Source organism: Lipophrys pholis (assembly GCF_963383615.2).
Source record: "Lipophrys pholis genome assembly, chromosome: 5".
NCBI classification, from domain to species: Eukaryota; Metazoa; Chordata; class Actinopteri; order Blenniiformes; family Blenniidae; genus Lipophrys; species Lipophrys pholis.
The window spans coordinates 5825320-5886267 of record NC_137628.1 but is presented as its reverse complement, the minus strand read 5'-3'; the positions used below and the strand labels follow the sequence as shown (position 1 = coordinate 5886267).

General features: G+C 41.9%; 4 protein-coding genes across 7 annotated transcripts in view; 3 read left to right on the top strand and 1 right to left on the bottom strand.

Annotated features, from left to right (window-relative positions):
• Positions 1-12022: 12022 nt before the first annotated feature.
• Positions 12023-14062, top strand: LOC308110037 (transcription factor JunB-like). Of its 2 annotated transcripts, none has more exons than XM_080464052.1 (2): positions 12023-12489; positions 12762-14062. In XM_080464052.1, exon 2 carries the CDS (start codon positions 12800-12802, stop codon positions 13685-13687), a length of 888 nt encoding a protein of 295 aa, XP_080320178.1. In that variant the 5' UTR covers positions 12023-12489; positions 12762-12799; the 3' UTR covers positions 13688-14062. The 2 variants fall into 2 exon arrangements, with proteins under 2 accessions (XP_080320178.1, XP_080320179.1); XM_080464053.1 differs by having other exon boundaries at positions 12370-12507.
• Positions 14063-15558: 1496 nt separating this feature from the next.
• prdx2 (peroxiredoxin 2) lies at positions 15559-19758 on the bottom strand. Of its 3 annotated transcripts, XM_080464054.1 has the most exons (7): positions 19689-19758; positions 18787-18936; positions 17877-17991; positions 17618-17771; positions 16766-16888; positions 16528-16658; positions 15559-15906 (listed from the first exon to the last, which is right to left on the bottom strand). In XM_080464054.1, exons 3-7 carry the CDS (start codon positions 17977-17979, stop codon positions 15824-15826), a joined length of 594 nt encoding a protein of 197 aa, XP_080320180.1. In that variant the 5' UTR covers positions 17980-17991; positions 18787-18936; positions 19689-19758; the 3' UTR covers positions 15559-15823. The 3 variants fall into 3 exon arrangements, with proteins under 3 accessions (XP_080320180.1, XP_080320181.1, XP_080320182.1); XM_080464055.1 differs by lacking the exon at positions 19689-19758 and having other exon boundaries at positions 18787-19119; XM_080464056.1 differs by lacking the exon at positions 19689-19758 and having other exon boundaries at positions 18420-18788.
• LOC308110036 (protein Wiz-like) lies at positions 19176-25655 on the top strand. The gene is made up of 9 exons (XM_080464051.1): positions 19176-19235; positions 19651-19711; positions 21071-21553; positions 21899-22714; positions 23177-23509; positions 23608-23822; positions 23900-24122; positions 24206-24365; positions 24969-25655. The coding sequence occupies exons 2-9, from the start codon at positions 19699-19701 to the stop codon at positions 25123-25125; spliced, it is 2400 nt and encodes a 799-aa protein (XP_080320177.1). The 5' UTR covers positions 19176-19235; positions 19651-19698; the 3' UTR covers positions 25126-25655.
• A 34102-nt stretch (positions 25656-59757) lies between these two features.
• ptger1a (prostaglandin E receptor 1a (subtype EP1)) overlaps positions 59758-60948 on the top strand; it is a 4975-nt gene continuing 3784 nt past the window's right edge. The window contains exon 1 of the mRNA XM_080464487.1: positions 59758-60125. The gene's annotated coding sequence lies outside the window, so the exon portion shown is untranslated. The remainder of the gene's footprint in view (positions 60126-60948) is intronic.

The following is a 60948-nucleotide window of genomic DNA, read 5'->3' as shown; positions in this document are numbered from 1 at the left end:
GCTTAATAATGTATAGAATGTGGAAAAAATATGTTATCTTTTACAGTCTCAATGAGAAATCTATTTCATGTAGAGATTATTTATGTCTGAAAAGACTGAATATTGTGTTTAGGGACAGTTTTATGCAGTCACCTCATTTAATTATATGTAAATTGTATAAATGTGTTTGGTTACACTATCACACGGACGCACACGTTAACCCATTAAACATACTGTAAATTAAATACAAAACTTTTAAAGTGTGAACAGTCAATGCATCCAGTCTGTATTGTATTTGGGCTTTGAAATGGAAGTAAAACGGTTGCTCTAGATATATAGTGCACTCATTAAACAAGTTGAAAAAACAAACACACAGTAATTAAAAGTGTAAATGTGAGTAAAAATGACAAACTGAATCCCGATGAATGAAACCAAACCAAACCTAAAGTAAATGGTCACTGACTGTAATTTCGGACCTTTCAGGAGACAATGCCACTTTATTTTAACGTGCCGCAACTGTCATCAGTGTGTATATTGTTAGTTGATTAGTCATGCAAAGATGAATTTTTTAAATACTCAAAAAATATTATTTAATTCACTTCACTCTCAAAATATCTTTAATGAAAATATTCAGACTGGGATTCAGACAATGAATGAAGGATTTATAAAAACAAACAACCAAAAGAAAACCTGCTCGATGTTGGTCACCGGGCGCCAAAGCCCTGCGTGTTTCAGGGTGTGTTCATACCTGTCAGGTGTGGTCAGATTAAAATAAAACCGCGGATGATTGATGGATTACGACGATCTATTTAAGGCGAGAAACTTTTGTGCCTCAAACAAGTGGCTGGATTCTGTTGAAAAAAAGCTGGTTTTGACTAACATCTAATCAAAGTCTGGTGTGGTCCAAGTGAATTTAGCTTTATTTTAGCTTTAAACTAGACCAAACATGTAGACTGACTGGCTTCAGAGGAAGGAGAATGTAATACGTGTGCAAAGTGAAGGAAGTAACGAAATCTACTGTATATACATTTGTCTTGATGTGGGGGTATTACAGGAAACATTAAACACAACCCTGAAGTGGAAGTTATAATGGAGATGATTCATGAAAGCAGCTGTTCAGTGTGTGTTTTGTTCAAATCTTTGGGGAAAATGGAAAAAAAATGTCCGTGAGTCCAATGCAAACCCAACCAACGTGCACTATTTTCCTTTTTCTCATTTCTGATCTGGACTAAGCAACAGCACCGCAAGATTAAATACTGCCAGATATTACTTTCTATTTATCTTCTACTTCATTCAACTGAAGATCACACTCACAAGCTTCTTGCTATGAGCAAGTATGCTAACCGCCTCTCAAATGTACAGCCCAAAATGTGCTCTACACTAAATACACAGACTGATACAGATAGAGTCTTCTGTCCATCTTCTGCGTTTGTCACGTATGTAATTTGGTATGTTTTCAGGAACTTACAGATGTGTAGCGGAGTAATACCACTGATGAACTGTGGGGGCGGTGTTGTGCAGCATAACGACCAGAGAAAGGAACAAAGAAGAAATACTTGACGAAAGAATATGTGAACGTGTGGATACAAACAAATCTATGATGGTTCTCACCTGGACTTCCAGACAAGCTTCAGCTATATGAACAGTTTAAAACAAACAGACTTAGTTTCATAGTTTTTAGCTTGTTTCATGGGTGTTTGAAGGGAGTGATGCGTGACAATGTTTGGAATGCACGTGCCAATTCACATGCGTAAAGAAAGCAAAAACCGAACTGAACCTCAAAGGAATGGCCGAGGGTTCGCCAGAGAAAACCGACACACACACACACACAGGGAGAACATGCAAACTCTGCAGAGAGAGACCTTCACGCCTGATGATTAGTGCTACGAGACGGGGGTGCTAGGGTCTGCAACACCGTGCGACAAAACTGAAACCAGAAAAAAGACAAAGTTACAAGGTTTCACGACCCGCCAAGTAAAGTCAGCAAAAATCTCTCAATTATGAAACCCCTAATAAGTGTTCCTAAAATGTGTGTAGTGTTCTTTAAATTGCTGTTGAAAGGGGCAGGGACTCTCCAATATTGAGTTTAAGGTGGCTCTTGAGCCCAAATGCAGCTACTTGTGTACATATTTGCAGCGAAACCTCTCCACATACTGTACGTGTAATGTCACTGAGGGACTGACTTAACTCTGTATCTTGTTCATGCGGTGACTATATTCTTGTGGCACTGTGTTTAAAATGATGGGTTTTCCACAGCCTATCATTCAGCCTTCAGTATATTCCTCTCTGCTCTCTGTGGTGATACCCTTAAAGTTCATGTTTGTACATGAATTGCACTGAAAGGACTGTAGGCTGAAATAGGAGGTGACGGATTTATCAGGAAATTCCTTTAAAATCACCCAGCCATGAGATAAAACGTGTTCAAGCACAAAAGTACCACACTGTCAGTAAAAGCACGCGGAAACAGCAGATACAGTAAAAGATCTTCTCATTCAAGGACTAAAACACCTCTCAGATGGGTTGATATCTGTGTACAAGTTGCTATAAATGGCTGCAGAGTGTGCTCACAGCAGTGAGAGTAGACAATCGATGCACAGATATAAAAAGCAATCGCCTTTGACCACCTTTGGGCTCTTGGTTTTCTGAGTATGAGAACCCGCTGTCCTTTGACAGGAAAAGCTCCCGTCCGCATGTGTGAGCGTGCGCTTGTGTGTGCATATGTGTGTGAACGTAGAGGTGAATGTGAGTGAAAACCCAAACTGGTGAACCACTTCTGGTAAATAAAATGGAAGTGGGCTTCGGTTGCCAGCGTCGTCTCAGCATTGGTGTGAAACAGCCAGTCAATAATGAGTTTGCATGAAATGCCTCTGACTGCTGAATTCAGATGAAAGTTTAAGGGGCTTGAATGACTAATTTGGAGATTAGGTTAGCACATATTATGACTGTGATCCCTCTCCCGTAAGCAATTTGATTATGAATTTAATGTCACTGTTGTGCTACATGCTCAATATCATCAATCTGATTGATCAACGGTTCAACTGTGTCAGGAAATGTAAACATCAGACACTGACAGTGTATATGAAAGAGTTTCTGACATTGACATGTTGAGCTTTTTCAAGCCTTTAAGAAAAGTAAAGTAGGACAGCGTGGGCATCAGGAGTGAGTGATGTCATGAAAACTGTGCAGAGCGTAGTGCGGTCAGCTTTCTGTGCCGATTAATGAATGAACGAGTGGGAAACCAAGCTGACGAGTTCCCATGCGGCTCGGCGCAATCACTCAATTTAAACCTCAAATGTGTAAACGGTTCACTTATAGCTTGTCATGCACTCTGTATTCTTTTTTTTTTTTTTTTTTTTTACGACAACTCCTAAGCAAGGGTTCTGTGGGGAGCGCAGACATTTTCATGGCATCCACTGTCATGACATCCACTCCTGTGTTCAGCTCTACTTCCAGGAAGCGACGGAGTGGAGAAGTGCTGAGTCTTGATGCTGATCAGTGACAGTGAGTGCGCATCAGGCGCCTACACAGTTTCAGCCCAACTCGCACCATAGATCTCGGCAGCAACCACACAATTAGAAACACCGTCCTTTCCCTGTAACAACCCAGCTATGGTAAACATTTCCCATAAGGCAGCTCACGGTGGCCTACAGGGAAGCCATCATCACACTGAGGGAATGGAGGAAGATCTCAAACTCATAGGTGACTCAAAATAGTCTCTTTCATCTTCTTGAACTGAATATATATGTATCAATAGTTCATTCATATATATATATAAAGATGCTGGCGATGAATGAGAGTGAAAAAGTTTAAAAAAAAATCAGATTTCCTGAGTGAATGGTTTTAATTTCTTACTACCGTGACCAGAGATTACCGTGACCTTGTTCCTCTCCCAATCTGTAGTTTCTAACGTTACACCAAAAGATAAACACTTCTGCCTAAGTCGTTCATTTAAATGACCTGCTGGGAAATTGTGTGGGCCGAAGTGAAGCCCTAACCTCAAACCAATACTACAGTTTCTCACTTGACATCTCGAGAGTAAATAACCCAGAGTCATTTAGGAGCTACAGTGATTAATGTTACAATCAGTCCTTGTGTCAATGAGCTCGCTTTCTCACAGGTCAGTACGTAGGTTCGCTCCCTCGTTATTGCTGCTGCGACGACGAGTCAGGCAGAGGAATGCTGCAAACACGCCAAGCTGGAGAGGGAGATATTTAATCTGCTGGGAGATGAATTCATGGTCATACATGAAGCCGTTGACCTCGACTCACCATAACAACAGAGAACGCTAACAGTGAGGTTTAAAACAACAATATACACCAACAAGCATCTAATATTTTGTCTATAGGGAGACATATGACAGCAAAGTCCCGGTTTTATGCATTCAGACAACAACAAGAAACCTCAAACAAGTCGGCTTCATGAGGAACTGCAGAGATGCAGAGGCACGATAAACATTCTTATCACCCTTCGGAAACAATGCTGTTTTTGAAGCACATTAACTAGCATGCTAGGCTAATAGAACCTGGCAAACTGAACTGAACAACGATAAAGTTTTGTTGATTAGAGTATACACCATCAACAACGTTCACGTAGCTGTACAAATGAATTCATGTTGAGTGTTGCCACATTAGCTTCTTGGCACTTGGCATTGGCCAATTCCAAAGAATTACTTTTACTTTTACCAGCCACTCTCGAACAACACCATAATCGAACCACTTCCTGGCAATGACTAGGGTGTAATTTCGAAATTGTCAAGTTATAAGAAACGAATGCAGGCACAAAACCTCAAATAACTGATTTATACTGCTGATTGTGTCACGAACATGTAGCTGCAAGCATAAAGTGCTGCCAGGCAATTACTACATCGGACTGATGATTACTATGTTACGCAGACATGACTCAGCAAATAAAGTGTGACTATAGTGTAATTTATAAGGGTAATCAAGGTAGCAGTGATATGGCTTAAATTTCTCAAAAATTAGGTTTAACACACGATTAAAAACTTTGCAGGAGAAAGTGAAAAAAAAGGAAAGATGAGACCATTTATTCGGATCGTTCTTGATGAACATTTGGTTCTAAATACCTGCTTATCTTTCTGTAGGATTAACAAGATTCCTGACCCGGACCTCTTATAGCATGCTGTTACCACACTGAGACCACAGCTGCCCCCATCCCTGCAACTTATTGAGGAAATGAAAATGTGGTGTACCCACATCCTCCACACCCTGGCCTCCTGCCATCTTACACTCACTTCTCCTATTTTTTAAGCAAAGAGGAACTTTTTGGCTGTTGTCGAGAGGAGAGAAATCAAACGTCTGCAGCAAAGATCACTTCTTCCCTCTAATCCGCCCACAAAAAAAACCCCTGCATCTAGTTATCATCCATGTTCAGCCAACAGAGAGAAAAAAACAAACACAGCAAGGCAGTACAGTGGCAGGCTGTGTACAACCTTCTATCATTAATGCCTGTAGTGTCGCGCTAATTTCCTTTCAGTCACAGATAAACGTCTATTTGTGTTTGTTGATGTAGACCTTCTATAGGCTTCAGAATGATAACTGTTGTGAAAGCTTAAGCGGCCTTATATCTCACAGTGAGCAATCAGTTAGTCATTTGCAGCGTATCAACCGTCCCTCACAGTTTCTCAGCAAACCTATGATGTGTCTTGTTTGGGTGCGTTTGCAGAAAATGGAGGGGTTGGCTTCTTACTCACAGCTCTCATTTCACTAACAAGTTTGTATAGACGGCATAAATTCTGTGATCTGTGACTATGAAGGGACATTTTTGTGTTTTTCTTTTGTTGTTGTTAAGTTTCACTTTAGATTCTTTATTCTTGTGTCAGTATTGGTTCCCATTTTTTTACCAGAAATAAAACAAAAACAGTTAACATGGGGGAATTTCAAGAGTTCCTGGAGGTGTGAGGGTATGAGGATGTTTCCAAGTTGGTTTGCTGTTGGTCATTTGTAGTTGGTTGGTTGGTTGGTTGACTGACGGACTGACTGACCGGCTGGGTGGTTGGTTAGTTGGTCAGGTTTTCAGTTGGTAGGTTGGTTGTTTAGCTGATTGGTGGGTTTGCTGCGTTGTTTGTTGTTGGTTTTAACTTGATTTTGAATCGTAGGAATTGTTGGCTGGTTGACAGTTTGTTTAATACTGATCAGTTGGTCAGCCGGTCAGTTGGTTAGTTGATTCATTGATTGGCTGGTTGGTTAGGTAGTTGGCTAGTTGTTTAGCTAATTGGTGTGTTGGCTGCTTGGTTTGCTATTGGTTAGCAGTTTGGTTGATTTTGAATGGTTGTTGTTGGTTTGTTGTTTAGTCATTTAGTCCGTTGTAGTTTGTTGGTTATCTGGTTTGTTGGTTAGCTGGTTTGTTGGTTAGCTGGATTGTTTGTCAGTTGCTTGCTAATTTGTTGGTCTCATTTCTTGCTCGTTTAGTTGTTCTGTCAGCAAGTGAGATACCAAATTACCCCCCCAAGCAAAAACAAACGGATGCGTTTGCAAAAGTGGGATCTCGTTTTTCATAGACCATAAAAGTCTCTTTTCACTTTTCTTACAGGGCAAACAAAAGGCTGACAGTTGTTATTCTTGATTAAATGTCTGTTGCATTGTACCTAGTTTGGCAGCAACATTCAGATTTACCCTCGTCGATATTTCTAATAGGTTCGTTCAACCTTGGGTGTTTACCAATCTAAAATTATAATCATTTGAAGACAAACTATGTTGATATATCATAATACATTTAGCAAGGTGACATAAAATGGAGAGAATAAACATCATGAAAGTACGCATGCTGTTGGCGCTTACTTAACACTAATATGTTCACATTTCCATCCCCCACTGGTAATTAGAATCCCATTTTCGTCTTTTCAGAGTAAAAAGCCAACAGTGAGCGAGCTCAATTAATAAACCAAATGGGCATGTAAAATCAGATTAGATCTAATTGCCCCACTTCCTGCCGTTTGCCTTTTTAACGGACTGGCAGAGTGACAGGGAGTTTAAGCATCCGTGTAGATGGAGGGGAAGTGGGAAGGACAGCTCCATATGCGTTACGTCAGCCTGAGGGGACAGCTGGGTCCAACTGTCTTTTCCTGCCACACTCATTTGGCCCCAGCAGTCATCATGTCTTGTGCTAAAGGTCTCTCGTCGCTACAAGGCTCCTTGGCACTATCTGCGAGCTACAGACGTAGAATATGCTGATTAAACATGCCTTCATTAAAACGATTACATGCACAACGCGGTTCAATTTCCCACGGGCAGCCAAATAACGATGAAGGGGAGAAAGACGAAAGGAAAAGGGCTTTGGTCCAGAAAGGAGAACAGGGAGGGAAAGAGAAATTGATGGCTGCTTGTTAGCATTAATTTAAAGGACCAATAGAGACCTTAAAGACTGACTAACAGTCTTTTGACTTAATATGCTGTGTGAGGCAGTGAGCTGTCCTGTCCACACCTCGAGGGGACAGCACGCTTTTGCCCCGACGAACACCCCCTACCTGACTCACCACACCTACAGGCCGCTTCCAGGTCATCGAGCTTCCAGTGTGGAAGACCTTGCCAAAGACACAGGAGAGACGTTACTTCTGGTTCATTTAATAAAGCTGGCAAGTGTTTAGAATGAGCTGCAGAGATTATGATGGGAGGCAAGGTGGGGAGGAAGGGGTTACTGTTGCGGAGGAGGCCAAATGAACATCGGCAGCTTTCGGGCGTTCTTCAGCTTCGTCCTTCCCTGACAAAAGTTTAGTTTTTAAAGTCAAATACAATAATTAGACAGGATGGTTGAAGAGGACAAAATGAAAGCGGAGTTCTGTTCTGGCTAATGTGAAGTCCAACACACAACTCGGAATCTGTATTTTCTTCGCAAAACCTGTCAAAGACAGAAAGATATTCCACAAACAGCCCAAAGAAATGCTCAGTTATGCAAGAATATAGTGACGTTTCACATCAAATGAATCAGGACCCTCGAATAGAAGAATATAGATCCTATTTTATGTGCTCCAAACTCGACTCCAACATCAACTGGATGGCCAAATACTGAAATACAGGCGGCATCATTTTGTCAAGCCAATTTGTCACATCATGCCACACACACAAACTGTACAAGAAATAATTTATTAAATCCAATCAATCTTTATTTATAAAGCACTTAAAATAATCAGGGGTACATGAAGTGCTGTACACGGAATAACAGAAATACAGAGTATAATATAAGTATATCTAATTTTCAAGCAGAAGCCTATAAAAAAGTACTCTCCCCTTAGTTTTTGTGAGGCCGTCATAACACAAGTATTGTTTAGGAAGCTCAGTGTTCTTTGACCACCTGGGACAAATGAAATGGACAATCAATTAAAAAAATATTCGCAATTTACCTCACACTGTGGTCAAGTCATCACTGCGAGTAGCTCTGGCTGTTTCCACGTAGACTTCTCAAAAGGAAGAAACATGATTCATGACTTAAGTAATCCAGGTGTGTGGCTGACGTATACGTTGCACACTGATTAATGACACACTGGTACTACGCCATGTAAATGTGCTCCACACAGTTCACTTCACCTGCCTTCAGACTGTCTTCTGGGCTCCGCCAGCAGCAGTCACGTACACTCGCAATGTGCAAACCGGCTAATGAAGAACGGGGGGGGGGGGAAAGGAGGACTTTATTTGGTTTGCCACAGGCGCTGTCGGCACGGCTGTGGCTGATTGCACCTAAGATGCACCTCATGTACTCCCCTGCGCTGCTTTCATGCCTCTCTTTTCTTTTTACGACAGCGTTTTTTTTGCGCTTCGCCATCCTATCTGTCAAGTCGAATCGCAGCAGCGTTCAAAGACAGTGACAGAATTGCACGTATGAGGGCTTTGCTCTGTGTTCTGTGAATTTGTTTATAGCGGAGCATAATCATGTGCATGTGTGCAAGAAAATGCTTCAGAGCCCCGGTGCCAATCAAAGATCTCAAATAAGAGGCCATATATAAATACATCACAGCACAGACAAAGCGTTTGCCTAACCTCCACCAGATACAGACATAGATCAAGTGATCAGACGCAACAACGAGAAATATAAAACAGATGGGCAACACATGATGAAACGATGCACTGGAAGTGATGACTTCTCTGACCTTTAACAGGTGACTGAGGTCAGTGTGAAACTGGAACTGACCACTGACTAATACTTCACCCGGTTTCTCTGAAACGACTTCTGCTTCTCTGTTTCCCCCGGATGTTTGTCCTCACTACCAGCAGCCGTCAACAACCACAGTTTCTATGGGAGGAACTGGGACTGACCTGATCGCGGTGCATGACAGCGGACCACGCTGCAGCCTCTGACTCCCAACAAGGGTGCAGTGCAGATTACGAGCATGTGATATTATTTATTAGAAGAAAAACAAAACAAAACAAAGAAAAAGATGCAAAAAAATGTGAAAGAATTAACAGAGTTGGCAGCTTTGGTAAATGTCAACGATGGTTTGAAAAACCCCCAAATGACATCACTGTGACGTCATCTAGGTTGAGTGCTGAAAAGACATCTGATCAAGAAACAGAGATGACATTAAGCGCTAATAGTAGAAAGGTGAAATCCAGGGCAGAGCAGCGAGTGGCTGGAAATCTCCACCTCTGCTGTTTCGACTTTGACCTTTTCTTTTCTAATCTGCACAACACAAAACAACAACACAAACCAAAATGTGACCACTTCTCCTACTTGAATTAACAGAAATCATTCAATATCCAAATACTTCTCAGAAAACTGTTGCAGAAGTCGCTTGTCAGCCTCATTATCTGACTCACTGATGAAGAGAGACTAGAGACTTTAATATCAAGAAACACAATCGATAATAAAGCTGATTGTTTGGAAGTTAAATTTTGAAAAAAATTACATTAGGGCAGACAATAGTTTGAATTCACATGAGTTATTTTAGCATTTGGTGGTTTGCGAGGAGAATCTCAGCGATATACCAACACGGCTAAGATTTTATCTGGTTGTGTCATAATGAAAATGCACGCACAAACACAAATGTGACCCGAGGAAGGGTATAAGCAGAAGATAGGAAAGTTGACGAGAAGATCAGAACGTGCGTGGGTGCACGGCCCTCTGGGAAGTGATTCAGAGGTCATTACCATACAGGAAAGACAAAGACGCGTTTCTATCAAACAGGTGTTCTGGTCGGGGGGATGTCTTTAGTCTGGAAATACCTGAAGGGCTCCGTCATGTGTGTCGATCCCTCAGGAACACATCAACATCACAAGGCTGTGTTCACAAGCAGAAAGAAACACGAATAATAGCAGGTAACAGGGAAATGCCTCGAACATTTGCGGTGAATTTAGAAGCAATGACTCACAAATACTCAGATTACTGTGATTAATTCAGATTTCAGGTACTTGTATTTTTGTATCAGTAGGAAATTTGATTACATTAATATACTGAAGTACTTGGTGGCCTCTAAACACCACAACAATAACCCAAATTTAATTATTATGCGTCTGGATTTTTGCTGCTAATATATTTTATTTAAATATAGAAAATTCTTGATTTCGATCTTTTTTTTTTTTTTTTCACAAAACAAATCTACAGTTGTTGAAATACTTGAGTATCTGAACTTCTACATACACATTTTATGCCTCTACATTTGCACAAAGCCCTGCGGTAAACAAAACTGAGCAGTCAAACTGAAAGAAATACAACAAGTACTTTGAAGTTGTAATTCTACAACTTGAATCAACAGTTCATATCTTCACCAGCCTTCTTTCCACTGCTGATGAATACCAGTTGCTGGTATTTTTCAGAGAATCTTGTAGATTCATCACTTAGTCAGCTCTGATTATCTTTAACCCTTTAGAGGCACTCATTGAAATACTTCAAAAATAAACCTTGCGAGTGAAGAAATTGTTTTTCTTTCCTATTTTTTGATTCATGTAAAACACATATACCTTTCGGTAAGTTATACATGATGAAAAGTTGAATAAAATCACATTTTAAGTCTATTGGAAGGAAAAGAAATTATTTAAGAGCCATAGAAAGGTTGTGCATTTCTTTTTCCACATTTGATACCTAACGACACAATGTGCCATTTAATAAATAAACCAACTGAAAAAACACCTATATGTGATATTTTTTTTTTGGCATGTTCATTCATTCATTTTCTTCCGCTTATCCATTTCCGGGTCACAGGGGTGACAGTCTGAGCACTGTCACCCAGATCACAATGCACCGATTAAGAACCTTCCTGCAGGTGGTGAGCCCACAGGAAGGTGACGCCCAGCGTGGGACACGAAACCCACTACCCCTGAGATTGTGAGTCTCATGCTCTACCAACTGAGCTAGCTGGCATGTGTGTTTTTAAAATAACTTTACCTTGCACTGGATTATGTGAAGGCTGCATGGTGGAGCAGTGGTTAGCGCTCTGGCCTCACAGCGAGAAGGTCCGTGTTCAAATACCAGCTGGGCCTATATGTGTGGAGTTTGCATGTTCTTCTGTTTGCCTGGGATTCATTCTAGTTTCATCTCACAGTCCAAAAAAGATACATGTGAGGTTAACTGGTGATCCTGAATTGCCCCTGTAGGTGTGAGTGTGTGGTCGTTTGGGGTGTGTTATTTTTTGTGACAAATATTAAGGAAAAAGGTATTTTCTAGAAATACTGCACAAAGTGTGTATCTCCTGACATTAACTCATTATCATTTGACGTGACCAAATCTAGATTAAATTATAGATTTTGTGTTTGTTTTGTGTGTGTGTGTGTGTTTTTTCTCACAGGAAAAGGTCACATAGTTCAGCATGACATTCTGGACACTTGCCAGACGCCCGTTAGGCTTCTTGCATATTTGTAGACATCACGCCCAGCAGTTTGAGCCATCCTCTCCCTGCCTGCGGGCTGCAGGAGGCAGAAGGAGGCTGCGGCGCGCCTCCACCGCCTCCAACATCCCAAGAGCTGGAAGTGTGCCAGGCTGGGATCGGCCTCCAGCGGCCGGCAGGGAGGGACCGGTGCGCCGGGAAACCCAAATAAGGACTGGCCGATATCAGCTCGGCTGGCATGACTCAGCGGGTGAGTATATATCCTCTCTGTTAGGATGAAAAGCAAAGTGGATGTAGGAGTGTTCAGGTGTCAGCTGGGACAACCGCACCTTTGACCATTTCTGAGCTGCTTCTGGTCTGATGGGGACTTTTGTTTAATTCTCTCAGACTTATCAGTGAATTCAGAGAAGTTGTAGACTTGTGCTCTATAATATTTACCTGGCTGAGCTCCCCATGCGCTGAATAGGTCTCGTCTTGTTTACAGTCCGTGTTCCCGGCAACACCGTCATCAACGTCTGACGTCACTGGGAGGCGGGGCCTGTGGGGAAACAGCCAATCAAAGGAGCGCTTGGAGCGCTCCTACAGACGCGCCTTATAAGAGCGGAGCGCTTCCGCCGCCTGTCAGTAATAAGGAAACAGACGTGGATTTCAAAACTTACAGAAGAAAAGACAGTCCTACTCACGAGTGGAATCAAAACACCTGAATTAGTCACTGGACTCCGCTTTGAATCCAGCTAAAGGTACAAAACGACGACTTGGTACAGTACAGTTCCACTATTTCGGAAGTTTTGCTCTGTTTTTTTTTTTTTTTCTCGGGGTAGCTTCTGATCTCCGGTATATTAATACAGCGGGACTTTGTGCTGGAGACTCGTTTGGGACACTGAAGCCTCGGTGTCCGAGCCACATCTTTGCTGCGCTGCTCTTGTATTTGACTGTCTGATTTGAAATATGTCCACAATAATGGAACAACCTTTTTATGACGACTCGTTTCTCTCTGCTTATGGCCATCCAGGCGCAGCCCTGCCAGACTACAAGCTGCTAAAGCAGAATATGAACTTGAACTTCTCCGATTCATATCGGAACTCAAACTTCAAGTCACAGCACCTGCGCGCCGAAAGTGATTTCTATTCGGCGGGGACGGCGGACGTGGGCTCCCTAAAACTCGCCTCTCCAGAACTGGAGCGACTGATCATCCAAAACAGCAACGGGGTCATCACTACAACACCCACGCCGGCACAGTACCTGTACAACCGCGGCATCACAGAGGAGCAGGAGGGCTTTGCCGAGGGTTTTGTCAAAGCTCTGGACGATCTGCACAAGATGAACCAGATGGCGCCTCCAAACGTCTCCATCGGCACCGGCGGGGTCGGCTGCTCGGCACCGACGTCGGTGTTCGGCCCCTCCATTCAGGCAGAACAGCTCGAGTACACCACCCTAAACAGCTGCTCGACAAACCCCGGCCTGAGCTCAGCCAGCTACCCCTCTACAACCATCAGCTACCTGCCGCACCACCAGTACCACCAGCATCCCCAGGCCATTGCGCACGGATCGCACCACTTCCAGCACTCTCTGCCGGGGGCCGGGATCCACTCGCAGCGCTACGTGGGCTTGAAGGAAGAGCCCCAGACTGTCCCCGACATGCTGAGCAGCGACGGCTCCCCGCCGATGTCCCCCATCGACCTGGAGAACCAGGAGCGCATCAAGGCGGAGCGCAAGCGGTTGAGGAACCGGCTCGCCGCGTCCAAGTGTCGTAGGCGCAAGCTGGAGCGCATCGCCCGCCTGGAGGACAAAGTTAAATTGTTGAAATCAGACAACGCAGGACTGTCAAGCACAGCTTCTCTGCTGCGGGAACAGGTGGCACAGCTCAAACAGAAAGTCATGACGCACGTGAGCAGTGGCTGCCAGCTCATGTTAGGACCCAAAGTGAAGTCTTACTGAAGAACATAACGCACTTTTGAATAAATATATATATTGAAAAAAGGAGGACAAAACAACACTGGACAAGAACTGCACTGACAACACAATCATCAGTCTTTATACGTTGTCTGTATGAGAACTGGATCACTGAGGGTTTCTTTGGCTGAAAAGGAAAAGAAATCCTAAAAGACTAAAACACTTTGGGCATTTTTGAATACGTTTCTAAAAGTGTCGTCTTGGCTTTGCCTGTTTACATCATCTTGTTTAAATTGCCATATTTGTGATGCTTGTGTAAGTTATTTGTGTTGGCCAGGTTGAGCCTGGCAACGTTGTCTTTTTTTTTTTTTTTTTTTTTACCTGTACAGTATATATTTAAGTAAATGAAACTATGAAATGAAGAAAAGTGTTGTTGTATTCTTCATTAATTCCCGTAAACACACCGCAGATTCCGATGAGCAGTCACATTTACAGAAGAGGTTTCTTTTTTTTCTTTTTTTTGGACGCTGGAAACGTAGGATTTTTGTCCTCGCTGACGTAAGCACGTCACACCATATATGGTCATCAGCGCGGTTACACGTCAAAGCGCTTGAAGTTCCGGGAACTCCCTCCTACCTTTTCCCGCCAGAGGCGCTGCGTGCTCCCCTCCACACCGCAAAGTGTGAGTGTCTCAAAGGTTCGTCAATGAGCGGTTTGAACGAGTGAAGAGAAATTCCCCACTGAGCTTTCAGTTTCCCAAAACAAGCCGTGAGAACAATGACTGAGGAAAATTTACAAAAAAAAAAAAGTTCCAGTTTACAAGTTGAAGTGTGGGGATAAAACCATACTCAAGTTTGAAATGACAAGAAATGATGTGTTAAAATAAGCAGAAGAGGCAGATGTCTGACATGAAATCACATGGATTTGGGTGTTATTTTATTTCTGCTCCACAAAATGATGGTTGAGGTTAAAACTGATTATTATGGCAAGGTGGAGTAGTGGTTATCACTATTCCCTCGTGGGTTCAAGTCCATCCAGGCTTTTAAAGTTCAAGTTTATTGTCATACGTATATCAGAAAACCACTTTCCTTGCACAATGAAATTCTTTCTCCGCTGTCCACACAATATGTAAAGAAGTGCAAAATTACCTCCAGTGTGGGGAATTTGCATGTTCTCCCTGTGGGTTTTCTCCAGTATCCTCTCATAGTCCAAAAACATGCCTTTCAGGGTGCAACATGTATTTGCTTGTCATCAGTTGAGATTGGCAACACGATGTCAATACGCAGCCGATTGTTAAGCATAAACCACTACGCAAAAAAAAAAATCTCTGGGGTGCCTGGAAAATAATGTTTCCCCAGGTATTTTGGGTTTCTCAAGCCACAAACTTTCCCTGAGCACCAATTGTATTTTCTGTTTGGGAACCTCTGCAGGCGACCAAATATAGATGGCTGGGGTCAGATGTAGTGGATAAAGTACTGTAGAAGATGTTAAGATAGTGAAATGTCATTAAATCAGTGGGAAACAAAGTGAAAAGTCGGCCCTGAAACAGACTCGTGATACGAGAAGTCTAACAGGTTTGTATTGTCATAGCCAACGCTCCACTGTTTCCTAATAAACTTTAGTGCCATTTGGCAATAACAGGTTGTCATGCTGAGTCAAACCACCACAATAACTCCGATATTAACCAAGACTTGGCAGCTTTGAGATGTACTCAGATCTTCTGCCAGGCACAGGAGCCAAGGCTGATGCACCATCGCCTTCCCCAAAAAAATGTCTCTTGGAATAATCTGAAGTTGTCGCAGACATACAGGCAGGCAGGAAGCGTTTCAGAGGGTGTATGCTGCCACTCAGTGGCCATAAGTGAAATTGCATCGATTTCTAAAAGCTTCATTGGACAAAACACACCACACTCAATGTCCATTTTCCCACCGTTTTAATAAAGATTGTAAAAAAATCAGTGACAGCAAGGAAAATACGACTTTCTCGAAAAACCCCAAAAAAGAGAACTAGTTTCAGTGCGTGAGACTATGAGGTTACCCCACCAATCATACATTGGACATGCGGAGACATTTTTTCTAAACGGGCTGTGAGTTTGTTTTAACTGATTGGACGTTATGAGATACTTCAAGGGGACACCTCTCATCTTGAAGGCAAGTGCTGCGGTCTGACGATCAACGACCTTCACTGCTTGGAGAAGAACGCCTTGCTCTTCTCCACGTCGGGGATGATGGTGTCACTTCCGGGCTTCCAGCCGGCGGGACACACTGAAGATAGGAGGACAAAGTTTAACCAGAGTTTGTAGCCACTGAACTTTGAGAGCAACGTACAAGAGGGAATGCCCAGGAGGGTAAACCAACACTGGAGGACGAGTCAATCCCCCAGGAGAGTTCACAGCTTCATGACAGGATTCTGAACGGGTTTAATCCTCAAAATTACACAACTAGAACCGTGTTTTCACTGATTGCTTTTATTAACTCAAGGATCTTTTTTCCTGGCTTTTAATTTAATTCATTTTTAGATTTATTGTATTTTTGCACTGTGTGGGCCTTTTGCAGTATATTTTATGGATTGTTAGTCTTGTTGCTTGCTAATCTTGCACATTTCCTCACATTCTGGTCAAAATATGACTAAGTTGTGGAGTTTTAATTTGTTGTTTTTGCATACAACCCATTTTATGCCGTTATTTTCTTGTATGAAACTACAGATAAAGTCTGAATAAGAAATCAATAAAAGCATAACTCTAAAATACGTGGCTTGGAAACCACAAAATTGTAGAGAAACCAAGACAGCTGCACTTTCAGAGAATGACACAAGGTCAAGCATTAAGAAGTGCATCATCAACGTGTCCTAATGGTATAAACCAAACAATGGGCCGTTTCACTCACCCTCTCCATGTTTATCAGTGTGCTGGAAAGCCTGGACCAGACGCAGAGTCTCGTCCACAGAGCGACCGACAGGCAAGTCGTTGATGGTGATCTGCCTCAAGATGCCTTTTCCGTCGATGACAAACAGACCCCTGAGAGGCAGAAAATATATTTAAAAATAAAAATCTGGTTACAGAGGCAAAGCGTCGTCTCGAACGACTCCAGCCGTAAACCAAGTTTTTATAGAAAAGTCCCTGACCTGTAAGAGATGCCCTCGTCCTCCTTCAGCACTCCGTAATCCTTAGAGATTGTCTTGTTCAGGTCAGCAACCAGCGGGATTTTCATGCTGCCCAGACCTCCCTGCTTCCTTGGCGTGTTGATCCTAGGAGGTCAAAATGTCCACATTAGTAAAACCCCACTCACACCGATTCAGCACATTTCAGACACAAACCTTTAAGTACAGCGACACCTGCAATCAAACGATATTACACAGTGCAAAGATACTGTTAGAGGTGCTGTAACTGGAATTCAAAGCCTTAAAGTAACAACTTTTAATATTTCAGATGCTAAGGCATGTAGTGGATTCACTAAAAGCCAAATACGACACCAAAGGTCAGAGTAAGTTTCCAAACAAAGATCTGGTGTCATTTAAGAGTTAATACTCTCGGGGGAACATTCCTTCAAGGTCTGTTAAACTAAATATTTAAACTTAAAAAGATCCCTTCCCTTGGTATTCCTTCTAGAAAGTGCAGCTTGACCCAGAGACCGTTACCTCAACTTTTATCTCCACTGCACAGGGGAGGAGATAAGAAAAGGGCTTGGTGCCACTTCAGAGAAGTCAATGGTAAAGGAAACTATAGTGTCGTGAAGCAAGCCATTACATAACCATATACCTATAGATTATTCACAGGGCACTCAATGCAAACTCAACCGAAATAAATCAAACTTATTGAGCAGCTTGAAACTATAGATGAATAAATAAAAATAAAAAATTTATTGGAATAGAGGCATGTACACAATTTAACTGAGCTCTTTAATATATTTGATCTGTTGCAGTTTTATAGACATCAGCACACTTCAGGAGTGAAAATGTCCCTCTTCTCATTCTTACCATGCCAAGTGACTGAAGTGAGAGTCTACCGAGCAGCCGATCACCTCGCAGCCGATATTGCGAAATTCGTCAGACCTGTCGCTGAACGCAATGATCTCGGTGGGGCACACGAACGTGAAGTCCAGGGGGTAGAAGAAGAAAATCACGTACTTTCCTGGGAGAAAGGAGATCATCAAGGCTCCATAAACACCAGGTATGCCACTCAAGTGACCGGAGGACAAAAGCAGCACAGATATAACTTGACATGAAAATAAATTACCTTTATAGTCCGACAGCTGGACGTCCTTGAACTGCCCGTCAACCACTGCCGTGGCTTTGAAGTTTGGGGCAGGCTTGCCAATCACTGCATTTCCAGAAGACATGGCGGCAAATAACTGCGGGAGGACAGAGCGGCAGGAGTTAACAGAAAGCCGCTGATGCTCATGTGCACGTTGAGCAGGGAGGAGTCTTCAGGGCAGATTATCTTCAAACAGCATAAAGAGCAAGTTTGGCATTCAGTGGAAGGCCTGGAGGCTGACCTGATAGCCAGGTTTGGCAAGTGGTTCAAAGGCGGATTCAGTTGAGCAAACCCGGATAAATCACATGCAAGTCACGTTCATTTAGCAGAGAACAATAGTCCATTATGATTCTTATGCAACCATGCTGGAGCATTTAAAAAGTGACGATAGGAGTGCTGAAATGAAAATGTGCAAAACGGCTGCAGATATAACTCAAATACATGCATTAAAGATTAAACGTGCTTATACAGATACTCCTGGCTTGAAGTGTTCAACTGCATAATAGTTATAATTTAGTTCACAACCCTTTGTGGCCTCGTTTGTTCTAACAAGGTCAAAGTTTATCCCTGCAGCTCGAGCCTGGTTCGTCATGTGATTAGGGAGCAGCTCGAGTGGAAGGAAACAGCAGGAGAAAGTGTCCAGCCGCAGCTCCGGGACAAAGGAACAGTTGAAGGAGGAGGAGAGAGAGCAGAAACACAGGGAGGAAGAGGAGGGGGTGGGAGAGAGGGGAGCTGCTCCGTTAGCCACACGTTAGCTTCATCCGGTAACCTGCTCTCTTCAACGTCCCTCTGTCCCCGGAGCAACAAACACAAAGTCCCGCAGCGAAGCCGTGCAGAAGAAGCGTGGACTGACGTTAGTAAGACACCGCTCAGACTCGTGGTTTTCACTCACCTGTCTTTAAGTAAGGCCGTGGAGGAGCTGCGTGCACCGGGCTGAAGAAGAGGGGAGGCGGATGAGGGGGAGGGGCGGACTCGGAAGTGACAACGACCGCCTTCAGAATGAAAGGCCGATCCACTGCATGTCAACGCACATTTCAATCGGCTGTGGTAAAAAAAAAAAAATCAATCAATCAATCAGTAGGATGGCAGATCATGCGGATGGCACTGTTTTACCTATCTGCACCACTCAAGATAAAATTTGGCTGTATGTGGCCCCTGAACTAAAAGCACTACTCTCATCCAGGTGTCAGTAATGCTCCTCCGTGTAGCTTTTTTTTCAAATCACACAGGAAAAAACAATATGAAAATCCTTTTATTTTGAAAAAAGTATTGTGCGGCTTTACTTCCGGTAAGCATGTTCGGGTCAAATTGATGTTCACAGACTGATTCTTTATCCTTTCGGTAAGTTTCACTTCATCTACAATACGTGTTTTTTTAAGTAAAACCCCATTTCCACCCACGTAAGACTTGGAATTTATCCCCGTTTCTCTAAAATAAATAGGCGCTTCGGTTAGCGTGCGGCTAACGTTAGCATCCACAACAAAAGATGGTAGCGGAGTTAGCCTAAACATGATACGATTTACACTTTTATACTTCACTTAAACATGCTTTGCTTGACTGTAAACATTGATTCATATAGAGGAGGTTTTTTTAAAACGAAAGGAAACATTTCTTAGTTCAATATGAACATAAACCCTCGCTGCTTATTCTCATCGCGATATTTCGGTTGTATCACGATATTTAAAAGCGACTGCGTTGATGCCAAAACTATTGGTACTGATGTTGCCTGATTTTATGTATTGATTCTTCTGATCAGGTGCGCAGGATCTGCAGAAAGACGCTTTATAAAGATACCTTCAGTGCCATGGATTCACCAGGTAAGGGAGGAACTTCATTGTTTACTCCATCCATCCCAGTTTACTATGAGTGATGGGAGGTTACACACTGGACAGGTCACCAGTCCATCACATGTTTTTGGACCAGGGGAGGAAACCCAAGCACACATGGCGAGAACATGCAAACTCCACATAGAAAGGTCCCGGCTGGTATTTGAGGCAAGCGCACTAACCACGACTCCACCATACGACCCTCAGTGTTCAGATCTTGTAATTGTGTTATTACCAATTACTTACTTTCACTGGTCATGAGGTTTAATTCATTTGATCATCCATCATGCATCATCTCCCCAGATACACACAGTAGATTAGACACAGATCCATAGTGATGTGAAAGGTAAACACGTCCCACATATGGAACTTTTTTGCTTATTTTATCAAACCAGCAATTAATTCTAATTGTAAAATTCTGATACCCATTTTATAACCCTTCATTTTTAACCATTGCATCCTTACTCCTCCACCTCCATGCTTCATGGCAGCTATGAAGTCCTTCACACAAAGAAGCTGATGTTGGTTTGCATGTAATGTTTTTATCGCTGGCTTGTCTGTCCACAGCATATTATTCTTAAATGCTTTGCTCTTTTGACTAGTTGCTAACTGGCAAACTCCACTGTTGCCCTAATGTTCTTTTTGCACGAACAAGCTGTTTTTCTGGCACGCTTTCCTGTGCGTGTCGAATCTGTGCAACCTGGTGCTGATTGCACATGAATGCACTTTGACACTAACAGGCTCCAGAGTTACCTGCCGATGCTGTGACGCAATTTCTGGCTTCCTGGAGATTTTCTTTTGCATCAAACACTCAGCTTTTCTGCCAAATAGACTCGACTTGTCAGTGAATTGAAAGCTGCACCACTTGTCGGGGATTCATTCATTTTGAATGAGTCAAATATCTTTTGAAAATCTATTTCTCAGCTTGTAAGTATTCACAGTCTGCCTGAATGTCTTAGGAGTCTTGGGCATTAAGGCGTCAATGTCTTACCCCTTTATAATCAATGAAACTCGGTTCCATCTGTCATTTACTTGGTACATAATTTGGAAACTCTTGTTTCGAATGTGACCGTGCATCATTTTTGAAGGGTTGTGCTTTTCTTGTGTGCTTTTATGTTCTGCGATTTAAAAATTCTAAATAAGAAGAGAATTGCTACCTGATGGGTAGCTTGTTTCCGCAGACAATCTTAATCTTAGTTAAGATTCAGAAAAATTGTTTCTGAAGTGGAAAATGACACCGATGATTCAAGTCATGGCTGTTCATTTTCCTCTTTTAAACTTGTCCTAAGAAATTAAAAAATTTGAAAAAAGTTTGAAAGTCTTCAGTTTCTGATCTCAATGTTCCAACAGCAACCTCACAGCCGGTCATATGTGAAGTCTGTGGGACATACTTTGAGACACGACGAGGCCTCTCCAGCCACGCTCGCCTCCACCTCCGCCAGCTCGGTGTGACGCTGTCAGAGAACAGTGGTGCTCCGATCGAGCTCCTCTACCAGCTCGTCCGAGAGAGAGACGGACGTCTTCCATACGTCCAGCCTGAATCGTCTAAATCCGGGCCGACTGTTCCTAAAAAGACATCTCAGCCCATCACCAAGACGCCTTCACTACAAGACGGCACAGGCGCCTCCTACAAGACAGGCATTCGAGTCATGACGACCCTGCCAAAGACGGAGAGTCAGGGGTCTCCAGTCAGACTGAAAGAGTCACCCCTCCTCCCGTCGTCTCCGTCTGCTCTGCACCCCGCTGAAGGCAGCAGCTCTTCTTTTTCAGAACAGAAATCCTCAGGCAAGCCCCTCTGGGCGCCGCTGGAGACTGATGCCCCCATCACTCTAGGTGTGGCTGAATTTTGAACTGATTTCCTTATGCATAGAGATTCTCGGTACGATTTGTTTAATTTTTACGCAGAAATAAGCAGCAAAAAGCAGTTTGGTGTTTGACATCACACAACAAGCTGCTCTTCTGGGAAAGAGATTTGTTAGAGACGTGGATCTTAATTTATCATAGCAGCTCCACATTGAACCGGCGGTGTGAAAGGGGCTGAAAAATGTTGATCTGTGGGCATACTGATGTGTATGCAAGGCTAATTTTAGGGCAAAGTGCTTCATTTCACGACAGTTGATAAATGTTTTAACAGTGTAAATATGGCTTCTGACATTGTGTCCGTCCATTTGCTTACAGACACCACCGATGAGGTGCACGTTTGCCAGCTCTGTGGCTGCTGGTACGAGACCCGCAAGGGCTTGTCGAGCCACGCCCGCGCCCATCTGCGGCAGATGGGAGTCGTGGACAGCGAAGCCAAAGGCAGCCCAATCGAACTTCTTTACCAGCTGATGGAGGGCGAGGCCATGAAGGGTGCTGGCGCAGAGCAGCAGGAGAACCTAACGTCCGACACTCCCGCTCGATTGTCTTTGAAACGTGCGTCCGGGCGGTCCTCTCCAACTGCGTCCTCCATCAAGCGGCCCAAAGCGTCAGACGACTGCACCTGCGTTCTGTGTGGGGAGGTGTTTGAGAACCGGAAAGGTCTGGGCAGCCACGCCCGCTCTCACCTGCGTCACATCGGGGTGAGTGACCTGGTGGGGAAAAGCTCTGCCATTGAGGCCGTCCAGGAGCTGGTCAGCAGCGGCATGTTGCAGCCTCTACACCCGAACAAAACGAAAAGTGCAATCAGCTTGTCTGCAGCGTCGTCTCCTGCGCCGGCGTCTCCGGCCACCCCCGCTCGGTCTCCAGCTCCCAGCCAGTCCTGGACCCCTCATTCCTCATCCTCCCTCCCATCAACTCCTGTAAAGAGCTTCCAGCCTTCCGCGCATTCTGTTAGCAAAGCGCCCAAGGCAAAGAAAGGTTTTCGGCTCGCCGTGGACCCTCTGCATCGGAAACCCAAGCCGGAGCCTGTAGAGACAGAAGTGACGGTCCAGCCGAGCGCCGCCATCAGGAACAGCTCCTCTCCACTGCCAAAGTCACCCGTTAGCGTTCTGGCCTCAAAGCCCCCTGAGCCAGGTGAAGCAGAGACCCAGGTATCTTAGGCCCCGTTTACACGACAATGTTTTATAATAAAAATGCCAAACAAGACTTTAGTTAAATCGCTCCGTCTCCATGGAAACAGAGGAAAGGCCGCAGCCGTAGTTTTATAGTTGACAGTCACTGTAATAACAATCCAACTTCATTGTCTTTCCACACTCCCATTGTTAATGTTTATAGCATGTTGTTCTCCGCACATGTCCAATTTTATTACAAAAACACACAACAGCACCCACTAGTGGCCCAACATGAAAACGACATTGTTCTTAAGTGTTCCTACCGTTTTGTGTAGATAGACATTGTTCTCAAAACGTTGCCGTGTAAAAACGAATATCGTGTAAACGGGGTCTAAATAATTACGCCACTAAAACTTCATGCTTTTTTCATCCCAGTACAAGCGTGTATACTGAATTTTGCGTTCATTTCTTCGACCTCTGGCAGGATTACAGTCTCCCCCGACAGTCCTTTGTGACTACTGCGGCCAGCTGTTTGAAACCCGCAAAGCCTTATCGTGCCACGCGCGAGCCCACCTGCGGCAACTTGGCCTCACGTGGTCAATAAGATCCTCCCCCATTGATCTCCTGAGAGAGTTCATGATGCACAGTGACGAAACCAAGAAGGAGCTCCTGCTGAGCGGGACCACCGCTGAAAGGAAGTCGACTCCTCACGGCTCCAAGCGGTCCTCGGTTGGCCTCCCGTCCGGGATGGCGGCTTCCAGCTCCTGCGCCTCGCCTCTCGACTTCTCAATGAAAGAGAAATCTCCTCCAATGAAAGGTAAAGGCTCGAACCGGGGATCTGAGGCCACTTTTTTGCAGCGTTACCCTTCAGCGTAATGAAATGAGACCATTTCTAATTAGTTTTCATTGTTCCAGACTCCTGTTGTGAGCTCTGTGGATTCTACTTTGAAAACCGTAAAGCACTGGCCAGTCACGCGCGGGCTCACCTCCGACAGCTGGGCATCATCGAGTGGCGGACGGACGGAGCGACTTCGCCCATCGAGCTCCTCAGTGAGTTGATCCGGAAGGACCCGGCCAAGGTGTCCCAGATAACCCGCCGCTATCGCGTGGGAGACCTCTACATCAAAAAGGTGGGCGCCCACTTCCAGAATGTGACCGTCAGCTGAAGTCAGTGGGTGGGTTCTGATAGACTTTGATTTCCTCTCAGTCCCAAAGGAGATCCGGCTCGCCCTCGCTGTCTGTGGACTCCGACTCGGTGCCTGGCAGCAGTGTGAAGTCTTACACGCAGCCGCCGTCGCAGCAGCAGCCGCAGCACGAGCACCGAGCGAGCAGGGAGGACTCGGGAGCTGCTGCCAGCTCGTCCAGACAATTACAGGGCCACACAAGGACCATGACAGCACACGGCCTGCCCAGTGTGCGATCCCCGAGGGGTGAGGATCACTGGATACACAGATGTAGACAAGAAAAACAAATCCTCATCCTCTATGTATTAAAACCTATTTTCCCACATCAGGGGTTCATCCACCAAAACATGGAGGAGCTACAAGGAAGGAAAATGGGGATTCTAACTCCCAGCAGGCGCCTCGCTCGGGCAGCATCCCCGCTCTGCTGCCGAAGCCCCCGCTGACTCCACTGGTCAAACTAGTGGGTAAGATCTACTCCCTGAAGTGCAGGTGAGTCAACAAACAGCCTCTGTGTGTGTTTGGATGTCCTCCTGTGTACTGCTGAATAATTGTAATGGCAAGAGTGTGTGTGTGTGTGTGTGTGTGTGTGTGTGTGTGTGTGTGTGTGTGTGTGTGTGTGTGTGTGTGTGTGTGTGTGTGTGTGTGTGTGTGTGTGTGTGTGTGTGTGTGTGTGTGTGTGTGTGTGTGTGTGTGTGTGTGTGTGTGTGTGTGTGTGTGTGTGTGTGTGTGTGTGTGTGTGTGTGTGTGTGTGTGTGTGTGTGGTTTCATTACGAGAACGACCAGCCGCGCCAACTCGTGGCCCAACATGCTTAACTACACCATTTTCAGCGTTTCTGCTGTTCCCGTGGAAACGGACAACTTTCAATAAAAAGCGCGTCCTGAAATGAAATGAAGCTTCTACTTTAAATGTCTCCTGACTGTTTGTTTATGGCGCGTCTGTGACCGTTCTAGATTTGCACGAAAGCTTTGGTAAATTTGCTTCCCTTAAAAACCTAAATACGCCTCCACCTTGAACTTATTTGATTATAATTTCCTCTCACAATGTAAGAGAAAGAAGTGCGTTAGTTGTTAAACGCTTGACCTGCTCTCCAGGTTCTGCGAGGAGGTTTTCAGCGGCCCTCTGTCGGTTCAGGAGAAGTGGATCACTCACCTGCAGAAACACATCCTGTCGCTGGGCTACAAAGGCAACGCGTCGCCTCCGGCTACACCCGTCGCCACCGCCGCCCTCGTCGATCCCGTGGCCGTCTGAATCGTCAGAAATGGAAACATCTGCGTGAAATAACACACAGAGACTTTATTTCTTTTTGACATTAACGCATTGTGAAAATTTCTGATCTGTCCTACAGAGGGCAGTCATGAGCCAAATGAGACGTTCAATGAACTCAGGTACAACCAGGTCACATTTCACCCTTCTTCTTAACAGCTTTCACTCCTGCTTCTTTCACATTTCTTACATTAAACCAGCTCTTAAATGTATTGCATTGCATTGCGTTGTCTTGTTTGTTTTTTTTCTTTTAAATCTTAGTTAGATAAATTGAGCCTTGTTCTTTAAGCGTGTGTGAACGTTACTTTGGTGAATTGAATGTTTTTAATGACACAAAGAGACCAAAAACTGAAATGCAGTTTGTAATCAGGAGAACAACTTTACAATGTTATGTCTCATCATTTTCGTGTGTAAATGTTGCTGATGGGGTCTTCATGTGCTGGATTTTCCAGGTTGTTTTACAGTTTGTTTTTGTTTTTTTAACACTTGTGTAAAAATAAATTATATAGACTGTATAAACTTTCTTCTGATGGTTTTGTTTCATGGGTTGTGGGTGGCTGGAACCCATCCCAGCTAACAATGGACACACACACGCACGCACGCACGCACGCACGCACACACACACACACACACATCAGTTTGCATGGAATTGGTCTTAAGTGCATGTTTTCAGAATGAGAGTAAACTACAAAGAAAGTCCTTGCACATGATAAATATGCAAACTCCACAGAAGAAGCTTCATGGGAAGAGGCTCGAATGTTAAATATAGATGGAAAAATATAGACATTTTCATAATGTGTACTCTGTACCACAACAAAGAAAAACTTAAATTTAAAGGTTATTATTGCCCTATTTTACCGGTCCGGCCCAATCAAGATGACATTTGCTCTTGAGTTTCTCCTGAATTAAAATGTACATGACTTTCAGTTTGAAGACGACTCTCTTGAGGCTCACAGTGATGCAATCCTGCATTGAATGGCTAAAAAAAGAAGAAAGAAAAACACATTTTTCAGCTGTACTTAAACTATCTTACTTACACCTCTCAGAAAATAAAGCTTCTTCTCGAAATCAATCCACATTTCCTTTAGGGTTTAAAAAAAACATGTTTGAGTCCATGCATGCCACCATCAACAGAGCAACAAATTGGTTGCCGTCACCTATTATTATGGTTTTGCTCCGAGGTCCGGACATGCCTTTGCAATCGTGTCACTCTTCTCCCCCGTGTTTATAGTCAAAACTTCACCTCCGCATGCCTCCACCCACCTAACACTATTACTAACCTTAACAGAGTTTTAACTCCGCGCTTCACTTGAGCTGCATCCTTGAAGTTTATAAGGTGTTTAGTGTGGCATGTTATTTAATTTCCCTTCACTTTCCAGGGAGGGAATCACTTCTGCTGACAAGACGGTCATTACTCTTACTGCCTCTGTACGACCTCTGCCGCAAGTCATTCATCTTGTGTCGATGGGCTGTGAGTGTGTCTGAGCTTCAGCAAAACGCACAAACCTCTGAAGGGTTTTGTCTTTTATGTGCTCAGATTTTTTTCAAACGCATGGGGTTTGTGTGTGTCTATGAACGCATGTAATGATTCCACATAAATGGAACCATCTGTTTCCTATGTGGGCCCCTACGCAGGTGCTGCAGCCTGCAGGGAAAACCAAAGAAATCCCATCCATCCATCCATCCATCCATCCATCCATCCATCCATCCATCAATGAAACTCCCACACACTATTGTTTATCGTCAATTTAGAATCACCTGTCAATGAGACAAACATATTATCAGACTGTGTGAGGAAGCTGGAACACTCAACCCGTAAACCAGTTAAAGAACATGCAAACCCCACACAGGAAGTCTCCACCCTGTACGTCTTTATGTCCGTCTATCCGCCTTTCTTCTACCTGTTTTAAAGGTTTTGGAAGCTGTCGTCTTGTCACCGGACCTTTGATGGCAGACAGACAGCCCCTCACACTTTCTCACTAGGTTAATTTGAAATGAGTGAATCCATGCTGGGATATAATAGAATTAATATCAAAAAGAATTGACCAGTGGCAGTAGAAACAACCTGCTGTACACGAGCTGCAGTCAGACTCATGTTTGAACTTCTGTGCAGCATAACACCATTTCTATTTTGACCCCGGTCTCCATAATAGACTGTAAATGGTCTGAGCGCTCTGCTGTCTCTCCGTCACTGTCTCTGCTAGATTTTTTCCTTCGCGGTGACGCTCCCCGGAGTCTCACTCCGTGAGATTTACGACGGTGGGGAGTCTGCCTCCAGCTCCTGATGGATAAATCTGATGTGTGCGCCTCCACTGGTATGCCTAACCTTCAGACGTTTGGACTGAGTGAGTTATCCTACCTGACAGGATGTAACCAGGCGGCTGCTCACCGCCACCATCACCCCGCAGTTCAAAGACGGGGACAAGAGGCCCGAAGCAACTATTTCAAAGCACCTATTGAAGTGAGAGCCCAAATTAGGAGTCCATCTGTCATCCAGGACTGTGGGACTCTGCAGGATCTGGCATAACCATTTCTGACTTCAGCTCTTTGGCTTTAACCGTTTTTTTTTGTTGTTTTTTTTACAAGGAAGCCTGGCGAGAACAAACATTCAATTGTCAAATATGAACCTTATCAGGTCACCAATAAACTGAATACCTCAATTTTATGACTTGGAACCCGTAACTTCAAAGCATTATTTCAATTAACTTTATATTTATGAGCTTCCAACTGGAATTCAAAGGATGAATCAATAAAATACTGAAGTTGCAGTTTAATAATTCTCAGTCGTAAAACCATTTCTTTTAATATTATGCTTTTTTGTTATTGTCTGTTTAAATTGAGTGCGACTTCGTAAAAACAGAACGACAGAGGAGATTTGCTGGAATTTTAAGAGTTTAACATCTATTCTATTTATTTTAACTAATCTAGCATATTAATGTGAGTCATAATTTGATTTCTAAAAAATATGTGTGGATTAAAGTCAACAGATTTCAAATTGACATTTAATGTCAAGTTTTCTTTTCAGTATTTCGCATAAACAGAACTTTACAAAATATTAATGCTCAGACAGAAACAACCGCTCTTCATCCATTTTTTTTATTCATGGGAAAAGTAATGAAAATGTATGTATTTTTCTAATTTTAATCAGTTACTGCGCTTGTCACGAGCATATTAAGTTACTTTATTTCTTCTGATTTGTAATATTTAAAAAAGAAAGTTTTATAAAATCAGGAATGTATGAAAATATACTCCAATATTGGTTTTTTTTATTTAACCTTATAGTTGCATTAACTGCATTACACAGCTCGGCTCAGTCAATGATCATTTACCATGTGGGATTGCACCGGACATCAAAACGTGTTTCTTCTTTCAGTAGTTGGGCTGCATGATCGATCTCACTGACTCGGGTTGTTGGGTTTCTTGCTGGATGTTGCTCTTAACACTTAACGAGTCTGGATATGAGCACCGGCAGCACTGCAGGACTGGAGCATGTGCCACCCACTTCCTGTCTTTCACCCATAACCACCAATCCAACATGCAGTCAGGATTTATGAGCACGCGGCATCGTTGGAACTCATATGACTGTTGTTGGTGACGCTGTGACAAGAGGCTCGGTCATTCTGCTCAGTTTCACTTCTTCACTTAACAAGGGAGTTAAAATGTACAAAGCAAGTTAGCAGATCACCAGGGAACAAAACTTTCACCACTCATGTATTTTGTGAAGGTTTGACAAAAGACGGAGTTTTGTGACACAACTTGTGGTTTTGCAATCATCCAACTCCCAAGGTTTTTCCTGCTTTATTAATGGAGTCTGCTGATACTGCAGGCAGGACGCACGTAATTAAAAGAGCACCGTTGCTCCAGCTCTGACCTCAGCTGCAGCACCTGCTCTCACCTTTCCGCTCTGTGATGATTCAGTTTAACTGCCGGGGTCATCAGATCTGCACAGTTCACTCTGACTCCGCTGACACTGGAAACCAGCTCAGAGTCGCTCCCCGGGAGGGGACTGCTGCCGGTGCCTTCGTAACAATGCTCCTGGATGACCTGAAATAACTCCTTCATGGAGGATCGATAGAGATCATGAAACACAATCACACGACTTTCTGCCACAATGCTTTTTTTTTTTTTTTTAGAAATTCAACACCGACTCATATCTGTCATATCCAAACAGTTTTATAAGACAACTGACTGTGAAGGATAAAAGAAGACGATGGTTCATCATCAGTGAGAGAACAGGTTGGACTATTTTAGGTGTCTGGAGGACAGGATGCAACTGTACATCTGATCCATGGGAAATAAATCATCATCCCATCCTCTGTCAGGAGGAAGTGTTTTCCCAGCATGCCCTGTTTTGAGAGGAAATTAGGATAAAATTGTCTCAGTCTTTACTGATGATATTTCAAGGAACAAATGATTGAAGTTTTTGTCATTTTTACTTTCTGCTCATCCCATCAATACATTTCATCATGAAAATACAGGATGTGTGTTAATCAGGTGAGAATCACTGTGGATGCTCGTTTTAATCCCTTTTATCTAATCTGCTGTAAAGAGCAGACACCCTATTGATCCATACAATGACCAGAGGGGTTGGGGGGCAGAGGGGATGAAGGTCTTTACTCCTTTATTACAGTACGATGTTGGTCATAACTCTACATTATAATGCTCTTCAAAAAAAGTCTTTACTCCAGTGAAAGTCTGAAGTATTCATATTACAACGAGTTACAAATGAGTCGCATATCGGATGTCTTTTCAGTCCTGTTTTGAATTTTGCAGAATGTATGTGATAATGATTGTTTCAGCATTTCAGATCATTATTCCACATGCAGATCTCTAATCACTGCAATTATCAAGAACAGACTTGCTTTCAAAATCTATTCGCCTGATGTAAAGCAGTGTTCTTCTTTCGGAAAAACAGTTGATTGGAAACTGCAAAATCTGGAGGATAATAATCGGAATCTACCTCCTATGATCATTTCCTAAATATTCATACCAGCTCTTTAACAGAAAACATTAAATACACTATTCACCGAAGAAGCAGAAATTGCTCTGACACCAGGAGATTCACTGTTATGCTGAAAAGCAGCTTTGCAACGTTTCAGTAAATCTCTTCACATAACTCAACGTTTGATCAGAGGGATGAAATGTCCTCAAGTACTAAAAAAGAATAATAAGGAGCATGAATCACACGCAGGAATAACAGAACAAATCAAGCTGCTGTGGAAGATGAAAAAAGAAATCTCAGGTGTTTTTCCATCCAGTTTTCATCTGTTCATCTGAGGAGAGATTTATCCTTCCATAGCTTCGTCAGCAGAAAAGGTTTCGATATGGCACACTGGGGTATATAACTAAATACTTGTTTTTAGTGTTGATTTTCAGTTTTTTTTAACCAATTAAAGTCGACTCATGTGTAAAACTCTATGTGTTGGTTAAAAGTCATATTGGTCCTATGAATAAAAAATGGTGTACGGTTTTATTTATACTCAAAAAGTGATTACCAGTACTCAGTGACAATATGTGTTGGAGAATTGATATTACATTTCACACTTTCTAGCATACGTTGTACTCATGTACCGACTGAGTTGTTCTTAAGGATTGTTCCAGACAACCTCTCCACATGTCTTTTTATTCAATATTGAGCCCAAAAGATGATGTACAGGAAGCTATTTGCAATTTCTTTTGAATCAAAATGATCATTTCTGGTGTTTCTATATTATTTTATCTTTTGTTTTGTCTTAACTTTTTCTGTCTGATCTTTTTAAACTTTGTCCAAGTCTCCCCTGGAAAACAAATTTGTAAACCTAATTTTCTTAATGAAATAAAGGTGGATCAATGTTCATCACGTTGCAAGTAAAAATGCATTGTTTTGCATTTTCGTTTTGAAAAAGATCTGTTTACACAGAAATGCTGAAAATGATGTAGTTAGCATATTGGGCCACCAGTAGGTAATGTTGTTTTCTTTTTACAATGAAACCACACACACATGCGTGCAGAGAACAATACGCCATAAACATTAACAATATAAGTATACGGACAAATGTACAGAGAGACGACGAAGTTAGATTGTTATTCTGGTGCCACTCAGCTGAAGAACTATTCTCAGGAGAATATTGACCTGGAGTCATGACACTCTGGGGGCAATTGTTGTTATTGTCCATCTCCTGATCATGTGTAGAGGAACTTTTTACCCCATCCGTATTTTGGGATGCTGCAACCTGAAAGTGACATAAATTCCAGGATGTTGGAAAGCCATAAAAGGACAAAAAGTACAGGTTGTCTCAGCTACGCAATGACAGAGAGAGAGAGAGGGAGAGAGAGAGAGAGAGAGAGAGAGAGAGAGAGAGAGAGAGAGAGAGAGAGAGAGAGAGAGAGAGAGAGAGAGAGAGAGAGAGAGAGAGAGAGAAAAAAAAAGAGAGAGAGAGAGAGAGAGAGAGAGAGTTGCTGACAAGGCCTGGCACCAGGGAGAAGGAAAAAGTCACCTCTATAACTACTGTTTGGAGCCGGGCCATCTGTCTCATAAATGTGCTTTAAAAAGATTAGGATCGCAAAGGGCAGGAGCCGATTCCGGCCAACAACAAGCGAAAGACAAGTACGTCCTGTATGGGTCAGTAGTCCTTCAAGAGAAAGTACAGGAAGGCTTTGAAACTCATTCACACTCAGGGCTGATTTCATCCATCCATTCATCCATCCATCCATCCATCCATCCATCCATCCATCCATCCATCCATCCATCCATCCATCCATCCATCCATCCATCCATCCATCCAATTTACTACTGTGAGGCAGGAAACTCATATAATTCATAACAAATATGTTGTTCAAATATGAGAAGAGGTTTAGGAAAATGAATGCATGTACAAGAAGAACATGCAAGTGCCGTACTGAAAAGGATCATCATGTTGGAGGTTTGTGTGTGTGTGTGTGTGTGTGTGTGTGTGTGTGTGTGTGTGTGTGTGTGTGTGTGTGTGTGTGTGTGTGTGTGTGTGTGTGTGTGTGTGTGTGTGTAAGGTAAATGATCTGACACCTGTAGACACTTAGTACTTTCTCTCTCACTGACATTCATTTCTGCACAAGAGCAGGATTTTATCCCACAAACCCACGAATGCATCTCCAGATTCTTCCCTTTAATCATTACAGCGAACTCCCTGAATTCTTGATGAACAGTCAGAGGGCAGCTTGATGATTCAGCCGCATTATTTTCCTCACTTGAACAGCTGACGAGAAATGGGGCAAGCTGAGGGTCAGCGGCCACTTAAGCAGATTGCATTGATTGTTTACCCTGCAGCGGGAAAATGCATCGACTTTGACGAAACACAACAGATTGGTAAAAAATACAGTTGTTTTTTTTTTTTTTTAAGAGAATTATCAGGATGATTTGAATAGCTCTGCAGAAGAATAGAAATGAAGACCGAGCTCTAATCTTCACTCAATACTGTAATACCACCACATTGATTTCAAATGATTCTATATTGCCATAATAATCCCTTCTTAATCTATTCATATTTCTTTTGGGGATTTGACTCATTTGTTCATCATCTCCCTCAGTTTGTATTGACCAATAACTGTGAAGTCCAGAGAGGGATTTAACAAACAAAAATCAATCACGCAGGCAGTCTCATTCCAGTGAAAACCATCCAAGCAACCAGTTTTTTGTTTTTTTTGCAGGTTCTGACTTTAGTTGTTTTAGTTTATTCACAGGGGAAGTTCCGGATATTTTAAAGGAACTGCGTCAACATGAAGAGCCTCAAGCTGCTTTAAACCTTGAGCTTTCTAATATATGAAGCTGGCATTAAAATTAATTGGCCAACAGGATATTCTCTCTCAGGAAGATTTGTTGATGCTGACATTTGTGTGAAAGGGCAAAAGGAAGAAAACAACCGGACAAAGCAGTTTCCTCATACAGATATAAACAGAGGAGGGATGAAGCACCGGGAATACAACACATCTCTCTACGTATACTACTGCAGAGATACTGTTAACCCTTTAATGGTCGATGGTGGAAATACTTGTTTGAAGTTTCTGTTGCTGCATCACAAAACAATGGAGTCATTTGCACACAAAAGAAACCCCCTAAGTGGATGCATTAAGAGTATGTTTAAAAACGGACATTGTACATTCATTTATGGCTCAGATTTGAAGTTTGATGATGCATGTTTGCTCTGTGATGGACTGGTGAGGTGTCCCGGGCTTACCTGCCTTCATTCATGGATGGGACTAACTCCAGCACCCTCTATGGATGGATCAATAAATTATTAATGTTCATATCATGCAATTTCCCATAAAATAGGAAAATTTCAAAAGGTTTTCTCAAGAAATTGTGGTTAAAAAGGAAAAGAGTGGCGTTTAATACTAATATCTATCTCATAAAAATGCCTAGTAAATGTAATGAATTGAAATAAAATAAAATAAAAACTTTATTAGTCCACAGGGGGAAATTAAAAGTCACATAAAGGAGGCAGAGCAGCGGTTAAAAAACAAAATAGTGGCAGCAGACAACAGGAAGTCTTGCTGATGTGCAGAGTGAAGGAGGTGAAGCTAAAAACATCAGTAGTTCAAGAAGCGGAGAGAAAATGAGAACAAACTTATTAACATTCTATGGTGTAATTTGGTGATGAGGCTAAGAAGCACAATGAATACAGTTAGGTAAGTAGGCAATAAGTATAAAACCGACTCAGCTGAATCCACATTAGAAATGCATAAATCTTACAGTTCTGAGAGGTGAAGGCGGATCTATAAAGATCAACCTGCTCATCTTTTACCTTCGACAATAAGCGAGTCTCCAGGAAGTCCAACATCCCCTGCTTAGCAACGAGGTTCCACATGTCAGAGAGCATTTTCAAAGCAAAGGAGCAAAATACGGCAGTTCATGAGGTTATCTCATGTGCAAAGCAAAAGTTTTACTGTAATGTTAACGTGCATCGCTCTCATCCATCCTCACATTGGAGCGACACAGGGACACTGTGTCGGTTTGATCCAGAAAGAGAGAGAGCGAGAGGACAATTCAATAGCAAGACAGAGTTCAAACATTAAGTTCAAATCATTTCTTACAAGTTGAATGTGAAGAACGAGCAAAGTGATGACAGTCTCTCCATCATGACAGACACACTCCGCCTCACTGACATTTAAAGACAGAAATATTGAAGAGTGTGAAGAGCCTTTCTTCCACTCATGTGGCCATGCTTCTTCTGTCACATGACCTCATCTGTCTATGCAGCTGTAATTATTCTGTTGTGTAACCGAGTGCAGATATATTGAGCTGCTCAAGAGGACATGGTCACTGTTAGAAACAATCAACGGTTCCAGAGATCAAGTTATGATATAATAATGAAAATGTCTTCAAATAACCTACATATAACCGATGAGGCACACGTTTCTACTCCGTAAGGGATTCAGTGTCAGCTTTCAATATTTAAATCAGTTTTAACTTTCTTTTTTTTCTTTTTTTTTTTTTTACCCGCTGGATGGTATTTTTAATCTCTTTGCAATGACAATAAAGAATCAAACCTAAAGAAGAAAAGAAAAGTGAAAGTGTTTGATCCCGTGAACCTCCTGTTGACTCGAACCCTTTGCCTCTGCATGTGAAGCAGTTTGGGTTTTTAAATAGATCAGTGCTGCACTCACGCCCAGCTTCTTTCCTCTCAGGCAGCTGCCGGCGGTGAACGCGTCACTCCTTGACTTTCCATCCAGCTTGAGACTTTGCTCTTGTTATTAATGTTTTTATTATCTTATATCATTTATATCTTTGGGTTTTCAAACATCATTTGGGAACGGCACATTTTAGTTAAGTTGAGTTATTCTAAACTAATCGACATTAAGTACAGGTATTTAATCCTTTTATCAGTTTGAACGAGGCAGGAGGAAATGAAGAAGTTACTGAATATGGTCATTCACTTAAAAAAAACAAAAAAACAAGGAGTGATAGGAGCATGAGACAAGCGCTTCCTTTGGAATAAAGTTGCAGGACATTCTTTTTGATGTGATTCCCTCCATCCATCATCTACACCTTCATTATTCAGCTCGGCGTTGTGGGGGGAGCTCTGGCGGGTTCCAGCTGATGTTGGACTCAAGAGGTCACACAATTACACGTTCACACGTTCCCACCTACATTACAAGCATGTCTTGGATCATAGGATATGAAGTGTGAATGTTCCTGCGCCGACCTCATGTTCTTTAAAACCATTACCACTGGGAGAACATACAACCGACACACAGGAACACTGATTATAGGATTTAAACTTGAATCTTCTCAGAATGAGACCAAAGTGCAAACCGCGACATGTCTTGAGGCTTTTTTTCACTTCCTGTGTTGAGTTTTTAAGAGAATATTAAGAGTGACTTGAATGGAGGTCTGAGGTAATGTTATCCTTGCAGATTTTTTTTTGTCATAAACAGATGTGCAGCCAGAACTCCCTTGACAACACGTCCCACCGGCTTCCACACAATGAATAATTACATTTTATTTTCCAGGACTCTTACCCAACCCCGATTCACAATGTCCTGGTTTAATCGCTTGTTTTCCTCCTTTCAAATCAGCCACAATGTGAAACGGGCCCGGCGAGGATACCACATTTCAGATTGAAAAATTAAGAAATCCAAAGCCAAACATCAAAGTGGTTAAACTTCCACCAGCTACCAAGAGTTCAATAAAAACCTGCGCTGCCTGTTCCAGCGCCGTTTCACTTTACACGAGCCAGTTTTAACATACCGTGCAAAGACGGCAGAAGACCCTGCAGCTCGGTTCATCCATCAGCTGAAATAAATCTTCCACATCCAGTCACAGAAAATGGTAACAGTCAGGGCCTATTGTGCAGGAGATTTCACATTTTTGTGATTTGTTGATGTTGGCTTTGCTCTTTGTCGCTTGGGAGGTCTTTTCCTGAGTTAAAATCAACAGTACCTGCAGGAATAACCACAGTTTTATTATAACGTGTTTCTTTATTTGTTCTTTAAATTTGTTTTAAAAGAAAATCTTTTTTTTTTTCAATTTACGGCTTCTTTTTTATCTGTCCTTTCCCACTTTATCCACCTCATTTTGTGTATTATTTTCCTCATTAGACTTTATTAAACAAGATCTTTCTGGGTGTGTTTCTTAGTGTTTTGTATGTTTGTGTGCAGGGGTGTTTTTGATAATATTTGTTCTTTTAATGATTTGTCCAACCAAAAACCTAAAAAAAAAAAAAAAGTGGCATAGCCACACATAATAGGATCAATTGCCAGCTTCGGGGCACAGCTGTTACAATATCTATAGTTCAGTGATCATGTGACACTCGTCACAGTAACAGCAGCATTTGAGCTGAAGACTGAGCTGATTGCACAGAAAATAAACTGACGAAATCTAAAAGAAATAGGTGGTAAATCACACAATAAACCATTAGTGTAAACTCACGACATCTTGCCCAATCTGGAACACAAACCAGTTATTGCATATTCATGAAGGCAGACACATTAAATCGATTGTGTGTGTTATTGTGTGTGTCTTTCAGATTGAGATCATCGGTATGGCCAATTAGTAGATCCGTCTCCACATGCGTGCAAATTGTGAAAGAATCCCGTAACATCTGGTAGATTGTCAGTAAGATGTAAACTGATTCCTACTAATAATAAATAAAAATGTCTTATTGTGAATGTTCCTACCGATTCTTGAGGGGTTAATTGGTTTATGTATTTCTTGTTTTGTTAACTAAAAGTTAAAAAAAAGAAATGTGTCTCACTCCTTAACATAGTCTACTCTTATATGCCTGGTTTTCATTTTATGTCAGTGGACATGGCTGCGATTCCCTGCTCTCATTATTTATTTACTTGGATAAAATGTTCAGTCTGATCCATCACAATCATACAAGAATTCCTGGAAGCTTAGACTGTACGGCGGAAAGCTGTGACTGTTAAAACTGTGACTGTTCCCCCTCTTTGATTCATCAACAGTCATTTTACAGTCAAATTACAGGAAATTTCACCCTGCGATCAAGTGTCTTGTCCACATGCGGGGTATGTGGAGGTAAATGAGCAGGTAGTTTGTCCTTAAAACTTACAAAACAAAGCTATTAATAGATGGAAAACTTCAGATGAAATGTGTGTGCCTGCTGCTCGCTGCCGACTAGTTTCCCTTCCATTGTGTGTTTTTTCAACAAAATCCCGTCCACTTTGACAAGCAAGTTTTTCACAGTTTTTTGCGATTCCTTTGGAAACAGCTTGCCGAATCATTCACAAAAGTCAAAGCACAATATTTTGGAATTTTTTGGGCCACATTTTGATGCGCTTTTTTTGGTATGTGCTCCGATTTTTACTCCGTTCCCATCTGCTTGAAATGGGAAATTTTTCGCAGTCTTTTTTGCGATTTCTTCAGAAACGGTTTGCGCAATCACGAACAAAACTCAAATCACACTATTCCACCATTTGTTGCACAATCTGATGTGCTTTTGAGCCAACAAAAATACTGCTGAAGAAAAAGATGAAAATTAAACGGTACTCTTTGCCCCTTGAAGAAGCAGGCACACAGAATGATGAAAAATATGGGATTGAAGATAAAGCAGGTGTGTCATGATTTCTAGTATCTGGTCATGTTTGAAAAATGAGCCACGGCTGTACTTTTTAGAATAGTATGACATATATCTATGGCTCACATTATTTGCTGAGCCTGATCCGGAGAGTTTACGTTTGGAGTCTGTACGTTACAATCGGTGACTCTTCATTGTGTCACATAAACAGACGACTCCTCCACAGAGCTGTGACACTGAGCAGAGCCGCACAAAGTCCTAATATGGAACTCAAAAATATAGAGGAGCGATGGAAATCTCCAAAAGTCCACTGTCTGATTTAATTTCGGTTGTGTGTTTACACACTTCGACCGGAGGCGAGCGCCCGGCTGAAATATCTGCCTCGTTTTGATCCCGCTGAAGGAACGAGCCGCGCTTGGCTCCTGAACAGCGTTTGACTCATGTTGTTTCCCAACGAATTGTTCTTCCTCCTCTTCGATTTGTCTCACCGTGTTCCTCCTGTGCTATGCGAGGAGAGTCACTCCAGCAGGGATTCCTCTCAGAGAACAAACCCAGAGTAAACAAAATCCCTGAAACACTCAGAATGAGGCCTGATTTGCTCATCAATGACATATCATTGCACAGAAATCGAAAACGGTTGCGCTAATTCATGCCAGGGTGATAATTTAACCCTCGTGAGATCGTTTTTTAAGGCCGGGTGAGGATGCAGACGAACAGTAATGACCTTTCCATGATGAATCTTGTTTACTCCGCGATGCCACCGTCCTATTGGCAGATGTGTTGGCGGGGTTTAATTTATGGTGCGCCCCCTGTGGGAGGTGAAGAATGGATCCATCCAACCTGATTCAAGGCAGCGCCGTGTGTTGATTGTGTCAGAGGAAGGAGGAACTTCCAATGTGGCTAATAATGAGTTAATCAGCTTCTCTGTGTCACCTCCGTCTGTGTCTTGAGCTGCTCCCCTTTGAATCTCTGAAAAGCAGTTTTTAGATGCTTGTGGAAGTCAGCCAGCCGCCTCCCGCTGTGACGAGAGGATACCAGTCGTGGTCAACAAATTACCACAGATTTTCACAACATATTCCACAAAAACAATAAAAAATTTGTTTTGTAATCTTAACACTGAACTATCCCATAAATCCACATAGTGACATCCTGGCTGGAGTGCACCTCCCAAACTGTGAGATCTAAAAATAATAACACATAATGTTTTATAAAGGTAGACCCAGCCAAGCTAATCACTACAAGACCCCGGAGAAACACAGAAAACATGATACTGTGAACATTGTGAGTAGAAACAGATGAGCGAGTGCAAGATATCAGCTGGACAAACTGCCAACATGAATGTACCGTACTGACATCCCTGAAATTTCTTGAATTCCCAGCTTCTTCACACCCATTGGATCAGACCCTCCATGCACTTTTATTGGTTCTCATCATCCCTTCGACCTCTGGGTTTCTCTTCCCCGCTGGTGATCACTGATTGATGAGTATGAGCGTTTCAGCAGCCTGTTGAGTGCCGGGGTTCATTGTGAGGCTGAGAAACACAGTGGAGCTGCTAAAGTGTGAATTAGTCTTGTTGTGGTTACAGAGAGCTGGAAAAACCTTCCAGCAATAAACAATAAAACTGCACGTTCGTTTTCGGCCGCACCTGCTGCATACTTCAGTGTCAGTTTGAACCGTTTGAGTCGTTTTCTGAGGGGATTTGAAACTTCACCGCAGTATTTGACGATTCAACCGCAACTTGTTAGTTATTACACAAGCACATCCTCTCTGTTCTGAAATAATATGAGGAAAACATTGCTTTAAATATCAATAATGAAAGTGGGAGTATTGATTGCATGCGGAGAATGAACTATACTCCATTATTATTATTATTATTATTAATAATAATAATAATAATAATAATAATAATAATAATAATAATAATAATAATAATAATAATAATAATAATAATAATAATAATAATAATAATGGAGTTGGTGCTTTTTTGGGCACTCAAAGACAAAAAAAATAAACTCAAGACATGAACGGAATTCATTTATAATGCAAACATTTGCATTTAACCCATCCTACTCATAGTAAATGTTAGGACCTGTTTACATGTTTCAAGTGAAAACGCATCGTTCTTGTGTTTTTGTTTCTGAAAAGCTTTGCAACAGCAAAAAACGCTGAAAATGATTTAGTTTCATGTTGGGCCACTAGTGGGTGCTGTTGTATGTTTTGAATTGAATCCACATACTAATCAATACACCATAAACATTAACTGTAGCGAGTCGTCAACTATAAAACTACCAAGTCCCAGGAGGATATGGACTGGGAGTCATGACACTCTGGAGGAAACATTGTTCTTATTGGGCATCGACTGAGCATGTGCAGAAGAACTATTCACTGCAGCCGTGGTGCACATGAGAAGTAGCAGTGTTTCTGCTGTTTACGTGGAGACAGAGCCCGAGTGTTTTCAGAAAGTTGCACTTTCACCCATTTACACTACAACGTTTTCAAAAAGGTCCACCTTGGTAGCCGTTTTCAGTCCTCAGTAGCTCCGAGCAACACTGAATTATAAACAGAGACCCGAAAGGTAACGAAAGTTTCCTGTTTTCACTTAAAAACTTACTAGGAGGAGCACTGGGACACTGCGACGCAAATCCAGGGGAGCTGCTGGGAGTCCAGGGATCTTGCTCAGTCAGTGGCCAACAGGGTTAACCTGCCAGCTGTGGGCTTCAAACCAGCCATCTTTGCACTCAAAAGCTTCTCTTACCTCAAGTCACCCACATTTTACAAATTCAACACACTTTACACAGTCACCACATTCACACACGCACAAATGAAACATTATGTGACACAACATGGGAGCAACTTCAATTTCTTACATAAGCACATGACAACTCATGGGAAGAAAAAATACAAGATCAAACCACCAACCCTGGCACTGGAAGACAATCCAGTGTCACAAGTTCACCATTTAGTATAGTCATGGATCAACTTAGTCAGTTTTTGCAAAAAGTGACTTACAAAAGTAACTCTTAGATTCCAGAAGTTTCATAAGACATGACACTTTCTATATTTCATACAGGACTGTGTGAAATCAGGAAAGCTCAAGCTGCTGATTGGCATGACAGCAGCTAAATACAATGAGGCTAGTGTCAAATTACAAGTAGTCAATGTCATGTCTGCCAGACTGAGCCATTTATGGAAACAGACCAATGAGAAGTAAAAGGGGTTTAAGCAGACAGTTTGTTTCAGTGCATACTGAGTCGTGTCAGGGTCAATAAAACACAAGAAGGATATTTAATACACTAAATCGGGAAGACGTCTACAACTGATCAAATAAAAACTGAAAATAAACAATGAATGGGTTGCATGGTGGTGTAGTGGTTTGAAGTCCCACCTCAAAGTGAGGAATCCCTGGTTTGAGTCTGAGCTCTGGTGCAGAGTTTGCATGTTCTTCCCGTGCCACCCGGGATTATTTGGAGCATTTTCTCACAGTCCAGATATACGTATTTCATGTTAATCGGTGATGTAGCCGGCTGGGATAGACTCTATTGACAATAAATAAACATTTTCAGTCCACGTTACTATACATTATCACTTCATGTCAGCAGGTTTTTCAGACGGGATGAAGATTGAAGTGAGCAGCAGAGACATTCTTGTTCTAACCCGTTCCATTTCTATTGTGATTAGTTCAGAGTGCATTTTGCTCCACGGACGTAAATCAAAGCTACTGTCTCATATTCTCTAAAGTTCCTCAAACGCAATATTTCAGTTAGTGCAGTTAGTGCGTGTAGCAACTGAGGACGCGAGGGCCGCGGTGCCGAGCTGATCATCGACTGTTCGGAGAAGTCTTGCAAATAGTATAGCGAGAAGGGCTCAGACACAGGAGGGCACATCTGTTAAGCATTTCGGCTGTTTTATGTTGTCAACACGGACACTTACGTTGGGATAGTTTAAGTGACAATTATCGCCTCTGAGCTGGGACCCGGCGTCTGCTACACTCGTCACATAAATCGCTGATGAGTTTTCAGGCAACGACTTTTGATATCCAGTAGAAACTGAGCTCCACTTCCTGATTGGTTTGTTGCTGCGAAGCCTAACAGTCAGTTCATTCAACTCTCAATAATGGGTTCATTTAATTTCCAGATGTTTTATTAGAACCGACCCACGAGAACACACAGAAGCCGCCAACATTTGCAGCGCAGGTCTCCCCCTCCTCTCAGGACCTGATCCCACTGATCAGAGGGTGTCTCGGGCCGTTTTCTTTTATAAATGCCATATTACAGGTGAATGGAAATGTAAAACATAAAGACCCAAAGGTTAAAGCCAGAGCAGCGGGACGAACCAGACTTCAAGGGAAAAGTGATTCAGTCTAGCCGAAATGTGTTATAATGGTATACAGATGCAAATCAGCAAATCAGCCTCTCCTTTTCCACAGTACCGAGAATGTTTAGTATCCATTTCAACACGGTCCCTGCCACAACCCCGAACACATCAAAAACATTTGTCGTTCATTAGATATTTCAAAAACAACTGGAAAAAGTCTCAGTGGAGACAGAGTCAATGTATCATCACCGTTTCTTACCTTTCTCTCCAGCTCAAACCTCAAGATGTTCAGCGTTCAGGGAGATGTTCCCTCCACCATGACATAGAAATCTACTCCTGACCTTCTCCGGTCTGATGGAAACATCACAGAGAATTGTCGAATGAGAGCTGCAACGGAGGGACAACACTGCACCATCCATCCATCCATCCATCCATCCACCCATACGTGACTGTAGACTAAAAGTATGATTGCGTGACCACATCCAAGCGTGTCTAGATTAACTGCTCCTTCAATAGCAGAGATAATAACCAGGCCAAATGGCAAAAAGTCACAGGGAACATCTGCATGTGCTAAACGCTTGTTTGAACTTTGTCAAACTATGGCAATGTCAGTAATTCTAATGATGGCAAAAAGTACAATAATAACAATGGATGGAAATACAGACAATGTAAATGACATGCTTCAACAGTGTATGACTTCAAATATTACAAAGTATGAACTAACCTGAAGCACAAAATGTGAGGAGACGAAGTGAAGAGGTAACAGTGAGAAGGGAGAAATGTGTCTGCCTTCTGTTAAAACAGACGTACGGTCACCTCAGACTGTGTTAAAACACACCGCTGACGCCCTTAGACATTTCGCCAAGTAACACACAACACAGTGGAGACATGTCAGGAGGAAGTGAGTCCGACCTCAGGTGGAGTTCACACTCCTGCGGTCATCCGATACATCGTTTATCCTCGAGTGTGAACCAAGAAAATGACTGAGTTCTTTTTCGGACTTTTGAAATTCAAGATTTTTTGGGACAGTGTTTGAACTGTTATAATGTGTATTTATCACCGACACCTGCTCACAGTATGTGAAATGTGAAAAAAAAACAAAAAAAACAACGTTCGGATCTTGTAGGAAAGTATTTGCTCCAGATGTGATGAAGTCCAGTTTGCTTTGAACTGCCACTAGTAGTTTGTCGTATATTAAAAAAAAAAAGAAGCTTTTATTTATACATTTCTTTCATTTTTAGGACTTACTGCTCAATATCAGAGGTTAGCTGAAACAAAAAGAAAACCTTTTTAACCCGCTGAAATGTGCTGGACTGACCTTAGATGGAGTCTGGTTGTGGCGAACTGCATCCAGAGCCAAACATGTGGTTCAGGTTTAGTCTGTGATGATGCCAGGGCACAAAGACATCCTGTAGCCTGGTGGTAACACACACATTAGGAGAACTAAAAGGCCCCCCTCACCCAGTGCGACTTCACAAATGTTTTACACACTTCTATGTTGATTCTGATGATATGCCAGACGGAAAGAAAGATTTGTACGGCACTACTTCTCCACATATTTATTTTCAAATGAACTGAAAATCCTTTCGAAGAAAAGCTCATTATTCTGGTTCTGGCTGCGGAGATCAACACCTGTGCAGTAAATAAGAAGCTGCCAGCAGACAGTTCGATTAGCATGTAGACTGGAAACAGGAGGCCGCGGCCAGACTCCATCCAGAGGTATCGAGATGTGGCGTCTTGCGTCTGCAAAGCACAAAATGTGTGAATCTCATCTCTCTGTTTTTATAGGGAACATACATACGGAACCATAAGGAGCTGGCATCGTGAAGATTCATCTGGGCTGATCTCTGGCTTTTGTAACTCAGCGTAATCTGTCACTCCGGATTTGTTTTGTTTCTCCTCGTCAATTCAATTAAATTTGGAAAAACCCAACAATCCCACGTGAGCAAACACAGGCGACAAACACTCCCCTGGAAGAAACCTCTTCCATAGCCAGGACTAAGACGTGACGGCTTTCGCGTACATGTCACATGACACTTGCTCGATATTTGCAGGATACTCGCTCGAAAAGGGGCATTTTCCAAGTAACTTTACAACATTTTGGTGCTTGCAACTGACTTGCAGATGCACGAATGTCATGCAACAGGCTTGTGAAAGTTATGCAAGGCAACTGCCAATTCTTGACTGAATAAATACAAGGTCCTTCCAAAGTCCAGGATTAATTCTCACGCGAAACGGAGCTGATAGAGGAGGTCGAGTGGAGGCACGGTGACGTGCTGTAGGCTGCGTTAAAAACTTGATAGAGAAGGTTCTCGATAGGCTGGAGACCCTGAGACGATTGTAAAAACAAAAGGTGATAGCTTAGTGAGGTTCTGCAACCCCACGTAAGAAAGGTTTTGAGGTATTTTGGAAACTTCCTGATGGCATTTTGTTAAAGCCCAGTGTGATTGGAGCATAATTAGGATGGAATTATTCTTGTTTATTTCTTTATTATTATGGTACGTTGACATTTGAAAAAAGAAAAAAAAACAAAACACTGCAGCTCACACGAGAGACATTGTGTCATCATTGCGTGGTTCGATGCGGAGACAGACGCCTGGTTGCCAGACCAGCTGTTTCCCAGTGTTTCCAGTTTGACTGCTAAGCTAATCTAGCCAGCTGCTGGCCGCTCGCTCTTTACCACTTGGCGGGAACGTCTGTTGTTTCCCAAAAACCTTGCTTTGAAATGCGAATACAAGACGTGATCTGCACAACCTTTCCACGTTCACCGTCACATAACGACCCTCATGCCTTCACTCAGTCATATTCAATGTCTCCAAAACCCTGCCATGTTTATCCAATAAGTATCAGTCCGAAGGGGTTTTAGTCATTTAGCAGAAGCTGTTTCGGGTCACCTGTACAGAACACCAACAAGCTCAAATGATCTGCTATCAGGCACAGAAACAAATCTCCTTCAAGCTGCACCAGAAAAACATTTCAGGAGCGCCTTCGAGAAACGCGCGTATTTATCTCAATGGAATACAAAAACAGAGTTGCATAACATGTCAGCACAGAGAGACAGACAAAAATCCGACCCTTCAATTTACATCAAATACAGTACATCAAATACAGTACATCAAGTACAGTACATTAAGTACACATTTTACATGCAAACTCCAAATGTTCCACCTTGCCCAGGGGTCATCTTGAGCATGCCGACCAGTAAAATAGTGCCATCATAACCTTTGAATTTTAACTTTTCCTTGTAGTGGTGCAGAATATACATGATGGAAATATCTATGTTTTGACCAAACTAAACAATTACTACTGAAAACAACGACTATCTCAACATAAAGCCAATTTCAATGAAACCTTCTGCTGCAAAATACAGTGAAATGTCCCGTAAAAAACCCTTTTCCTTCACTGTTGGATTCCGGATGTTGTTTACAAACTCACACTGACTAGGTTGAGGATAATGCGAGTTTGCTAGTTTTCATGGCAGCGTCACAAATATCTCAGCTCGGGTCTCTGTGTCGTGTCGAGTCTCCACTCTCATGAAATTTCTTTCTTTCTTTTTTTTTTAAAAACAATGTTTTATTTTATTTTTATCATTTATTGTTGGTTTGGCCGAACTGGAGCCTCTTGCGGATCATTTTTTGCCCGCAGGCCTTATGTTTGATACCCCAACCCTTTAAAAGTGCCCAATCAACTAATGTGTCCTAGCAGCTCTGCAGTACTACAGCCATGAAATAAACTGCAGGTGTTTCCCAGTTACTTTTAAGTTACTATTTATTTGCAGCAAAGCAGCTCCGCTCGTCCGTGCCGGATTTTCTGTATCTTGAACATGAACGGCAACAACCTGAAGTCCAAACGAAACTGTGATTGTGGAGCTCTAAACAGCCCCCGAATGTTTTCCTGCAAACACAATACAGCAATCTGTTGAAAGTCGGTGGTTTCTGTGAACAGATGTGCGTCTCTACTCCCGTTTTCAACCAATCCCCCTCCAGAGTTTATCTTTGATCTGCTCTTTTCACAGTTTATGTGAGAAACCGCCGCGTCACTTTGAGAGAGATAAAGTGCATGGATGATCCGACACTGACTGTACCGTCTTTGCTTCCAGTTGTTGTTCAGAGAAGTTCAATAAGCTCCTCAGTGCAGCAGCTGCACTGAGGAAACAGTAACACTAATGATTTTGATGAATGAAGCCATCGGGAGGCTTCAAAGTCTGCAGAGTTTACATGGCTCTCTGTGCACATCATCGGTCTGAGTTTGGTGGTGATTCTGATTTTGTTTGATTTATTGTTTTGCTTGTGCGTGCAGAATGACGCAGAGTAGGCGTATCAGCAGCAGCAGGAAATGAAAACTTGGCTGCTCAGACTGGCTTCGTGCTCCTTTACAAGAAAGCTTACACTGATTAAACGAGTAGAAATGACTAATAAATCATCGTATCGAATCAAAATGAATGATTCTGGGAAGCATTTTGTCAAAGCTTCACAATCAGAATTCAATTCAAGATGCTTTTCTAACTTAGAAAACTGTAAATCACCTGGAAGCCACTTACATTTCTGAAAGCCTTCATTCGTAAAAAACCTTGGTTTTCCCTGTAACAGGACCTCTTGGTGTCACTTTCAGAAAGTTTTTTTAATCTACATTTTATTTTTTGTTGCACAACAACAGACTTCTCTTAGAGTCTCACAAATAAAGTAATGGTTAAATCATCTGTAAATTAAAATATGTCTTTTCCCTGTTACAAACAAAGAAATCTTTTAGTGGAAAATGAAATTTCAGTCAACATAAACAGACACTTTTTTTGTTCATTGCTGGTTTTCCCATAAAAATATTTCCCATTGAAATAAGAAAAGATAAAACAGCAACAAAGGGCTAAAACATGAAATATCATGAAATATTTGTAGTTGAATTTCATGAATGTAACATAAAGCAGTACTTATATAGTAAAACTATTCAAAAATATCAAAGTAATTTAAAAGATAAACATGTTTTGTGATTTCAGAGGAAATTTATTTGGTGTTAATGGGCTAACAGCTCTTTTGTAAATGTTGCAGACTTTTATTTCAGTGGTTCTTTTTTTTTTGTCTTGTATTCAATACTTCGAAGTTTTCTTGTGTATTAATTTCAAGTCTTTTAATCACGCTATTTGGTCTTTATGTTCTTCATATGTTCCTCTCGAAAGTTCTTTTGAAAAATTCATTGACTGTGTGTTAAAACTGCTATATCAAATGAATTATAAATTTTAGTATAAGTTAAAATGATAAAGGCTCCTATTTTTCATTTTATAAAGTAAAGAGCATCTCTGTGTTTCTTTAGGTGCAATTTATTGAAAATCTGCTCAGCTTCTAAAAAGACTAAATAGCTCCTTTTAATGAATCTGCTTCATACATTTATACATCAAACACTGAAGTTGGACCAGAAACTTCAAATAGTATTAATAATTTACCAGAGGAACACTGTAAAAAAAAGGGGGTCAAAATATAACATACAAACACTAAATTTGAGGAGACAATTACTTAAAATTAGAAATTATCTGCCCATGCGGCGAGTAAATTTTAATTGATAAAAAATCTTGAAATAAGATTTTAGATTATACTATAATATGAAGAACTTAAAAAAAGGTAAATACATTTAAAAAAACAAAGCCAGATCATCGATCATGTACAAAAATAACATTTTAAATCTTGGAAAGTGTCAAATAATTTGTAGTGAAGGGGAAGTCTTTTATAAAAATCCTTACATTTAACATGTTTTCTATTGTATGTTGTTGGATAAAATATGTGATTATCCACTCCTCCAGTTCTTATATCAATCAGTTTATATACCTTAATGTTGCTGTAGCTGATCCTGAACCTCAAACACTTGTTTTCTGGACTGTGGGAAGAGAAAACCTCTGCATGCTCAGGGAGAACATATAAACTCAAAATTCTCCTCATAGCATAACAAAATTTCTCTGTGAGGAGTACATGCTAAACACTTCACACGTCCACCTAAAACAGAAGGATGAGCAGATCAAGGGGTGAGGTTAAAAAGCCCAGAGGAATGAGAACCAGGCTGTTGTCTCTTTTCTCCAGGCTGTACAATCACACTCACTTGGGCTCAAACCAGGGATTCTTTCTCCGTGAGGTGAGAGTGCTAACCACTGATCCCAAATATGGCATCATAAAATTATAATTTCTCTGATTTCTTTCAAAATTGAACACAATGTCCCAACCTTTTATCTGCTAAGGTTGAATCTATCTATTCATGGTTGTGTTTAGGATTGAATATCCTGCTTTTGTCATTTAATTTAGCCAAGGATCCATTTTCAATAATGAATATGCATCAAAGGAAGGAGTCAGCTCCGACCTTTATTTGATTCATTAGAGTTTCAAACCTCTTGGGCAAACTGTCAAAAAGAAAAAAAGAAATCCCCTGAAGGTCGACTGGCGGTATCGCAGCCTGATTAATCGGCATTATTGCGTGAGCCGGCGTGCCACTTCTGCTGTGTCACCAGGTACGGTTTGTTCTTCACGCCGATTGTCCTGCAGCCCGAGCGGTCCGCTGCACCGTCACAGCTGTGTGCAGCCTCACACCCGTCCCTGTGTAACCGTTCAGGCTCAAGACGAGGCTGAAGCGTCCAAATCCCTGACACAAAACCGCCTCCCAATCCAGCCAAACCCCTTATGCACCATTTATTTTTGAATATGAGGAACATTTGAACTTTTGAGTTCAGTGCTTCCTGTGAGAAAGCACATTTTGATCTGTGGCTCTGCCGTAACTCTTTAGACTGAGGGAATTTCATTGATTTCAAGCGTTCTGCCACTGATGATGAAAAAGTTATTGAGATGGAGGGAAAAAGCAGAACTGGAAGAATTAATGGCCTCGAAAATTTAACCCACCAAGACTGCGACTGTCGATCAAGAAAGTGTGCAGAGACTCTGATGAGGGACATTGGTACACAACCACGCAGCAACGAAGGCAGAAATGACACTGTTTGGGGCTTGCAACAGCTTTTAAAGATAAACAACAGATTTGCGGGGGGTAAAATCCAGATGTCACTAAACTCAAGTTTTCAGGTTTTTGTAGTCAAGATCTGTCAACTCCTCAGGTCAGAGGTGGGAAACTTTAAAAGGGTCAAATTAACACTTTCACATGGTCTCGTTGGTCCAGAAACGTTGTATTCAAAGTTTATTGCCCCAAAACCCAGTTTTTCTTTAATTTTCATCCATTTGAATATTGGGTCATATGAGATCCATTCAGAATCTGCTGTGTCTGTGTGAGCTCCACTGGCTCCGCCCACAAATGCCCATCTTGGGATGAGGAGGAAGTGCTTAAGAGCAGAGCAGTGGGAGCGTCAAAGGGAGGGCCTACCTTGATTGGGATTGGCTAAACCCCCGATGACACTATTTGGGGTTTTATTTCTGATTCACTCATTGGAGCAACACACTTTTTAAAAAAAGGAGAGAGAGGACAGACTTTCGTCACTTCTGGGGCGTCATTCTCAGGTATGGGGACGGATATTACTATTGAAAAACCATTCGAAAGTGACTTTTGCATAATATGACCACTTTAATAGTTTTCAAAAAGAATCATAGCTATTAATTTAATAATTCCAATTGAAAACTACTACAAATGTACTTAAATCTTCCTGCCGGTATATGAAAAACCAAATAAATTGGCTCACTTAAGTCATGATGTATTTCTTTTGATATTTCATTTGTTTATCTCCCTTCCACATCCTGGTTTGTGGTGAAACATTCACGTTTGTGCCTGATTGTGTCGACCTGCAGCTTCACCACAGATTCTTCGATTTGTAGAGCCATTAGTCTCTACATCTATCTGTCCATATTTTTGTATTTGTTTTGAAAACTTTGCAGTAACTGTCAAAAGATTTTGTTTGAATAAAACATTTCAGTCCTCTCGTCATGATTTTCCTTTAAGCTGAGGGGAACCACCAGTCATCATGTACTGTGTGAATGTAGCATTACACCCAGGGGAACATGTGCACACGCCCTGAAACTCAGGATAAAACAAACAAACAAACAAACAAACAAACAAACAAACAAACAAACAAACTAGATTGAAAACAGAGAAATACTCTACAGTGTGAAACAGACACCTTTTGAGAACTCTGACCCACAAGGCTGATAATGAAGCCGACCCAAAGCCGTTACATATTTGTCCTCCACCGGCAGAGATTTAAGAGGAATATCTGAAGGCGTCAGTGAAAAGAAGATAAATGGCAGGTAGAAATGTGCTTCAGAAGACACTGAACCTGAAATTGCTCCCAATGGATGGATTGAGCACCTTGGATGGCAGCCGCCTCCATTGGTGTGCGAATGTGTGTGTGAACGAGTGAATGTGATTGATGATGTAAAGTATCAAGCAGTTGAAAAGTGGTACATAAGTGAAATATATTTACATTGACTTTTATCTGCTGCACACATTTTAAGGCTTTTATTTATACTGTAGTTTTTGTACGACGATAATGAACTATTCCTTGGTGCATTGGCTATAGCCACCAAAATAAATCTTCTATAATTAAAAAAAGTTTGAATTTAAACAACATCACAGTAAGAATAGATTGAATTCTTTGAGATGTATCATATTCTGTAATGAGTGTGGGAACTGCTGGTAGATGGCTTTTCTTTGTTTCTGTAATGCTGGTTTATTCCAGGCTGAGCTCTCCGGTTGCTCGTTGGCAGTTTAATATTTCCCGTTCCAACACAGGACAGATATTGATTCAGCCACCTGACCCTCAGCTGGAAAGAAAATAACCATATTTATCAAATATGTTGCTTCAACAGTTGTATCATTCTCACTGTGTGAGAATGATACAACGCACCAAGCAGCCTAATTTGACGAGTCGACACATTCACAGGACGGCTGCATTGAGTGAATACAGCTGTAAATACTTTTGTTGTGTTTCCATGTGAGGACATGTGAAGCTGTGGCTGGTTCCCGATAAAAGGTCAATATGTGACTGATTGAATAAGTGGACCTGCTATCTGGTGGTGTGGGCGTTCGGGCCTCTGCGTCACTGTTTCCCACTAATAGCATCACTGCTGACTTGATAAGCTGGCCGCAGTTCTTAAATCTTCCTCCACTGCAGGCCCACTTTAATTACCACTTCCCTGCTTTTATTCACACTGACAGGACCTGTCGTTAATCACCGCAGAGGCCGACCCCTACACTTTTATTACCACAGGCATCAGCAACAAAGCCATCTCGATGTGATGCTGTTGTCGATGACATACCTCAGATATGTTTCGTGTCTCTGCAAATTTCCACATCCTCACTCAGCCGGTGGAACCTGTTACGACATCCTGCGTTGTTTAGGCCTGCCTCGATCGGAGCGGTCCTGGAACAGACCGCGTTCGTCATCTTTCCCAGAATTTAATTGAACTTCAGCTCTGAAATTTATGTTTTCTAACGTCGTTCATGCATTTAAATCCTCTGCTCGGGCAAACAACCATCCAAACCAGACCACAAGGCCGTCAGCCAACACGAGTCCCTTATAGGTGTGGGGGGAAGGAGAATCTGAGCTGATGTGGACCATTAAACTCTCATGTGGAAACGTGTCATTTGTTTGCATGATGAAAAAGATTTATGAGAGAAAAAAGGCCACAAAAATGTTTCAGTTTCTGCGGAGAAAACAGTTGTGGGATCATTTTGTCTGAACGGATTTCAGTCGGGACACTGGAGATGCAGTCTGAGACTTCAAAGTTACTTAATTACATGAAGATGGATTGTTGATTGATTTTAAATCAGTGTTCTCAAAAGAAGGGCGTCAAACACATTTTAGTTCAGGGGCCTTTTTTCAAAAAACGTTTTAGTTCATCTTGATTGGGCCAGACTGGAAAAATAGTGCCATAATAACCTCTAAATATAAACTTTTAAGTTTTTACTGTCTATATCTTGTCTATAAAATATCCATATTATCACAAAACCACAAAATTACTAAGGAAAACTGCTCCGATCTCAACATAAAGCAAATTTGAAATAAACCTTCTGGAGCAAAATACAGGGAAATATCCCCAAAACTCCTCCTATAGCTCCTAAATTGTTATGGACGGCACTATATTTATGCAACTTCTCATTCATTCGAAGATGTTTGGCTCTTTAACTCAGTGAATTGATCAGCTGTAAAGGGAACATTTCTTTAACATGAGAATCTAATTATTTCTATTTAAATGAAGGTGAGTGTTTGTCATGCAGTGTACAAAACATAAACAGAATTCTACCTCCTGTTTTCATTCAGTTAACCACATTTCATAATCCTGTTTAATGCAAACAGAAGGATCTGTGTTGGAGGTCAAAGAAAAGCGAATGAGAAGAATTTGCATCGGAAAGCATGATGTCTACACCAACTCAAGTGCCACTTGGGAAATCAGTTTGGAGAAGTTTTCAGTGGTAACACGGCCTCTGTACGTGCACATGCACTAATCTGAGGCCGTCATGATTAGATTTACAAGGATGAAGAAAAACCTTGCGAAGACGCTCCCTAACTGATAATGAAGTTCTAAAGCTGCCCATGTGTTTGGCTTCACTGTGATATTTCAACAAATCTGAGATGAGAGACGGGGTCAACATGCATCCAGAAACAAAAGATTTGCAAATACATCATCAGACAAAAAATATCCAGGTAAAAGTAGAAGGATATGCAAGAAAAGCAAAAGGCTCAACATCAAAATGGATCGGAATAAAGAGGGTGAGGTCTGAGAATAGGTTCAATTTAACACGTGTGAATCATGTAAACTTCATATCACCATTCTGAATTTTTAGACCTGTGGAACAATACCTGCAGCTTCTAATTGATTTCACTGTACTGCAGATTTGATGGTGTCTAATCGGTGTCTTTAGCTGGTTTTCACTTCTGATGCAGTGAGGGAGAAACTGCTGACAGGCTGTGTCAAAGAATATGTGATGATCACTGAGCTTTTAGTTAATTTAAGTCACTGCCACAGTTTACCGGGATGTAAAGCCTCTCATATAGCCATCAGCAGGAACGCTACAAGGACATTTCAAGGGACACTTCGCTCATGCCTCACTACATTTCCTGGAATATAATGCAGGTTTTTTTCCTGTTCATGTTTTGCAAATCTTAACAGATTTTTTGCGGGAAAGAATTATGTGATGATGCCTCGTTCTCTGTGCGACTAATAGTTTGTGTGAGAGAGAAATTACAAAACTAGTAGAGGGTCAAAATACATATCAGTCCACCTCTGTTTCAGCAGGTCCACACTGTCCTGGAGACGCAGAGTGGGCGGATGACTGACGACTCAGTTGAAGTCCGCCTCTCTCATACCGCAATGAAAAATGCATTTGCACAAAAGAACCATTTACTCAAAGTCGCTATTGAGAGAGGCATATCTCTCAGCTCAGGTAAAGTTGTATTTTTAAAGTTGGTCTTGCGTTTTGGAGAGTTGATTTCTATTTTATTTCTTATGATAAACATGATTTGTTTCTAATACGAATTATGATGAATGAGACATCTTATGATTAATACTTTTCCAAATGTATTCTTCCAAATCCAGTTATCATAAACAAAAACTTTAATCAGACACACATTTTTGGGATAAATTAGCATCTTATCCTCCAACCTTTGATTTGCACTACGTTTTAAAAAAAATATATATATATTTTTTTTTGGGGGGGGTTATTCTAAGGATGTACATTGGTCCAAAAGGATCATGACAATTATCAAAAGCCATAATATGAATAACAGAAACTGTAACAAGAACTTAAGAAAAAAAGACTGAGGTGAAAGCCCACAGCACATAAATTAAAACCACATTCAAAATCAACTTTAGTGACAACAGCATCCAGCTGGAACGATCTCTAATAACATTATAATGATTTTAAAAGATGTGTAAGTTAGTTTCTGTGCATCTGTTAAATCACATTTTATCTCCATATTGAAATATTGTGTTTCAGGGAAATTCCTCTTAGTTTGTTTTGATCAGATTGTGGATTTTATTGTTGGCTGCAATTGTATCAATTCCTCAGTTTATTGGTAAACAAACATGTTCCCTGTGGTGATTAACATTTAAATTCTGCTTTTAGTTTATTAGATCAATCCCCCCCCCCCCCCCCCCCCCCCGATGCGTGACAACAAAGTCAAATAGGGTCAAAGACAAAACTATTTAATCAAAATAAATTGTGCAAAGGTGAGAGAAAACTAGTCAAATATAGGAATTCTTTCACATCATGTCACTTTGGGTTAAACAGAGCGATCCCCTGAAGCTCCATTGTTAAATATAGGGTCTGTTTACCCGCAGGCTGCAGCTCTCTCAGCAGAGAAGATAAAAGGAAAGCTGCAGGTACGTTGGTGCCCTGTCGTTGGTTTATTTTCTATCAACATGGATTTTTCAAGTTGATGTTCGAACATAATTGTTAGGACCGCTGAGAATTATTAACTGTTGGTGGGGAGGCGCTCTGCAGAGTAGCTCTGGCTCAACAATCAAACCACCTAATTACACTGTGTTGACCTCAACCTTTAAAATGAAATCTGCATCGCATCACTGGATATTCTTAAAATAACACTGCTGCCCAACATGACTGCGTCTCAAAACCAGCCACAGTAGACCACAACAGGCCACATCTGCACGCCATTTGTCGATTTCACCCATTTTTCCCCGTGCGACCGCTGACCCTTCCCACCTTTTCTGTCTGAGTCTGAGACGCGCAGTAGGCAAAACAGTAAGCAGATATTAAAGATTGCCTTTGGTATCCATCCAGACAGCAGTTTTAAACAACTCGCACTACATGGAGAGTGTGTGCTTCATCAGAGGAAAACAGTTGAACTCGTTTCTCCTGTTGACGTCGTGTTTGTCTTCTCCCCCACAGAAGATTCTCATGCAAACATTCCTCCATTTCATCTGTTTGGCCGGCATATAGCGCGTGGCCTCCCACTCACAATATCTTTGTTAAATGTCAGCGAGGAGGTGCACGTCTGCCAGGGTTTTCCTTCGCCACGCCGAATGCATTTACACGTTGTCACATCGTCTGACGGGAGAAAGCACGTTAAGGCACTGCAGGGCACTGAAGTTCCTCGCCACGATCAAAAACAAAGAGCCATTAAGCCAAACTCCTTTCAGTCAGCCACTCAGACGGGGAGTTATACTGAGCGGCTTCAACCTACAAACATGTGCTTCACAGAAAGTTTTGACAAACACAGTTGCGGTCAAGGGACAAAAATCGGATTTCACCTGGTATATTACATTTCGGAGGATATGGCTGTTACTGTAAACCTCTCCAGCGAGAAGAGCTTCTATCTGTGAATGCTTCAGAGATCAGCAGGTATGCAGGCAGAAGGAGCCTCGAAACCATAAACCCCAGACTTAGTATTGTTTGGATGAGCCACGAGTCTGCCGAGGCCAAATGGCACCGTTTGTAAGAGCAATTCAGGGGTAAAATGGGGGCAGCAGGGTCTCCTTCTAAGTGCTGCAGGACAAACACAAATGGCAGCCAAAGGTCTGATTGTTGCGCTCTGGAAATGGGCGTGAGGAACAGACGTCATGCAATCCAAGATCAACACTGTCTGAAAGTCATCGGCTCAGATGTGCTAACAAGACATGCGAAGGTAGTAAAATCCAAAACAATATAGTCGAGCGTGACCTTCCCCAAGCAGGCCGTCTGTGTGGTGATAATAGTGAATTCCTTCTGTGGGTTTTTTTTAAACAATTGAGCGCCTGTGGAGAGCCACAAGTTCACAGTCAAATATAGCAGATCGTTAGTGTTTCTCTGAGAAAACATGAGAAGCTCTTCTCAGTTTGTCTTTTTTTTTGTCCTGACCATAATTTAGTTCAGGGATTTTGCTTCAGTCATGAGTAAAATACTGTGTACGTTTTTGATGGGACACTGAGGATTTATCAGTATTATGAAGATGATCTGTACAAAATAACCATCCATCGTTGACACCTTCATTATTCAACAAAGGGTCTCGGGGTTGAGTGGAATTTGGCCCGGTTTACACGGCAACGTTTTGAGTGAAAACGCATCGTTTTTGGGTTTTCCGTCTTGAACAGCTTCACCTTTTACACAGCAACATTTTGAAAATGATGTCAAAATGTTTATGTGGCGGCGACAGGAACGCAGAAAATTACGCAGTTTTCAAGAAGGTCCACTAGTTGGGGCTGTTGTTTGTTTTTGTAATGAAACCACATGCACATGCACGCAGAGAACAGTAGTACGCTATTAACATTAACAACGGGAGAACGCGGACTTTCGTATGGACAGACGACCGAGTTGGATCGTTATTACAGTGACGGTCAACTATACGGCCACATTTACACGTACCAGGGTCTTTAAAAAACTGTGATTTTTCTCAGCGTTTGGGTCGTGCATTGACACATTGTGTGTGTAATTGTCACCACACGATGATTTCTGAAAACTCTGGCCACAGTTGAGATTTAGAGAAACGCAGTGTCTCCATTTGAAGCTAAAGAAAGGCAGACAGAGATTTATGTCACAATATGTGTCGGAAGTGTCATCTGTGTGCGACCCGTGTTTACAGTTTGACTGCTGCGATGAAAATAGATACAGTGACAGCTGCTTGTTTTTATGATTTACGTTACCTTCTACCGGCACATTTAAGAGGAGCTCCGCTTCTTTATCGGTCTAAACAAACGATCCATGCGCCATTATCACTGACCAGAAAATAACTTGCGTCATTGGTGACGTTGTGTTTTCTTCCCGGGGCTCTGATTGGCGAGCATGGCTTCATGCTTCTTGTTACACTGCCCCCTACAGTCTTGGCATGCTCATAGTAGCTCTGAACCAGGTGTATATGCGGATCCGTGTAAATTAAGTTTTCTTTTGTAAACAGTCAGGTGTAAATTAAGATTTTTTTTGTGTAAACGTAGAGGGGGAACTATCCGTTTTTGTAAAAACCCGGGTATGTGTAAACTTACAGGAGAATATGGACCTGGGAGTCATGACATTCTAGAGGCTGCCATGTTTGTTATTGTCCATGGACTCACGCATGTGTAGAAGAACTATTTGCTACGGCCGTGGCACACATGCGCGGCAGTAACATTTTAGAAAAGTTGGGTTTTCCCCCCATTTCATTCAGTCAGAGCATTTTCAAAAAGTTCCACCTTGAGAGTCGTTCCCAAAAACTTGTGTTTTCAGAGGCTCTTAGCTTTGTTGTTGTGTAACTTGACTCCCAAAATGCAACAGAAGTTTTCCATTATCATTTGCGAACATTTTATCAAAGAAAAAAAACAAACATACACACACACACTTGGGGATAACATGCAAACCCCACATGGAAAAGCCCCAGAGCTCTAAAACCCAAACCAGTGTCCACTCACTGTGAGGACTACACCACCCCACCATCAACATCTACAATATTTTAATATTGGCAATATTAGACTCTGGACCTTTTCTCATGATGAATTCACATCTTTTCTTCATGGTTTTTGCAGGTTTCCAGACCAGCCAGAGAAATCTTCCTTCAGGTGTCTCTCTTCAGAAACACACACACACACACACACACACACACACACACACACACACACACACACACACACACACACACACACACACACACACACACACACACACACACACACACACACACACACACTAATTTACATGCCGGTGTCTAACCTCTGCTCTGCAGCCAATGTGAAATGTTGCTTTTAGTCACTTTCCAAACTGCGGCTTGTGCAAGCATGGATCCAGCCGGGCTGCCAGGGTCTTGTAACAGCAAAGCAAACACACCTGTACCCACAATGTGGAAAAGGGAAGAGGGAATGCGATTCAGTGTCAGTCAAAGTGGAGAAAACTTGACACGTTATCCCCGATGCAGCTGGAGAAATCCTCAGGATTAACTTTGGAGTCCTTGAGGAACATCTGGGTGATTCGTGCGGCCGAGTATAACTTTTCCATACTTTTCAGTCAACATCCGATTATCACAATAACACACATGCAAACCTTAATTGTTCCAATCTAGATCAGATCTCCAAAATACTGTATCATTAGCTTCTGTTAAATTGCTTTTGTTTTCAGTGACGTCAAAGGTGAAACACTCAATTATGGAAATCTTACGGGACATCGGGGGCATTCGTAGCTATTCTTACATCTATAACAGTATATGTGCCGCTGCCTTGTAACCTGTGAGTTTTACTACTACCTGAAATGTTATTAGAGCAGCAGCTTTTGGCAGAATAATCTTTGACGGGTCCATCAGTTCAACTTTCATACCGGCTTCATCAGGAGGAGGTTCCAAGAGCTGAAACCAGGCAGAGCAGCACAAGTTACCAGTCCAACACTAGAAAGACACGCACGCATACACACACAGACACGCACAGCTTTGGATTGAACCAGGAACTCGTACAACATGTAGGAAACCATCATTCAGCCAAAGTGAGAACATGCAAACTCCTCACAGCTCCACATGCCCCCGACATTGAATTAAATTTGAATTTCTTACTGTGAGGCAGCAGCACAAAATAAAACAACTCTCTTGCTTTGCACCTTTTTCCAAAGTGTATTGAACCTTTCGCAAAGCATCGTGTTGTCATTCATTTTCAGTCATTGTAAAATTAAACAAGCATGTTTTTAATATCATTGCACGTTGACTCTTTTGTTAGGTTTAGGCACCAAATGTACAAGGTCAGTTCAGGAAAATGATCCACAGCACCCTGTACTCCCTGGAGAGGGCGATGCTCAAGATCTCAATTGTGTTATAAAGTTTACTTCAGCAGGACACCAAGTGTGAGGGTGAACCTGAGCTTATGTGGGGGAGAAATGTACCTAATCAGGAAATAGGACCTCAATAAGAGAGTAATAACTTTTAACTTTGATGAAAAAAATATGTAAATTAAAAAAAAAATAGCAACTATAAAGTAAATAAAGATATTTTAACATGAGAATCAATACAGAAACAGACATATGTACAATATTTTGATATCGATCTGCTAGTTTTTGGATTATGGAGGAGTAGCTGGAGTAAACTCACACATGCGCAGGGAGAACATGCAACTCCACACAGAAAGGGCCTGTTATCCGCAACACCACCATGTGGCCATAAACGAAATTACCTTGAACTAAATATTAGAAATGACAACTTTGGGGCATTTTTCTCATGTTTCTTATATTCCCTGCAGGCCGGTGTCTTTTCCTGGACGTACCTGGGGGTCAAAGATAAAAAAAAATCTGAATCTGGACCGGTGGTTTTCAAAACCAGGGCCGCTGCTATGGTAGTGTGCAGTAAGGGAAACAAAAAAACCAGGGTTCAGAGGAAGCCTATACCAGCATCAGCATGATTTTTTTTTTCCATTTTAAAATTTCTTAAATATTGTAAAAATATTTTTTTAATCATATCATGGATTTTAAGAAAAGATTCATTGTTTGTGTGATTGAAAAAATGTGCTCCCACCTTCCTCTTGCATAGGGGTCATTCATTCATTCATTCATTCATTCATTCATTTAGCTGTTATTGAACGCCTTTAAAAGAGACCCATGCATCCATCATGTTGTGGATCTCTCTGACATCTCATATCTCCAAAGCTATTTTGAGCACTACAGCAGCAAAAAAAAAAAAAAAAGATAAATAAATAATATCGAAGTACGAAATTGAATCTGTTCTCATTGATTTATGTGCAGACATGAGAGCTCAAATCCATCTTCGCCACAAATAAAGAGCAAATAAGCGCTTATGAACTGTTTTAATTCCCAATCTGAACAGTTTATTGGCTGTTAAATAAAGTTACCTCACTGAGGTTAAACATGTTTGTTTGAGATTCTTTTTCTGGGAGATGTAAGTGACACGGCTGAAGTGAGTAAGGCGGTGAAACTGCGCGTAATAACGCAATGTGGACGTAAACAGCGCGCAGAAGAAGCGCCTGAGTCAGGACGACCAGCAGCAGAGACGCCCACACACACTTAAGAAGGGGGGAAAAAAAGATATAAAAAAAACACCAGAGTCTTAACAGCTTCGGTGGGGACCCTTCACATGCTTTCAGCCACCATGCAGCAGACAGACGGACCCAGACGAGGAAAAAACAATAACCGAGAACGACGTCGACGCGTTGATTTTTGCCGCAGCTGTGGAGTTTATTATAGGAGACATGACTTCGGATCTCAAGACGTCTTCACATCTGCTTGAGTAGAATTTGTCGTTGGAGTGTCTGTGGATATATTTTCTTTTTAAACAAAGGAGCTATCAGCTGGACAGAGATGCATATCTGAACTCTGGTGGTGAGCACGTTGTTCTTCCAATTTCCTTTAACTTCCAATGAAAATCTGTAAAACGTGCCCGTATTAAACTCCTGATTTTCTATAGTATTCACTCATGTATAATATGCAAAACCCGTGCAAATCACTGAGAACTGTAAAAAATAAATAAATAAGTAAATCTTGTGGAGAAAATAAGGTTTCTTGGTTGATCTGCATCACATCTGAAGTCCTGACAGCTGTCTCACTACATTGACTTGTTTTGGTGATGGATGGACGCCATAAAGAGGTGACCAGCTGAAGCTCAGAGGCTTGTTTCAAAACGTAGAACATCCTTCAGTCATCTGTGAGTGAGGAGTGTGTGTTTACCTGCTCTAGCCTTAAAACCGAAACCTGAAAGACAGAAGGGATGCAAATTTAAAAGAAAACTAACATAAATATTCTCATTACTCCAGCATCTTTCGTTCACCTTCAAGGCTTTTTTCCCCCTTCATGTTGTGACCTGGAGAGAATGAAGAATCAAATCCCTCCCTCAAACGAGGGCAGTACAGAAAGACAACAAAACTGTTTGTTTACCATGGTGTAACTTTAAATTACTTTTTTGTTTGTGTGGGAAAATGTGCTTTGATTTGAGACGCAATCGAACTTGAGTGACATATACAATTTAATGAAATACTATTTAAATCACTATGAGTACTTTATGTTTGACAGAGCACAGTTGAAGTACTGTAACAGTACTTGAGCACAAATTACAGCACTCTTTCTTTCTCGTTCTTTGTGAACGGATTCTGTTTTAAATTTCTTGCACAAACTGTGTATCTGTTTCTAATTAAGAATAATATGTACT

What these genes read in the sequence shown, in the direction of transcription:
- LOC308110037 (XM_080464052.1), top strand. Translation starts at nt 12,800, where the DNA reads ATGAACTTGAACTTCTCCGATTCATATCGGAACTCAAACTTCAAGTCA.
- prdx2 (XM_080464054.1), bottom strand. Translation starts at nt 17,979, where the DNA reads ATGTCTTCTGGAAATGCAGTGATTGGCAAGCCTGCCCCAAACTTCAAA. An exon ending in CCAGCTGTCGGACTATAAAG is followed by an intron (nt 17,772 to 17,876) that starts GTAATTTATTTT and finishes CCTTTCTCCCAG; the next exon opens with GAAAGTACGTGATTTTCTTC. An exon ending in CACTTCAGTCACTTGGCATG is followed by an intron (nt 16,889 to 17,617) that starts GTAAGAATGAGA and finishes TTGACCTCCTAG; the next exon opens with GATCAACACGCCAAGGAAGC.
- LOC308110036 (XM_080464051.1), top strand. An exon ending in TGATGCCCCCATCACTCTAG is followed by an intron (nt 21,554 to 21,898) that starts GTGTGGCTGAAT and finishes ATTTGCTTACAG; the next exon opens with ACACCACCGATGAGGTGCAC. An exon ending in GAGACCTCTACATCAAAAAG is followed by an intron (nt 23,823 to 23,899) that starts GTGGGCGCCCAC and finishes ATTTCCTCTCAG; the next exon opens with TCCCAAAGGAGATCCGGCTC.